This window comes from Urocitellus parryii, chromosome 8 (genome assembly GCF_045843805.1).
Source record: "Urocitellus parryii isolate mUroPar1 chromosome 8, mUroPar1.hap1, whole genome shotgun sequence".
Classification (NCBI taxonomy): Eukaryota; Metazoa; Chordata; class Mammalia; order Rodentia; family Sciuridae; genus Urocitellus; species Urocitellus parryii.
In genome coordinates, this window is record NC_135538.1 from 148,278,394 (window position 1) to 148,350,482 (window position 72,089).

Here is a 72,089-nt window from a genome sequence, read left to right on the forward strand (position 1 = left end):
TTCCTCATACAAATGAGATAATGCATATTTTTATCCTTCTGTGTCTGACTTATTTCACTTACTAGAACATTCTCCAGGCTCATTGGAAATGGGTTACAAGTTATATAAATGGGTAATTGTGACAAGTGATATCAAATTGCCTTGGTAGCAATTGTACCATTTCAGGACAAATGCTACCACAAATGACAGGATTTCCTTTTCCTAAGGCATATACCACATTTCATTTTTTTAACCTTTAAAATTTGTTCTGATTAGTTATGCAGGACAGTAGGATGCATTTTGATGCATTGTACACAAGCGGAGCACATCAGTAGTGTGACCATACACCACTGTACATAGGGTAATGACGTCTGTCTCATTCTACTGTCCTTCCCATCCCCACGGTCCCTTCCTTCCCTTCACTACCCTCTGCACAATACAAAGTTCCTTCATTCTTCCTTACCCTCCCCCATTATGGATCAGCATCCACTTATCAAAGAAAACATTCAGCCTTTGGTTTGGGGGGGGATTACCTTATTTCACTTAGTATGATATTCTCCAGTTCCATCCATTTACTTGCAAATGCCAAAATTTCATTCTTCTTTAAGGCTGAGTAATATTCCCTTGTGTATATGTATCACAGTTTCTTTATCCATTCATCTGTTGAAGGGCTTCTAGGTTGGTTCCATAGTTAGTTTAGCTATTGTGAATTGAGCTGCTATAAACATTGATGTGGCTACGTCACTGTAGTATGTGATTTTAAGTCCTCTGGGTATAAACCGAGGAATGGGATAGCTGGATCAAAGGGTGGTTGCATTCCAAGTTTTCTGAGGAATCTCCATACTGCTTTCCAGAGTGGTTGCACCAATTTGCAGTTACCACATTTTCTTCATTCATTCATCCATTGAAGGACAGTGAGGTGGCTTCCATATCTTAGCTATGGTGCACAATGCTCCATCCAATGATGCTGGGGGCACAGGTATTTCTTCAAGATCCTTATCTCATTTCCTCTGAACATACACCCAGTGTGGGATTTCTGGGTCTTGTGGTGGTTCTGTCTTATTGTTGTTGTGTTTGTTTGTTTATTGAGGCCCCCTGCTGTTTTCCACTATGCTGTACTGATTCACACTCTCACCATCAGCCAATGTCCTGGGTTCCCCTTGTTTCTACACCTTGCCAATGCTTATCTCTCAACAGGGGGGCAATAGCTTATTACGGTTTTGGCTTGAATTCTCCTGCAGATTATACTTCTAGAATAAATTCCTTTCAAAATAATTAATCTTTTTATGTGCTTCTGAATTGCATTTGCTAAAACATTTTCTAGAATATTCCCATCACCATTTATAGCTGAGATTAATCTACGGTGTTGCTTGTGTGTGCCACATCCTTATCAGGTTTCATTATCGATTTTTTGCCTTCTTTCCAAAAATACTTTGGAGATTCTCTTTTGTCTACAGTTCTCAGAAACAAATGAAATACCATTGGCGTTATTTTCTTGCAAAGGCTTCAAGTTCCCCTGAGGAAGTATGTAAATGTTCTGCTTTGTGGGAAACGACTTTTTGATAATTTTATCTATTGCTTTTACTGAAGTAATTCTGCTTAGATATTCTATATCTTGTGATGTGGTTTTATATAAATCATGCTTTTCTTTAAAAATCTCTTTCATTCATGGTTTTCAATTTAGTCTACTTGTGAGTCTTTTAATTTCTTCTATTCCTGTGTGATTAGTTTCCTTGTGTTATTCAGGTGTGTTCTATTGTTTATTTGTTTTTAAGTTATATATTTCTCTTTGTTCCCCTAAGTTAGGTAGTGATTTTCTGTTTTGTTCAAACAACCACGTTTTGTCCTTATTAAATTTATCATTTCTTTATCTTCCTAGATTTAGAAGATATGGGCCCCCACAGGCCATCTTTTATAATTCATCACCTCTGACATTGTCACAGAGAAGCAGTCACAGAAAATACGTAGGTGAACGTGTTTGGCTGTGTTCCAGGAAAACTTGATAATGGCTACTGCATCCTGGAGTTCACCGAGTTTTCACACGTCACGAATGTTTGATTTTTGTTTCTGACTACTAAAAAATACAAAAAATATTCTTATTTGTAGGCCACAGAATGACAGGCTTGGGACCAGATCTGGCCCTAATGCTGTGGTTTGCTCTTTCTTCATTTGCTCTATCTTTAGCTAAGTATTTCTTTATACAATATTTATGAGTTACTAAACATGGACAGTAATAAAAATTTGCCTGTATTGTCTTCAAGTGGTTTTCCTTCCTCCACCTTATTTTCTTTATCAATATTACTGTTTTACTTTATACAGTTACATAAGAGTGTGAGTCTGCTCTGTGAGCCAAGGGTTTATTGACAAGCTTTGGCTCTGAGCAATGGCAGATGAGGCCACCCAGAGATATACCCACTGTCTTTCCCTCTCCGGTTCTTTTCATTGCATAATCTTTACATAGTCAGAAAACGTAAAGTTTTTCCCATATTCTTCCCATGTGTGTTTTATCAATAAAGAGCAAACTCTGAACAAGTACAAAGGTATATGATGAGCCCCCAAACATTTGAACTCTCTAATAGTAATTTGTAAGTAATATATATTATAAACTATATAAAATTACAATGTTATATATTAGTATACAACATAATTTTATAAATATATAGAAAACATATCTCTAGTCTTTAAGATACCTATAATATAAAACCATTACAAATGTGGAGACTGTTAAGAACTGGAGGAATCCAGATACAGGGGAAATTAGAGGTGGGCAGCAGCCATAACTGCAAGAGTTCAAGGGAACAGAGATTTCCAGGACCTGATAGAGCATTGAACAGAGTCACCTGGCCTCCTTCCCTGTGATTCTTGGGAAGTTCCTACTTGCTTATGGTTGGCCTTACTGGTTGCTTTCCATCTACACCCGGATATCACAAATTATAAAGAAAATGGAAGATAAAGTCAGTAGAGAAAGAGAAGATTCTAGAATTTCAGAAAGAAAGAAAAACACACACACACACACACACACACACACACACACAGAGCTATATATCCTTTGCTTTCTGCAGTCTCCAGAGTCTGCCCCAGGCCAGACTCCTGGGGGCACCCTGGACCAGGGCTTCCTGGCACAGACCAGGCCTGCAAAAGACAGAGGTCCTTGGAGCCTCGTCCTGGAACCTGAGACCCAGCAGGACCAGCTGGGAGAGTCGGGGGCAGCAGGTCAGGTCCCCTCACGTTGCACCTCTGCGCTGGCCTCTTTGCTCTCTGGTCCTTAAAATCCCACATGTTTGGTTCTGCTTCTCCTCGACCCTCAAAGGGCCCCGGCCTGGCTCCCTGCGCACATTCCTCCCTTGGCCGGGTGCAGGCTGCCTGCTCTCTGGGCTCTGTTTACTTACAAGCGTGGTTTTGGCAGCCAGTACGTTTATTTTACATTTCACTGAAGTGTGAGGGGAAATGCTGATAGAAAAACTAAACAAAATCCCTCATGCCATGGTCTCACCCCACGAGCAAAGTACCTGAAAGAGTCAAACATCCGGGGGCCCCAGCACCGAGCCTGATTTTTCTTCCCTATAAGGCTCCCTCAGCATCTCTTCCTGCTCGGCCTGCTGATAAGATCGCCTGGAAATTAATCACCTGAGGAGCCAGGGCTGTGTTCACTGTCATCCTGCTGCAAGTCGGCCCCCTGCAGGCCCAGGCTTCCTGGCTGGGTGCTGAGGGCTCTCAGAAGAGAGGCCACAAACCCCTGCACTGCTGCTGGGGGCCTGAGCTGGGAGACCGTCCGTCTGGTCCAAGTGCAATTTCTCCTCCTGACCCAGCCATCAGTGATTGTGGTAAAATAGCATCACGTGATCTCTCCTGTACACGTGAGCATGTATCTCACCATGAGGTACATTTTTAAAGGAGAACTAAACCGGCCCTGGATGGAACAACTTTCAAAAACATAAGTTTCCAAGATTTTTTCACAGCAATTCTGTGAGAAGAAACACTGAGCAGGTGCATGTATATGTCTGCTTTTAAGAGTCAACACATTGGTCTTAAAAAGAGTATACCCAAAATAGAGGAAGAAGAGAAAGATCTTGGAAATATTTGTGCATTTAAAATTTTAGACAAAGGATCTTATATATAAGGAAACCTAAGAACCCTTGGAAGTGTTTGTACCAGTTATGTGCCTGCTTTATTTCTCGCTCTCTGTGTCCCTGAGTAAGACTTGGGGTCTTCGTGTGGACTTTAGCGGGACTTTTCCACAGTCAAAATATCCTGGGTCTCTGATGACCCATTGTGCAACCTGACCTGGGCTGTCCTTGCTAAGGTGTCCACTGAGATGTGGCTCTGACTACAGAAAGTCATTTCCCTGAGGAATGCCGTGACACAGTCAGGCAGCTAGGTAAGAGAGAGGTAACAAATGCCACTATGATTCTAGTACCACCAACAACGCGAGTTCTTTCCTGCTCAGGTCATGGGTCCGTGTCAGGTTGACTCTGGGATCTGTTGCACATACTGATAGAAGAAATGGAACCGACTTCTCAGGCAAACCTTGCTGTTTAATTCGACCTCGCCATGACGGGAGGCCTTTTAGGATATATTTTACATGAAACTTGGTAACAACAGTATTTTGTAATGAAAAACGACACTGAGGATGCTTGTAGTAGTAAGAGAAATGTGTCAGCAAGTCCCTTCTCCTGGTGTGGCTTGGAACAGAAGCTTAATCTGCAGCGGGAAGAGGGAACAGCAAGAGGCACTGCTACCTTTTGCAACCAGGGAGAAGAGAGAGGAAAAGTAACCTCTGTCCCTGTAAGAGGAGCGGGGGACAGGCTGGGCTCAGGACTACGTGGTCAGTGAAGAAAGCCATAAGCACAGGTGTAGGTACTCAGTTATGGCGTCAGGCTGAGGCTCAGCCAAAACAGAGAGGACCCCAAGCCTTCCTGCCAGGCCAGCAAGCATCAGTAAGGAGCACCTGGCAAGAGAGAGACCTCTGATTAAAGAAGGACCAAGGCCGAGGGTGGAGTAGGCACTGAGGGGGGGTGGGGGGAGGGAGAGAGAATGTCCTGGCAAAACAGGCCCCGCCCCAAACACAAAGCCCAGAAACAGGAGAAGAACACAGGATGCCCTGAGAGTAACCATGGCAACAAGAGCCCTCCAGCCCAGCCCCACTGGTAACTGGATTGACGGTAGTGCCCCTCCCCTCAAGAGAATCCTCACAGTAGGCCAAGTACCCCCCCCCCCAGGAATAAAGCCTTCACAGTGGTGTCAAGATGTCAGCCTTCAATAAAAATCACACAGCATAAGGGAATGAGAGGAGAAAGAATGGCAGCCCATTCTGCAGAAGGACAGTCATCCTTAGTGCAGACACAGCTGTGAGCACCAGGTGGCAAGGCCTTTCAGACGACCTCCACTGGTGGTTAGAGGGTAAGGCCAGCAAGGAGGAGCACATGAGGGTCCATGGGGTTCCTCCAGCAGAGAGAAGCAAGCTGTCAGGAAAGCATCAGATACCAGGGTTAGAGATGAGAAGTGCCATCATGCAGGTAAGTAACACCTAAACAGGTTCCTGAGCAGACCTGACGGAGGGAGGGCCACATTCATTGGCTCAGGCTGCCGTGGTGAAGTGCCAGACTGGGTGGCTTCGTCTTCTCCCATTCTGCAAGTTGGAAGTCTGAGATCAAGGGGCTGGTCCCAGCCCAGGTCTTTCTCTTGGGCTCCTAGTTAGCCATCGGTTCTGTGTTTTCACATGGCTTTCTCTGGGCGTATGTTCTCATCTCCTTAGTTCTATTTAATTACTGCCCAACCCAAAGACCTTATTTCCCAATATAGTCACATTATGACATATGGGGTTAGGATTTCAAAATATAGGGGGCGGAGTTGGACATGTCCTAGCTCATAATACCAGATTCAACTCAAAAATTAAGTCTGCATAAATTACACAGATTGAAACTGAAAGAGAAAAAGAGAGGATAAAACTCTCACAGATCATCCATGATCTCATCAAATGGTCTAACATCCAGCAGCTCAGGAGGCTGAGGCAGGAGGATCACAAGTTCAAAGCCAGTCTCAGCAACTTAGTGAGGTCCTAAGCAACTTAGTGAGATCCTGTCTCAAAATAAAAAGTAAAAAGGATGGAGAGGTGGCACAGTGGTTAATTACTCCAGGTTCAATCCCCAGTTTCAAGAAAAACAAAAACAAAAAAAGAGTTTAACATACATGTGCTGCAACCTCAAAAGGAAAAGACAAACCAGAGGGAAAATAGAAAGAAATAGAGATGAAGACATTTGAAAAGCGACTCTCAGACATCCACAGACAAACTTGGGGGCTGGCAATTAGAAGAATTACCAAACAGTCATTCATGTGCACACCACCCCTAAGTACATCATCTTCTAACTGATTCTTAAAGACGCAAAAGAAAACCTTGAAGGTAGTCGGAAAGGAAAAGCACATTGACACAACAATAAGGATAAGAATTGAAATACTTGGAGTCAGAAACCAAAGAAACCAGAAAACAATGGAGTGACACCTTTAAACTTCTGGAAAAAAATGGCTTGGGATTTCCTACATAGTAAAAATATTTTTTAAAAAATTAAGGAAAAATACTAATGATTTTAGAGTAAAAAATTGAATGTGGGAATTTGACAGAATACATACTCAGGATATATTGGACAAGGGAATATGAAAACAGAAAGAAATTTAAATCTACACACAGAGAAGAAGATCCCCCCAAATGGAGATAACGTGAGTTTTTTCTTATTTTTTACTTCTCTAAAAGACAATTGTCTAGATCATAGATAGTAGGGACATCACTGTATTTATAGCATAGAAACAAGCACAGTGTCTGACAGTAGTAGATAGTAAAGGGAGGCCTTGGGTCTATACTGCTACAGAGTTGTTATACCACATGCAAGGAGATACCTTATTTAAAGGTAGACGTTGAATTATTAAAGAAGCAATTTGTAAGGCCCAGGACCAGCAGTACAAGGTGTGAGTAATAAGTTAATAAAGAAGATAAAGTGAAATCATAAAAAATTCATACATGCAAAGGCAGCAAAGAGAGAAATGAGCTAAATAAAAATGAAGTGAATAGAAAATAGCTACAAAGTTATAGTTTGGTCCAACCATATAACTCAACATCACCATGAATGAGAACAGATAACTAACCCAGTGAAGAATCGAAGATTGTCTGATTGGATGAAAGGGCAAGACCCACCTATCTGTTGTCTGTAAGAAATTCACATTAAGCATAAAGTTACGTGTGTTATAATTAAAAGTGGGGGAAAGATGTCGTACAAACACCAATGCAAAGAAAGACTAAGTTGTGGCATCCATATTGAAGTAGACTTAGATCAAGAAGTATTGTCAGGACTAGGGAGGTTATCAAGATAAAGGGACCACTTCTCCAGGGAGATTAAAGACTATTAATGCTAACCAGCTATACAGTTTCAAAATATGTGAAGAGAACTCTCACAGAAGTAAAGGAGAAGAATTCCTCTTTCAGTGATGCACAAAAGAAGCAGAGAGAAAATCAGTAAAAATAGAAAAGAGATGGCTTCAAGATATTGGCACAGGCAACAATTTCCTGGATAGGATTTCAGTGGCTCAGGAGACAAAAGCAAGAATTGACAAATGGGATTACATCAAATTTAAAAACTTTTGCACATCAAAAGGAACCATCAAAGAATCAAGAGATAACCTACAGAATGAGAGAGCATCTTTGCCAGGTATTCATCTGACAGAGGATTAATATTCAGAATCTATAAAATATTCCAAAAGCTTAGCAACAACAACAAAAAATCAAATAATCTAATCGAAACAGGGTCAAATGATCTGAGTCGACGTTTCTCAAAAGAAGTACAAATGATCAATAAATGTATGAAAAAATGTTCAACGTCTTTAGCCATCAGTGAAATACACATCAAAACTACCTCATTCCAGTCAGAATTACTATTTTTTAAAAAAAAATTGTGCTATAAGGATGTGGAAAGAAGGAAACACTTATACACTGTTGGTGGAAATGTCAACGAGTATGATCAGTTTGGAGGTTTTTCAAAACAGCTAAGAACCACCATGTGACCCAGCCGTCCCACCCCTGGGCATGTGCCGGAAGGAAATGAAGCCAGCATATCAGAGACTGCTACAAGTCCATGGTCATCACAGCACTATCCTCAAGAGCCCAGATATCCATCAATAGATGAAGAAAACTGGTATATACACAATGGAGCCAACAGGAAGAACGAAGTCCTGCCATTTGCAAGAAATTGAATGGGACTGAAAGACATGGTGTTCAGTGAAATAAGGCAAACACAGAGGACAAGTGCTGCATTTTTCCCCCTCACACGTGGAAAATAAGAAAGAAAAAGAAAGACAAGAATGTGACGACGAAAAGTAGGAGAGGGACTACCAAGGCCTAGGAAAGGGGAAATGGGGAGGGGCAGGGAGGGAGGAGCAGCAGAGAGTGGGAGGGTGAGGGGCATGGTCACTGCATGATACGTGCATTATGTAAATGTCACATGACACTCACTAATTTGTGCCTTGACCAATGGATGTGTTAATAATTATAATAGGAAAATAAGTAAAAATATTAAAAAGAACACAGAGGCCTGAGAACATTATCAATTCTATTGACCTAATGGGCATTTGCAGAAAATGTCAAGAAACCCAACCGCAAATAAAATACACGTGGGACATTCAAAAGACAGAACTTCATACATTTTTAAACCTTGAAAATGTGAAATAGGTGTCTGATGAATTCTGCTCTCTATCCTATTCAGCAATCTGTATACGGGGTAAAAATGGGAGTTCATAACCCTTTTGAATCAAACTGTGAAATATATCAAAAATAGATGTAATGTTTTGAACTACCAACAATTAAAAAAAAAAAAAAAGAAAAGAAAAGAAAATGTGAAATAGGGCTGGGGATGTGGCTCAAGCGGTGGCGCGCTCGCCTGGCATGCGTGCGGCCCGGGTTCGATCCTCAGCACCACATACCAACAAAGATGTTGTGCCCGCCGAGGACTAAAAACAAAATAAATATTAAAAAAATTCTCTCTCTCTCTGTCTCTCTAAAAAAAAGAAAAGAAAATGTGAAATAATGGAAACTGAACATTCTCAGAGCATAATGGAATTAGACTAGGAATAGAAGAAAAATAATGACAGGGTTCTGAAAATTCAGAAAAGATTGCATATAGTTTATACCATTTCTTCTCCTAAATGGGTGGTACAATGTTCCATCCAGAGAATCATCAGCTTTTCGAGGTTTATTTACATTGCAAAGATTTTTAAGTTAGGAATCAATTTCATTAATAGGTTTAACAATTTAAATCATTTAGTCTTTTTTTTTTTTTTTTTTAGCAAGTCTTGTATTTTGTATCCTTCTAGGATTTCCTTGCTTTCATTTAATCTGTTAAATTCACAGGTACTGAGTTGTTCACAGTATTTTCTTTACATATTTTTAATGTTTGTAAGTTTGTAATTATATCTTATTTTTCATTTGTAATATCAATAATTTGTGCTTTTCTATATTTTATTTTCCTGCTCATTCTGGCTAGAGCTTTTTATATAAATCTATTAATTTTTTTTTCAAAGAAACATCTTTTGGTTTCATCTTTATTGTTTTTTTTTTGCTTTAAATTTCACTTAATTGTGTGTTAAAATAATTGATTTTATTAAAATAATAAAAATTTCTTTTGCTTATTTTTTGAATTAAATTTGGAATCAAACTTAGGGTTCCAAAAATGGAAGCTTACATAACTAACCTGAGTGAGACCTTTGATCTTTTTAATATAAACATTTAAAGCTACAATTTTCCTCCAGTAATACTGCATTAATAGCATCACACACCTTTGATGTGTTGTTTTCAGAGCTTTTTTATTAGAGCATTAGAATCTTGCATAGTATTTGGGTTCCTTCCGACAAAATGATACATGCAAGGAATTAGATTTCTATCCCCATCCCCCACCCTGTCCTCCCCTCCTCCCTCCCCCTCCTCTCCCTCCCACTGACCTTTCTTTCACTCCTTTATTCATTTATTTTTGATTGGCACCTTCTACATTTACCCCAAGGTGGGACCCCCTTTGGCCCTTTATGTATGTATATGGCAGGATTCTGATACATTCATCCCATATCCCCCTCCCTCCCTCCCTCCCTCTGTTCCCTTTCTACTCACTGATCTTCCCTGTCTTTATGATATATTGCCCTCCACACACACTGCCTTCTTTCCTTTATTTTGCTCTAACTTCCACCTATGAGAGAAAACATTCGATTTTTGATTTTCTGCATTGGGCTTATTTCACTTAGCGTGAGTGTCTCCATTTTCGTCTACTTACCAGAAAATGCCATATTTCATTCTTCTTTGTGGCTGAGTCAATCTCCATTGTGTATACATGCCACATGTTCTTGATCCATTCCTCTATTGACAGGCATCTGGGCTGGTTGCACAATTCAGCTATTGTGAACTGTGCTGCTGTCAACATCGTAGTGGTCATGTCATCATGGTCTGCTGATTTTAGTTCTCTTGAATAAATACTGAGGAGAGGAATAGCTGGGTCATCTGATGGTTCCATTCCTAGGTTATTTTTTGTATTTGGTCTAATTAGTTATACAGAATGCATTTCGATTCATTGTACACAAATGGAGTTCAGCTTTTCATCTCTCTGGTTGTACACGATGCAGAGTGGCACCATACATGCAGTCATAAATGTACCAAGGGTAATGACGTCCAGCTCATTCCACCATCTTTCCTACCCCCAGGGCCACTCCCCTCCCCACCCTCCCCTTATACATGGAATATAACTTTTCTGTTGGTCCATGAAGTGGAATTGCATGGGTCATGTATTCATATATGAACATAGAAAGTAATGTCTGATTCATTTTACTATCTTTCCTATTTCCCCTCCCTTCCTTTCATTTCCCTTTGTCTAATCCAAGTTACTTCTGTTCTTCCCCACCTGCCCCCCTTATTGTGAGTTAGCATCCACATATCAGAGAGAATATTCAGCCTTTGATTTGGGGAGATTGGCTTTTTCACGTAGGATGGGAGTCTCCGGTTCCATCCATTTACTAGCAAATGCCATAATTTCACGCTTTACGTCTGAGTAATGTTCCATTGTGTATATATACCTCATTTTCTTTATCTGTTCATCTGTTGAAGAGCACATAAGCTGGTTCCATAGTTTAGCTGTTGTGAATTTTTAAGGAATCTTCACATTGCTTTCCAAAGTGGCCATATTAATTTGTCCCACCAATGATGTATGAGTGTACATTTTCCCCCACAACCACACCAGCAATTATTATATTTGTATTCTTGATAATTGCCATCCTGGGTGGAATGAAGTGAAATTTTCCCATAGTTTTGATTTACATTTCCCTGATTGTTAGGGATGTTAAACTTTTTTTTTTTTCCATGAACTTGTTGGCCATTTGTGCTTCTTCCTTTGAGAAACTCCTGTTTAGTCCTTTTGCTCACTTATTGAGTGGGTTATTTTTATTTTTGGCATTGGGGTTTTTAGTTTTTTATATATTCTAGATATTAATCCCCTGCCAGAGCAGTAACTGGCATAGATTTTCCTTCCCATCCTGTACATCCTTTTCTCACCCCCTTAGTCATTTCCTTTGCTATGCAGAAGCTCTTTGATTTGATGGTGTCCCACTTGTTGATCCATGGTCATGTCTCCTGAGCTGAGGGGTCTTATTGAGGGAGCGGCTGCCTGCACCAATGTGATGAGTGCTGACCTCGTGTTTATTCTAGCAGTGGCATGGTTCTGGCCTGATTCTGAAGTCTTTGATCTATGTTGATTTGACTTTTGTGCAGGGTGAAAGATAGGGATTTAATTTCATTCTTCTACTTATAAACATTCTGTTTTCCCAGAACCATTTGTTTAAAAGGCTGTCTTTTGTCCAGAATATATTTTTGGCACTTTTGACGAGTATCAGATGGCTGCAACTATGTGGGTCTCTCTGTGTCTTCTAATCTCTTCCGTTGGCTTCTTGTCCACTTTGATGCCGACATCACGCTTTTTTGCCACCGTAGCTCTGTAGTATCATCTGAGATTGGGTATTGTGACGCCTCCTGCTTCACTTTTCTTGTTCAAAATTTCTTTGGGTGCTCTGGGTCTCTTATTCCTCCAAATGTATTTACAGGCCCTTTTTCTAGTTCTGTGATGAATACCATTTATATTTCTATGAGGATTGTATCCAATCTGTTTATGGCCATTTTGACAATATTAATTCTAACTACCCAAGAACATGGGGGGTCTTTTGATCTTCTGAGGTCTTCTTTGATTTCTTTCTTCAGTGTTCTATACTTTTCTTATAGAGACGTTTCACTTTCTTGGTTAAATTAATTCCCAGTTGTTTTCTTTCTTCTTTTTTTTTTTTTTGGATAGTGTGAAAAGAACGGTTTGATTTCTTTCTCAGCTGAATCACTGTTATTCTATAGAAAAGCTATTGATTTATAGAGTGTTGATCTTCTATCCTGTTTCTTTGCTAAATTCATGTGTCACAGAGCTGATTACTTTTGTTCAAACTATTTTAAGATTTCCCTTGAAACTACATCTTTGACCTATAAGTTATTTTAAGATGATCTTAAAATCCAAATAGAATTACAAAGGGCCTGAATTTAATTGAATCACTGATTTCTAATTAGTGCATTATAATTATACGTGATATTAGGTTCGTTTTGACATAATTATACAAGCATGGAATAGTTGCTCCAATTCAGTCCCCGTACTCCCCTTTCCTTCCCTTCCACCATCCCCCTGTTCCCATTCCTCTGTGACACCAGTCTTTCTTCAATTTATCGATAGTTTTTTTTCTTTAAATTAGTGCATTGCAGATGAACATAAAGGCGGAATTTACTGTGGCCTATTCATATTTGCACATAGATAACTTGTCAGATTCGTCCCCTGTTCCTCTCCTTTCCCACCCCTCATTTTAGCCCCTCAATCCCTTCTGCTCCACCCATCTCTCTCCTATTCTCATGCAATTCTCCCCCAAGCCATTACTTTTGAGAGAAAATACTTGACCCTTGACTTTCAGGGTCTGGCTTCTTTCACTTGGCATGATGCCCTTCCACTTCCCTCCACAGCAGATGCTCCAATCTCACTCTTCTTTCTGACTGAGTAAAGCTCCACGTAGGTGTGCACCACATGTGATTTATTCATGTGTCTGTTGACAGGCATCTGCAGGCATCTGGCTGGTTCCAGAGCTCGACTTTGCCAGTTGTGCTTCCATAGCCACCCAAGTGGCCGCATCCCTCTAGTGTGCTGCTGTTAGTTCTTTTCATACACACCCGGGAGTGGGATAGCTGGATCGTATGGTGCCTTCGTTTCTCATTTTTTTGAGGAATCTCCATACTGCTTTCCAGAGCAATTATACTAATTTGTAGTCCTACCATCAAGGTAGGAGTGTACACCAGAATTTGCTATTATTTGTATTATTGATGATTACCATTATCTCTGGAGTAAAGTGCAATCTCCTCGATTTCCAGGCTCCCTCTCTTATGCTCAGGGTGTCCAGGTTGCTCTTCCACACAGATCCCTGGGGGCACCCTGGGCACCCTGAAGGCCAGAAAACATGACTTTGAACATGGCTTTGAACATGGATCTGCCCACCAGCAAAACTGATGAAAATTGAAATAAAAATAATAACAACCACAACAAAGACTCACTGTGTTTTAACAACAAATAGGCTATGATTTCTAGAGTTTTAAATTTGTGGATGCTGTTTTGTTGCCTTGTCATGAGTTCTAGATGGCCGTGCGGTCATCCCAGACACCCTTCCATGTACACTGTGTGCACTGTGAATTTGCCATCATTTCACAAAGCGTGCTATAGACGTGTGCCAGGCTTCTTAGGTTCAAATATTGTGAGAGTCATTTCTTTTTCTTTTTTCTTTTTTTCCTTATTTCTTTCTTTTGATGAAATAGACAAGCTTGTATGGATAGACATAAACTATCAAAACTGGCTCAAGAAGAAATAGAGAATCGGAGTAGTCCTACATCAAGTAAACAGAGGAAATGGGTAGTCAAAAATTCTCCTACATAGAAAAGCCCAAGATTTGATGACTTTGCTGGTGAATTTTGTGAGACTCACTGCAATAACCCCCAATTCTCCACAGTCTCTTCAAAAACAAAAGAAGAAGAAGAAGTAAAGAGGAAAAAATACTTCCACCTCATCCAATGACACCAGGAGTGTCTTGATATCAAAATCAAACAAACTGTTACAGAAAATAAAATCACAGACCATTATCCTTCATGAACACAGAGACAGAGCTCAACAAATAATAACAAAAAAATACAGCAACATAGGAAAGATGGTGGAATTGCCCCGGATTGGAAGAAACGGAGGAGACAGACAGGATGATTAATACAATAGGGAATTCTGAGTTGGATCTTGGAACTGAGAATGAAGGTTAATTTGAGGACCTAGGCAATGCAAACAAAGTCCTAGGTGAAAGCATAACATCCTTGTTAGTGTCATCTGATCGTAGTGCCATGCTATCATTAGGGTACACTGGGTGAAAGGTAGCTGGGAATTCTCTGTAGCAGATCTAAAATTCTGTGAAGATTAGAAGTTTAAGGTAGAAAAACCTCCCTCTAACCCAGATGCTCATCAATAGCAGAAATGGTCCTTAAATTGCTGTGATTACATTTTGAGGAACCGTTATAAAGATACCAGCGTGACTTATGAGATGTTGCCCATGTTCTCTTACTTGGCATACTGAGGTTGGATTGTCTTCAGCTTTTCATTTTGTCATTTTCATTGAGCTTTGATTCAATAGCACTCTTACATTTTGGCTTCTATGTGCAAATGTTTCTATTAAAATCAAGATTCGTCAGGCTATTTAAACCTAATGCCTAACGCGCTAACTCTTAGGTAATAGTCTGGTGCCTAAACAAAAAGGTCTTCACAAAGTAGCATTTGGTGGATGAATACACAGCAGCTGTATTCAGAGAATCCAACCAGACACCAATAATTTGTGATCCTTTTCTTGGATTTTCCATGGGAACATAGATAATATCTGCAAATAGCAATTATGTTTTCTTTTCAAAAAGTTAAGTTGTGTTGTACCAGTTATGTTTAATTTGTTCCCTAATTCTAAAACACCATTAAATGATTTTGGTAAGCCTAGAAATAACAAGGCTTCAGATCTAATTAATAGAAATCCCAAATAAAAATGGCTTAAATGATAAATAAGATTATTTCCCTTCAGATAACCCTATATGGGGTCATTTCAGGATTGACTAATCTATCTCTATATCAATAAATGATCCCTATTCTTTGTATCCTCCCTCAGGAAGTTGGCCACTCCTCATAGCTGCAAAAAGGCTGCCTTTTCACATTCTCACACCAAAACAAACTTAAACCAGAATGCAAACATTGTTGTGCATTGATTGATTATTTGCCCTTCTTTACTAGAAATCCCTCCGTGGACATCTCACATTTCATTTTGAGAATTTTATCCTGTGCTCGTTTCTGTCAATCTTTACCTAGATGAACAGGATGTGACCAGGGTTGGCTTGGATTGGTCAAGATTTACCCTCTGGAAGTGAAGAGGGGACCAGCGTCCCATAGAGCACGCAGGATCACGGTTCCTGATGATTCTGAGGTTCTTCCAGTAGAGGAAGAGCACGCCAGCCCCAGAGAGGGCTCGGCTCCATTACATTTCGTCTAATAGTGTGTCCGTCTGTTGTGAGGAATGGTGGTCAGGTGTCAGTGGAGATGATTTCCATAAAGTTAAAGAAAAGGACCATTCTATTTTTAGTCCACTGAGAAAACGGAGAATTTTTATTGGAAACTGATGCAGTGTCTGTCAAGTGCCCTGCTTTCTTTTCTTTCTCCCCCCCACCCCCTGCAGAGAATGGGGGGTAGGGTACCAGGGATGGAACTCAGGGGCACTCGACCACTGAGCCACATCCCCAGCCCTGTTTTGTATTTTATTTAGAGGCAGGGTCTCACTGAGGTGCTTAACACCTTGCTTTTGCTGAGGCTGGCTTTGAACTTGCGATCCTCCTGCCTCAGCCCAAGCTGCTGGGATGACAGACGTGCACCTCCACGCCCGGCTGTTTATTTTTGGTTCTTTGGTGACCACAGACTTGGAAATTGGTTGTAGCTTATTGGTTTAGTTTATTGATAAGCCTTATTTTATTAAGAACCTTTCCAAGATGATATCTTCTGTACATTCTCAGAATATGTCTTACTTGGGCATTGCGGTATCTAGATTTTAACATAATACCAGACTTGATCTGAAACTGTATTTTAAACATTTTGAAATATGCATTTATAAAACAGGATTTAATGCAATGGTTATGACAATCATCATAAAAATGATTTCAAACATTTCTATGTGTTTGTTATTTTATTTGTTCTATGAACTATTTGCTTCTTAAAATTTTGAAAAATCTTTTCTGTTACTAGGTCCTAAAACCTTTAATAGAGCTTGGTTGCTCGCTTATTTTGGTTTTTCATTGTTTGGGAAAAGAGATTGACTCTTAATTTATTTTCCTAGAAAAATATGCATTTCATCAAAACACATAAAAGTGGATTAAAAATATAGAAAATGTTCTACTTTTTCTCTGTGTATTTATTTTCTATTTTTCATTCATAATTTTGAGTGTCTACGATTTCTCTGAACCTCCTCAGGGGTTACTATTTTATTGAATTTTTCAAAGAACCAGCTCTTGTACAGATTTGTAAAATCATTAACTCTCAACTTGTAAAGAAAGAAAGCTTCTTACTTTTCTTAAAATTGCTTTATTGTGCACAATTTCTGCCATTGCATATTCTGTTTATATATTTTCATTCTTTCTAGTATAATGTTAGCATTCAAGGATCTCAATTGGTGTGTGAATAGATTTTCGGGCTGCTTATCACAATGATATTTTAAATCCCATTATAATTATTTCCTAAGTGTTTTAAAATTAAACATATCATTATTCTTTTTATTCATTATAAAATTCAAGCAATATAGAAATATGTAATTAAAAATAAGTAAACTCTCCTCTCACCTCTAACCAACTCTACAATGTTACCAACTGCCAACAGTCTCTTTATTCTTTCAAATATTTGTATGCACATAAATATGCATTGCCTTTTTAAAAGGCAGTAAATGTTCTTTCTTATGCTCAGATCCTTGGCTACATGTGCAAATATTTCTCTACTATGGATTCCAGGGAGTGGGTTTCCTGGGTCAAAGGGTATGTACATGTTTAATTTTGATAAGTATTTTCAAATTGCATTCCACAATAGCCTGTATCAACTCACACAATAGTATGTATCTATGCACACTTTCCTATATCCTGGCTGACCTTGATAATAACCAACATTTTAATTTATAATGTGATCTCTGTGGCACTTAGCAGATAAGTTACAATCTCCAAGAGGCTTGAGTTCTCAGGTTGTTGTTAGTTTTGTTTTTTTTCAAAATCGTCTTGCAACAATTCAATACAAGAATGTGACTGGGTAAAAATTTTACTTTTCAAAATGTGTTGAGATTTTTTTTTTTCTGGCACATGTAAGATATGACAAAGTGCCTTATAAAGGAAATGTTTTTCTCTGTCGAGTACAAATATTAATAGGTATTCAATTAATCATCATCATGGTGTTTGGGTTATTGATATCTGAAGTTTGCATCTAGTTATTCAATCAAAACTAAAAAGTCATTTAAAATGTTTATTACTATGTTAATAATAATGTTTATAATAGTTTTCATTTATTTAAAAATTTCTCTATACCCTTGAACTTCAATTATAGAACCCTAGGCTGGCCCAAAGCTATGCCAGTGTACTTAGAGTTGACATATAAATCATGTAGCAAGTATTTATCAGCAAATCGAAAACACTGGCTTCAGTAATGCTAAGTAATGAATAAGCACGTCTCTGAGTCTTAGTATATTAGGGATAACCACTAGGAGGATAAAAATAGAATGTACAGCTTTCAGACCAGAAAAGAAAAATTCTGCCTATGCAATGGAAAAACAGAATGGCATAAAAATGAGATGAGGAGTATAAAAAAAAAAAAAACAGAAAACAAAGTAAAATGTTAGAAATGAGTCCAAGCGTAACAATATTCACAAGAATTACAAAATAGCTCATTTATACCTTACTATATTCTAGCAAAGAATTAGGGTGACTGACACAGAAATATTGGGCACAGCTTGATAAACTAAATCTAAAATACAGAGGAAAGTCAAGCTATGATGCTAAGATTCAGTTACAGGTGAGGTATAGACACCCAATTCTGTCCTCAAATAAAAGACTCCAAAAAGATTGGGCTTTAGTTTGGATATGAGGTATCCCCTAGAAGCTCAGATGTGAGACAATACAAAAATGTTCAGAGATGAAATAATCAGATTTTGACATTTGTAACCTAATCAGTGCATTAATCCACTGATATGGATTAACTGGATGGTGACCCTAGGCAGGTAGGGTGTGGCTGGAGGAGGTGGGTCACTGTGGGTGTGCCTTTGGGGTTCATATTTTGTTCCTGGAGAGCAGAGGTCTCTCTGCTCCCTGGTGGCCCTGACCTGAGCTGCTGTCCTCCCCCAACCCTGGCACCCTGATGTTCTGCCTCACTTTGGCCCAGAGCACTGGCGTGGGCTGTCTATGGACCAAGACCTCTGTACCCCTGAGCCCCAAATAAACTTTCTCCCTTCTCTTCTAATTGTTCTTGCCAGATCTTTTGTTCACAGTGACAAAAGAGTTGACTCAAACAGACTTATGCTATATGCCTACAAGAGCAAGTTTCTAAACACAAACATGTGACATTTCCTTCCCTTCTGAGGTGACACCTCCCAGAGTCTTGTTTCATGGGTCTGTGACCACAAACAGCTCCTCTCCTGTCAGCCATGGACACTTGTAGAGCATGAAGTTCACACCCTCACACACAAATATGACTCCGTCGGGGTAGTTTCTTAATTAAAACATTTTCCTTCTGTTCCCTTAAAACCCATGAAAGCTGTCTCAGAAATATCAATATTGTTCCACAGTCGCTGTCATAATGATATTTTCCCTCAAAGACTCAGCGATACATTCCTACATTGTGCCAAAGGAGAGAGAGTGTGTGATTTCTAAAGGATCGTCTCACGTTTTCCTTAATCATGCAATAGGTCTAAGATGGTGCCATGGCAGAATTTCACCCAGTGCATCCTTTTAACAAGGCAGACTTTATAGGAATTTAATACCTGCCTCCACACTCTGATTGTGTGACTGAAGAAGGTGCTTCTCCTGTGTGAGATTATTTCCTCGTTATTGGAGAAAGGCTAGAGAAAGAACTTGAACATCCCCCCCCCCGTTTTTATACTCCATATTCCCTTCCATGTCCACTGGGTCCTGATTTATTCATGCCAACAACTTACTTTAAATCTAACACGAATATCACTTTTTATTTCTGTATTGTGTTTATTATAGAAGAAAAGCAAGATGTGAAAAAAAAATCACTCATAAATCTGATCCTGTCAACATAATTTCATTATCTCTCTACTACTATCTTGTTTTATATCACTGCAATCACATCCGGATAAAATGCACATCATATTTCTAATTTTAATAATATATGAAAGTGGAATTTACATACTGTTTAATTTTTTAAATGCTTCATTTAATATTCCATGGCATGGCTCTGTCCATTACTTATTCCTTCTCTTATTATTGGTTTATGCTCATTAGAATTACTTGCTGCGTGTCTATACAGTTATAACTGTTGCAATGTCTTTCTCTCTGAATATACATCTGTTTTTAAGAAACTTTTTGCTGTATAGAATTTCTCTGTCAAATAATGTGTTCTATAGGAAACATTTATTTATTTATTTATTTGGGTTTTGGAGATTGAACCCAGGGGCACATCACCCCTGAGCCACATCCCCAGTCCCTTTGTTACATTTTATTTAGTGACAGGGTCTCCCTGACTTGCTTAAGAACTGGCTAAGTGGCTGAGGCTGGCTTTGAACTCACAATCCTCCTACCTCAGCCTCCCCAGCCACTGGGATGACAGGCGTGCGCCACTGTCCCTGGCCAGGAAACATTCATTGAGAGCTAACTTTATGCCAGATGTTGTTCTAAATGCTTCAGAGACATTAATTCCTTTAATCCTGACATCAGTCAGCTAAAGCAGGTGCTATGATTACCCCTACTCCACAGAAGCAGGATCTGAGGCACACGCCTTCCTTGTGGCTGGGTCGGAAGTGGAGGAATTGGGGTTCACGTCCCCGAAGACAGAGCATCGCGGGGGCGCCTGTGAGCAGGTCCACTTTGCATCCCTAAGATGAGCACCAGTCCAGCCTTCCCAGGGTAAGCACAGGATGCTAACCCAGCAGTTCTCCATTACACGGCAAGTCCCAGCACAGGAGGGAGGGGACTGCCTCGTTTAAATGTCTTCTTTGGGTGAAAATTCACACACACACACACACACACACACACACAGCATTTTTGTTTACAAGCAGTTCACCCAGGCTGTGAGGTTTCTACAGCTACTGCAGAGGTTCAGAATTCATATGCTTCTTGCTCTTGCGTTATGGATAGAGAAAAATTTATAAGGATCACCAAAAGTACACTAGGCTTCATGCAGACATTGCTATAACACAAACATACTAAATGTATTATTTAAATTTTTGCTTTCTGTATTAATTTGATATTTATTTCTTTCTTTATTTTTTTATTACAAGTTATTTAAACATAAACTACTCTCCCAAAGAATTAGATATTAACTGCTACAGAAAGCATTCCCCTCTTCCTCTTTAATTTCCCTGGGCATGATTGACATGTCCCACGGACCGGGCACGATCCAAGCTGAAATTCACCGTGGACCTTTGTAGTACCAAATGCAGCTTCAGATCGGCTTAAGGAGAACTCCACAGTATCATTTTTGAACATAGGTTCAGTATTTAATTAATCAAGTTTTCATCCACATTGCCTATTTTTCTACTGAACCCTGCCAAAAACACGCTTTGGCAGATGGTAAAATAATGAAATTTCTGGCTCTAAAATCCAAAATCTTGGAGATAATTAGAAGACTTGATACAGGTAACATTTATTAGTCATGAAGATTTTGACAGCATGGAGAATTTTTCAACCCACACAATTTCTAAAGGGGGAAAAAAAGTCTTTTTTTGAACACTGATCAAAAATCTGTTTTTGTGACTAGGAGGAGGAATCACACTTCCCGAGGCCTTGCTGGACAGTTTCTTCACTGGAGTGCAGCCTAGGCGGCGGGAAGGGAAGACACCCTTCATGAAGCCTGCTTCACTACTGAGCCACAAAGCCAAGCAGGGTCAATGTCTTGAAGTATGTCTCTGTTCTAGTTAAACCAATCACAAGGCCACTGGTTTAGCATTGAGCACCAGGAGGAATCTTGGAAATCATCATAATAGCTATATGTGAATCATATATTTTTAAATGAACTATTCTCCTTTTTTTTTTTTTTAACAACACAAACATCATTCATGGCTTGGAAGGAAACCTTACGGAGATGCCTCTGAAGACTTCAAGATACACCTTGCTCACAAAGGCAAGCTTTTGGATATCTTCAACACCCGGAAAACTCAGGCAAGGATGCTACTTACAGACCTGAACCGCATTGGCAATTTCCTGCCCTGGGGCTCAGAGCACGGTGCAGATGAGGCCACCCTGGTCTCCCCATGGACATATGAAGTCTTCCTGGGGTCCGTGTTTTTCCAAACTAAGAGAGGCTTCAGGTTCTTCGGTGGCACTCTCTCATCTTCAGAGAAGGACAACCGAGGCTTTGTGAAGTTCAGTGACTCAGCAAATGACAACCAGGGAAAGCCCCAGACTTGACCGTGAAGCTCCGACTCCTGGCATCAGGCTCTCTCCCCAGCACCAGGAGGCTTTGCGGGCGCCTGCCGAGAGTCACCGAGCCAGGGCCACAGTCAGGTTCCACGGGCACACAAAGGAAGCCAAAGGAAACTGCAATGCATATATTTTTAAAAGTTAGAGTGGATAATAAGTCAAAACCTTGGGAAGGCAGGGCAGCGAGGAGGAAGAAACTATTTTTGTAATTGAAATATAATGAGCTTTAAAAGAGAAGAAATTCTGAAGGGAATGACTGGCTCTACAGGTCATCAGACAGGATGAGTTGTTCTTGCTGATGAAAATGGAGTGACAAGCCTGCCAGGAGTGAAACACTTTCCCAAAAGTTTTGTCCACCAGATACTTCTAGCAAAAAAGAACAGTGGGCTCTAAAACCAGGTATCATGACAGACAGCAGGTACAATTTAAAAATAGCAGCCCATAGCTTTAAGGCAAATGTGGCCTTGAAGAAGATGAGAAGCCCTTCCCTGGCAGGAGAAAGCATGACAGTATGTGACAAATAAAGGTGACGCTCATGGGGCACTCCTCACGTGCACACAGTCCTAAGAGCTCCTGGCACCCGAGCTCATGGGTCACCTCCAGGTGCCAGGGAGGTCCTCACCCAGCTTCAGGGGATGGAGCTGGTCATCTAGGCTGCAAAGCAGTCAGCAACGAAGCGGAAGTGGAACTCAGCAACTCAGCATCGTGGTCTTGCCCTCTCTGCAACGTGACCTTGCCTGATCAAGGGTGGTGAAGCAAACTCAAATTTAAGTTGTCTTTGATCAGTGTGAACCCTCTTTCCCATAGACGGGCGCATTGCAGACCCACCCCCGTTCTGTAGAAGTGGGAGGGGATGTCTGGGGTGGCTATGTGACAGTTCTAAGTGCCAAAGTGGGGACTTGTTGGATGGTCCCAAGATGGAAGAAGAGAGGGAAGGGGCGGGGATAAAGTCCGCATCTCCATGTGATAGAATAGATACACAAAGGTGCTTGCAAGCACTTTTAGGGGCAAGAAAGAAGATGGAGAGTGACACTGTAAACCACAGGGTACACTTCCACATGAGATCTCAGATCGGAAGACAGCCACTGTTGACATTTTGGTTCTTTGTATAAACAAATATGTGAGTGTGTGGACACAGGGATTCACAAATAAATATTTATAGGTAGGTTTATTGAGCTGTCTGTTGGGAGCTGTGACATACTGGCTGAGTTCTTACTGCCTGATGCTTTTGGGGTCACTGTGTCTGGAGTGGAGACAAACTGCTTAGCATTCTTATGAGAGAAATAGAAAACCGTGAAACACCGGAGAGCCTCGCTGCGGGGTGTGGGGGAGACAGCTCACCCGAGGGCGGTCTGCAGCAGCACTGAGGAAGAGGCAGCAGGAGGGGAGCACACAGCCCGGCGCTCCACGACAGCAGGGGCCAGCAGAGCCGGGGGGACGCAGCAAGAGGCGGGAGAAGCATGGAGGATGAAGTCAAGAAGCAAACATGACCTTGTCCTGCATGTGCACTGGGACTTCTCCTAGGAGCTCTGGGGCGCGCCAGTCAGGTTTTGAGCAGATGAGTGACATGACTTGATTTTCACCTTTGAAGTCCCCCCTGCATCATTATACCGGTCAGGGGGCTGCAGGAACACTTCAGGCATGGGACGATGGTGGCTTGGATTTGCAGGGTACACAGAAGTGACAAAAACCGGTTTGGAGGGTCAGGTGACAAGACAGCTGCTGAAGCTGGGCTAGAGGTGGGGTACGTGAAAAAGAGAGGAAACTCCAGGGGGAACCGGGGGGTGTGGGTGAGCAGCTCGGGAGGGTAACGCTGAGCAAGGAGGTGGGCTGAAGGAGGGGGCTGGAGTCCAGTGTGCCTGTGGCCCACCGAGGGGGAGGTGTCTTGAAGACTGCTGGGAAAACTCAAAGGAGAGGCAAAGCTAAAGACAGAAATGCAGTTGTCAATATACAGATAACCTGTAAATAAATCCCGTGAACATGAGTCAGAAAATAAAAGGGCTAAGAGGACTGAGCCCTGGGGAATCCCCACATTTAGAACGAGGTAAGAAAGAAGAGCGTGGCACAGGAGGCTGGGAATAAATAGCTTGAGAGGCAGAAGGAGAACACAGAGAGCGCAGTGTCCAGAAGGCCAGGAGGAGAGCAGGCACCAGGAGGGGTTTATGTAGGTGGGTAGGGCGGGAGGTGGACAGCCAGGCTTTGCCACTCTTCAAAAAACTGGAAGTCTAGCAAATACTCATGCATGTTTGAAGCACTTTCTTAATCTTCATTTCCCCACACTGTTCTAATTCAAGGCCATCTTGAGGAAAAGCTGCAGGAGTACACGACGCAGACCCAGGAAAACACCTTGTTGGTGATCTGTGGCCGATCCGGGTAGAAGCTTCTGGATCAGCTCTTCCTCCTGGAGGCAGCAATCAGCATGAAGCTCACAGGCAAAGAGGAGGGAGCCGCAGCCCCCTCTGGATCCGCGTCCTGGGGAACAACAGGGCCCTTCCTCAGTGCACTCTGGAGGGGTGAAGCACTGGGCCACCTGAGGGCTCGAGGACAGAGGGGTGGGGGGGTCTTACCTCTCTGGAAGCCTTGGAGGGCAGATGCTCATGTCTGCCCACAGGAGAATGGCTCCTGTTAGCCAGGAGAGGGTGGACAGCCAGGGGAGAGGTGGGCTGAGCGACCTGCATTGGTGAAGCAGCTCCAGATTCTGCACACAGCTTCCGTGAGGTCTCCTTGGCTAGGACTTTTCCCTCCCAGGGCTGTGGCCACTCTCTGCAAGTTGAAGGGTTTGTTTTCTGCTTGTTTTTATAAAGCTGAGGTCCCTGCTGCCCTCAACCAAGTTACCATCCTATAGTATGGAAAGTCAGGACAAAATGATGGGGTGCGCAATAGAATAGAGACATGGGGTGCACCCGGGCTCCCCCCAGCCCTCCTGTCTCATCTTTCCCCTTCCCAGCCGTACTACGACTCCGTGTTCATGGTGAATACATTGTACTTGATCATGTGTGTCTTCACCTACATCAAATTCGCTCTGCCACAATCCCTCTTTCCCTTCCCGGATCATCTGGCTTAATCCTTCTGATCCTCCCACCTTCAGCTCGGGGGCTACTTCCTCTGTCTTTGTTGTTGTTATCATTAACATCATTCTTCATAGCTGCAGGATCAGCTTTGCCAAAGATAGAAAGGGTGCCCCGTCTCCTAACCATTGGGCAGCAGTTGTCTTGTTCTGTCCACACGGTCAGGAAAGAAGGAAGCAGAGCCCCGTGGCCGATGGCTCAATGCCAGTTTGTGATTCTGTTCACGAGCACTTCAGGACAGCATTGGATTCATGTCCTTCATCTGGTTTTTTACTCTCCCTGCTCCTCTATTTTTTTGGTTGCATTTCTTTGTACAGGCAACTGTTACAGGTAGATTGACTCCTCACTCTCAGACCCATGCTAGTGAGACTGTGGTTTGGGTTCTTCTGCGACCACGCTGGGCAGCTCCTCCGAGCCACAGGATTGTCTGCCTCTGACAATGCGGACAGGCCGATGTTCCTCGGATTTGTGACCCGGTAGCAAACCGAGCACTGCTCTGGGCTGAAAGGCTTCAAGAGGTTCTGCCTGCAATCTGATTTACAATCCGTCCCCGATTCCTAGAGCCGTCACTCGGGTCCTAAAGCTAGCCACAGGGAAACCGTAAGTGTCTTCCTTGCGTTTGTTAGTAAATTCTTGGAACATCACGGGCAGACCTCTGATATGATCACAAGCCTGGGAACAAAGTCACCTCGCAGGGGTAGTCTGCGTTGGAACAGGGCAGCGAGATTCTTGTTGTTTTGTGTTAGCATTGGGCACAAAGCAAGCAAAACACTCCTTGTATTGGGTTTGATAAACCCAGAGCCATCAAAGCCTACGTGGACCATGTGGGGCATGATCAAGTATCTTACTTCAGTGGTGACTGCTGAGAAGGGGCACGTCGTGATTTTGATTCCAGGTTCTGTGGGAAAGAGATCAGTTTGTTATGTTTGCTATCAGAGATGGTCATCGTGCTCTGGGTCCTACCTGGAAAAGCGTCTACCATACTCCTGGTTGGTCAGGGGTAGGTAACCAATGTAGATTGATCCATTTAATTGCTCTCCTAAAAATCTTGGAATAAAAAATAAAAATAAATGACAAAAAAGATAGAGAGAAAGATGATCAATCTCTCATTAAGAGTTTAGATGTGTAACGTGGAAAATGGGGGTCTAGTTGCCTGTCTTCTCTGTAATGGGACCAGGTAAAGAGAGATCGGTCAGCAGATATTATCTCTAGGCAGCAGCCAAGAATGCTGAAAGGATTGGATTAGTTTGGTTTTTAATTCTTAGAATTTCTCCTTAAAAATACTTTTTCTTTTGAATTTAAGTTTGTCATCATGTTGCTGATGTTTAGTTTCTGCATGTGACTGGATTTCAACTCATAGTTTGCTGCATCAATAATAGGACATACTTTGGGTAAATGTTTCATGGATCGTTCACTGTGGTATGTAATCTAAATCTTGAAATATCCTGAAACCACATGTGAATGGTACCAGCGTGTTTGCTCTCAGAGCCCCCATTATCTGATCCCCTGGACCCCGTGATCCCAGGTTTGTCGCTGTGCCTGAGTGATTTTTATTTTTCCAAGTTCAAGGACGCTATCGCCTTTGCCTCTCAGTAGCCTAGAAGTACTAAGCATCCCCAGTGAGAAGCTCTCAAACCATCACTGGTGGTTGACATGACATAGCACATGAATATCTCAACTATATGGAATAATTATAAAGCATTTTCTAATTGAGGTAAATTCAGAAGGCATAGAATTAGCCTTTTGTTTATAACCCAATGACATTTGGTACATTCACAGTGTTGTACAGTCAACCCCTCCATCTAAATAGAAAATATTTTCAGCATTCCAAAAGGGAACCTCAGATCCATTAATATTCTCTCCATAGCACCTGGAAAAAAGGTAATCTGTTTTCTCTCCCTCTGAATTTTCCTATTCTGGGTGTTTCTTATAAATGAATTATAATATTTTGTGTCTATCTTCTTTAACTCAGCATGTTTTTGAAGTTCATTCACGTCATATCTATCAGTATGTCAGGTTGTATGATTGAATAGTATTCCATTGGAGAGATACCACACTTGTTTATCTGCTCATCCATTGATGGACATTTGGGTTGTTATCATCTTTTGGATATGGTGAATACTATCACTGTGGACTATGAATGTTCACGTTTTTTCAATTCTTTGAGACAGATGCCTATTGTGGGATTGCTGGGTCATATGGAACCATGTTTAGCTTTTCTGAGCCAAAGTGTTTTCTGTAGAGACTGCACCAATTTATATTCCCCAAACAATGAGAAGTGGTCCTAATCTTTGTCAACACTTGTTACTTTTTGCTCTTTGAATTTTTTAAAGTATAGCCATCCTCGTAATATATAGTGATAACTCACTGAGGTTTCTATTTGAATTCCCCTGAAGATAAATATCATTGTGTGTCTTGTCATTTCTTATTCCTATTTGTGTATCTTCTTTGAAGAAATGTCTATTAAGTGATTTATGCTTTTGATGCTCAGTTGCAAGGGTTTTTTATCCTGTATACTAGGCCCTTACATGACTTGAAATTTTCTCTCCTATTTTGTACACTGTACTTTTACTTTCTTCAGAGTGTCTTTGATGCATAAATTTTTAATTTTCAAAAAATCCAATTTATTGAATTTTTTCCTTTGTTGCTGTGTTTTTTCATACCAAAGAATTAACTGCCAAATCCAAGGTCATGAAGATGCTGAAGAATGTCTTCTTATATTCTTTCCCAATGTTCCCAAATTGAATCAATGTTTATGATTCACATTTGTTATAGTTTGGGTCTGAAATGTCCCCAAAAGATTTGTGTGTTGAAATTTTGGTCCCTGCTATTGGTGCTATTGGAAGAGAGTGGAAAGTTTTAGAGGTGGGGATTAGTTGGAGGATGTATCACTGGGAGTTTGTCCTTGAAGGATATATCTTGTTCACAAGAGCTTCCTCCTCCTCCTCCTCCTCCTCCTCCTCCTCCTCCTCCTCCTCCTCCTCCTCCTCCTCCTCTTCTTCTTCTTCTTCTTCTTCTTCTTCTTCTTCTCTCTCTCTCTCTCTCTCTCTCTCTCTCTCTCTCTCTCTCTCTTTCTCTCTCCAGTTCTGCTTTGCCACATGCATGATGTTCTGCTTCACCATAGCTCTAATGCAATGAGGTCAACTGACCATGGACTGAAACCTCTGAAACCATGAGCCAAAGTAAACCTTTCCTGCTTTAAGTTGTTTCCCTCAGGTATTTTGTCACAACAACAGAAAACTAACTAACACAACATTTTACTATCTACACTTCTTGCCTGTATGACTCATTTCCCAAACACTTCCTACTCTTCCCCAACTCCAAAATGCGCAACTTAACACTCAGGGAGCTTCAGGACTTGATGCTAGAAGAAGCCAAACTGTAAACAAGTCAAGATGGCGCCTGGTATTCTGCCAGAGGGAGTGGTTTGTGAAGTAAGGCCAGCGAGCCATTAAGTGTGGAGATTCCTTATTGGTTGACTGCTGTATCTAGTTTATGTTAATTAGATAAGCTGTGTGGAATGTATATATACCCCTCCTGTCCTACAATAAATGGCTCCCACTCCTGCTGTATCAAGGTACACAAGTTGTTCGTCACCCCCCGGTTATTTTGCTGCAGCCGGACTGCGGCACCAAACTACAGTAAATAGGTGGTTTAGGGCTCAAAATTCCCTTTGCTTCAAAACTCTGCTGAAATCTCACGATTGGCTTCTGGCATTCCACATAGTAAAGTTATCCAATCCCGAAAGTCACATTTTTCTCTGTATAGTTGTTATGAAATGTCTTAAAAATCCACTAAAAAAAAGTGAAATCTGTATAGCGTCTATTAAGTGGAACTTCTCTTCATTATTGTTTCTTTCTAGACCGTGTCCTGACCTTTTATTGTTTCCACATTCACATGTTTGGGGCTTCAAAGGGTTTTATTTGTATACTTCTCCGTTTTCAGAAAAGTTCTTCATAGAATCCTGTCTCTTTCCCCAGTGTTGTTCTTATTTTTATTTTCTGCTCGAGTGGTTCTGCTTTGAGTTGCTTCCAACGTGAATTCTAAGCCTTGACTAGTTTCGGCTTGGCTGCATTTATCTTTCTCCTCTGTTAGACATCTTTCACGTTTCATTACATATTTTATCCGATCCTAATGTATCATATTTTGTCTCAAACATAAAAGAGGTACATCCTAAATCATCCTTCTGCAACTCTGCGTGGAATCTTTGGAGGCATACTCTTGACTTATTGGAACTCTTTCCTTAAGTATCGCAGAATTGATGCACAGACTCTTCCTGCCGTCTTAATTTCCACTGTCAGCAAACGCAGCTCCATTGAGATCAACAGATTGCCAAGGAGCACAGGCTGCTGTGCCGAGAGCCTCCTGGAGCTCCCTTTCAATCTGGGGCCTGTTGAAGGTCCTGGCTTTACTTTATGTTTCTTTGGTAACTGCTCCTTGGGCTGAAGCGGGAGCTGCTCTTACTTCCTTGCCTTGACTTGTTTTCTAAGGTGAGGAGGTATCTTTGTCCCAAGTAATCTGACAGCGCACGAGCTCTGCTTGTCTCTGCCTCTCCTTCCCACTTGCTGCTGATATCCCAGGAGAGCAAATATCTCTATTATTATTCCTCCTTCTCTCTCCTGTTCTATTTTGAAGCACTTCCGTTTTAATTGGATGTGGTTGCAGAAAGAGACCTTGGGATGTTTGCCTTTGCAGAGTGTCTTAGTCAACCTCCTGCTGCTACAACAGGATACCACAGTGTGAATAATTTATGCAAATTTGCCATTTGTAAAGACACAGTTTTGGAATCCAGGTTCTAAGAGCAAGGCACCAGTTCTTGACAAGGGTCTTTGAGCTGCAGTGTAAAATGTTAGAGGACGTCACTTGGAGAGAGGGTAAGAGCAAGCAGGAGAGTTCTAGGGGACTAGAACCCATTGGTACTTAGCATCACACCCCTCCCAGGATACAGAAGGATTCCATCATGAAGGCAGACCCCGTGACCTATGCACCGCTTAAAACTCTCACCTCAAAATATCACTAAGATGGTGATTAAATGTCAATGGGAGTTTTGGAGGGACATTCAACCCATCGCATTCTGCCCTTGGCTGCCCAAAACTAATGTCCCTCTTACTGGCAATCCACATGAATTCCACCAGGACCCCCAAAGGTCTTAACTGCCAGCATCAACTCAGAAGGGGCAGAGCCTTGTTTGAATTAGACAGGGTGATATCAAGGAACCATCATCCCGAGGCGAGTCCCTGCCATCTGAGCCTGGGCGACGTGTAAGGCTGTGCCTTGGCCCCTGATGGCTTTTACCCACAGATTGGAAGATCCTGGAAGGAAGTTTGAGGAGGTGGGCCCCTGTCCTAAAGAGGACCACAGTAAGACAACGGTGGGGACCCAGAGCAGCGCAGCACACCTAACGCATGCGCCTGTTCTCAGCTCCTTCCCTACTTGTCACCACTAATGACAGCTGGCTTTTTATTTAATTGAATTCTTTGTCTAAAACATGTTTTATTTAAAGGAGACTTTACCATCGTCAAAGGAGAAAAAATGGGGTTTGGGGTAGCATATTATATGAGAAAACTTTAAAAAGAATAAAACATACAGCAAGACACATATATTGCCAGATGGGAGAACGAGGGGAGCAGTGAGTGGGTTGCCGTTCCCTGGTTTTCTGCTGCCTTGGCCTCTCTTCTGCTCCTGAACCCCAGCCACACAACCTCGGCAGGCCACTTCATGGTTTTGCATCGTGAGGACCCCACTGGTCTCCTGAAACTCCTCCTGGGACTTCAGACTGTGTGCATCTTCCCTCTGAATCCCCTCCTGTGACCCGCCAGATGCCCAGAACTCAGGAGAGCTGTTCACGCTCTTTGGTTCTGCAGGATCACAGTGTGGGTGGGTTGGTGTCCCTGGCCTCGCTGTTTCATGGAACCTAGATGTTGAATTTCTTCTCCTTTCTCAGCCTGAGTGAGGTAGAGACTTGGACTGAGAGGAACTGGCTTCATCCTAGCCTTACCATCTGGCAAGAGCAATAGACACGTCTCAGGAGGAACAGACGCGTTTGAGGGCCCTTCTTTTGAAAGCTCATGCATAGCTTTAGCTGGTAAAGTGTTCAGCCTGCAGCAACCCTGAATTCATCATCAGAGCACTGAGAGGGTCAGCAAGCACCTAGCTCTTGTGTCCCCTTGACTTTATAGCAAGATTCAGTCATCCCAGATAAACTGAGGCACACCCTGGATTGACCACATAAATGAAGGAGGCCTTTGACGTGGATGATCCAAGTCAGCAAATAATTACAAATTAAACACAAGGGGCCTTGGGATTTACTATGTTACCTTCTCCCCCTTATTCTTTTGCTCAGGTAATAAGTCCCATATTTCATTGCTCCAAAGATGCATCTTTTCCCCCACATTTTAATATCTCTTATATTAGGACACATTTTTACAATAGATGCTTTGACATAAATTTTATTATCTGTGATTAGTGTCCTTGGGTGGTTTATTAAAATATGAAAGATTATTGCATCATAAAATTGATAGTGTCTTGGATAAAATGAAAAAGCTGGGATTGCTTTGAAAGTTTTTTGCTTTTGTAATGCTAGGAAGGAGGAGGCAATAGGAAATAAACTTAGGAAGGGAACTTGAGTATTAGAGATGATATTTTTTATAAGTTAACATAAATGGTATCTGTTCTTTTGCCCTTTGTCAGATTTCTGAATACTGTATATTTTATAATACTTTGTGTTTTATGAATATTTTAACTACATTGTTGGAACACAGATAAGTAGTCATTTATTATAAGAGAACAAGACGACTGAGCAGAAAATGGAGGAAGCAGCATTCAATTTCCAAATCAGTATTTTTTACTGACCATTAACATGTAATATAATCGCATTATTTTGCATTAACTTATACAAGAATTTCCCATGATACATGTAAATATTGAATTAGGAAAATGACATTAAGTATATCTGGAATCAGGATTTTTTTTTTTTATATGAGTGACTTTCAAACTTGGAAGTCATCTAGGAAGCTTTTAGGAAACATTTGAGTTCAGATCTTGGGTTAAATGAAAGCAGGGACTCTGGGACGAGCCATGGCGCTTTCAGAAAGATCTCTCCAACAACAGAGAAAAATCAACAGAACCAAGACGTGGGTCTTCAAAGAGATCAACAAAATTGGTAAACCTTTAACTAAGTTGTCTAAGAGCAAAGAAGGAAGACTGAAATAAAATAACAAGTGAAAGGGAGGGTATTAGTATCTGTTTCACAGACATAAAAAGAATTATAAGAAAATTCCAATAACAATTGTATAAACTTGATGAAATGAAAAAATTCCTGGAAACATACAACCTACAAGGAATGAACCATGAAGAAATACAACAATTGAACACCCTGCAACTACAAAGGATGTTGAATCAGTAATCAAAACCTATCCAGAAGAAAAGCCTTAAAACTAGTTAGTTTCACTGGTGAATTCTTCCAATTATTTAAAGAAGAACTAATGGGGTTGTAGCTAGGTGGCAGAACCCTCGCCTAGCACACACAAGGCCCTGTGTTTGGAAAAAAAAAAGTGTTAGTAAAGAAGAATTAAAGCCAATCCTTATAATTTTCCCCAAAACTGAAGAGGCAGGAACACTTCTTAATGCATTCTTTAAAACCAGCCTTACCCTAATCCCAAAGCCATACAGGCACTACAAATAAACTACAGACCAGTATTCCTGATGAATCACCATGCAAAACTCCTCAAGAAAATTCTAGCAAGCTGATTCAAATTCCTATTAAAAGGACTGTACACCATGATTCAGTGGAATTTATTTCTGGAAGGCTTCAGCATTTGAAAATCAATATACTACACATATCGACAGAATGAAAGAAAAACACACACATGGCCATCTCAATGTAGAATAAGCCTTTGACAAAATTCAAGACCCTTTCAAGATAAAGTACTCACTAAACTAGGAAGAGAAAGAAGTTATCTCAATATAATAAAGGCCTATACAGAAACCCCTTTGTCAAAAGTATACTCAATCATGAAATACTGAGTATTTCCCAAGATCAGAAATAATTCAAGGAGGCCTGCTTTTACCAACACAGAACTGCAAGTCCTAGCCAGAGTAATTAGGTAAGAAAAAGAAATAAAAAGCATTCAAATCAGACAGGAAGGAGTAATTATTTTTCTGTTCACAGTTAAAATCAACTTATCAATAGAAAGTTGTTAAATTGTGTGCATAAATGAATAAACATTATCCCATTAATGTGTATAATTATAATTCACCAATGAAAAATTTAAAATAATACACTAAAGATTATACACAGACACATACACACACATACTTATGATTACTGGAGCTAATTAAAGAATTCAACAGTTTTCACCTACTAAAGCACACAAAAATCAATGGCATTTTTATACTATGACATATAGTCCAAGAAGGAAATTAAGAAAACAATTCCATTTGTAATAGCATCACAAAGAATGAAATACTTAAAATGAATCAAGAAGACAAAAGATACATAATGAAATCCACAAAATGTTGCTGAAGAAAATTAAAAATACAAATAAATGGATATGTTTACTATCTATGTTTACTGATTAATATCTTAATATTTTAAAGATGTTGATAACACCTGAAGCAATCTATAGACTCAGTGCAAAATTCTAACATTTTTTCAGACATTTTAAAAATCCCCCAATTCATGACATTTCAAGCAACTCTGAATAACAAAGACATTCTTTAAAATGAAGGGCAAATTTGAAGATCTCATACTTTGTGATTTCAAAACTCACTACATACTACAGTGCTCACTACACCTCAAGCAAAACAGTCTAGTACTGGCATAAAGAGAGAAACTTAAACCAAAAGATTAGAATGAAACCCAGAAATAAACCCTCACATACGTGGTCAAACGATTTTCTACCAAAATATGCCAGAACCATTCTAAAGGAAAAAGTCTTTTCAACAAACGGTGTTGGGAAAAGTGGATATCTGCATGGAAAAGAGTTAATTTTACCCTCATTTAAAATCACACACACACACAAAAATAACTCAAAATGAGTCACAGGTCTAAATTAAGAGGTAAAACTACTTAAGACTTCAAGGAAAACATAGGGGAAAACCTCCATGACATTGATTTCTCAGATATGACACCCAAATCATAGGCAACACATGAATAATTGGGACTTCATCAAAATTGAAAACTTTTGTGTACTGATGGACATAATTATCAGGTGGCAAGACAACCTGTAGAATGGGAAAAAAATATTTGATGACCATGCATCTGATTACCTGATAAGGTTAGTGTTCAGAAAATTTAAAGACTTTCTACAATTCAACAGCAAAAAAAAAAAAAAAAAAAAAAAAAAAAAAAAAAAAAAACAAGCAACCTTATAACCTTATTGAATAATGGGAAAAAGACCTAAGCAGATATTTCTCTAGAAAAATACAGACAATGGTCAATAAACATAAGAAAATATGCTCAACATCACGAATCATTAGGAAAATGAAAATCAAAACCACACTGATACCTTATTTCATATGCACACATGGCTATTATTTTTAAAAGTTTTTAAAAGAGAAGATAACAAACGTAGGCAAGGATGGATCTTTGGAGCCCTTGTTTTTAGTTTAAAACACAAACAAACCAAAAATCCTCCAGGTGTTTCAGTACAATTAAGTTTGAGAAGCTCATAGTTATTCAAAATGAGGGTTTCCAGTAATTCTTATCATACTTGAGTTCTTCTGGATGAAAATGGACTTTGCTTTGTCCCCAGATCGAAGCGCTTAGAGCTTGTCACATAATGATAATAACCATATCCACTTTCTACTGACCCCAATTAGATGTTAAAAAATGTTGTGTTGGGCCAGTTGTTCTCAAAGTCCAGAATGCACAGAAGAGCCTCATCTGAAGAGAGAGGCTTGGGCATCATTTCATTTCTAATCATGCCTTAACGGTGGTGGGCTGAGGACCACAGGCTAACCATGCCAAGCATTTACACGTTATTACAACATATGCAGCAACCTGTGGGTGCATGCCATAGCTAGGGAGACAGAGGCTGCAGGAGAGATGGAAACCTAGGCCTCTCCGGGCCCAACCAGGCCGTTTCACTATGTTCCTCAAGGCTTCCTTCAGTGGATGACACACCTAGGTAGGCCTTATCAGTTTTCAATGGAAAACCAAAATTTGGCTTAAATTTTATTTTTTTGAAAATGTAAAGTCAGTGGTGTGGACAGTCTTTTCCAGACTTAGCTATGGCTTAAGGCAGCGTTTGCAAATGCCATCACCTGCCCGTATGCTCCTGGGTGCCCTTTGAATCTGGATTCTAAAATAGTGACATTTCCCTTGTTATCAGCTTAGCTTGCATCACCCTCTCTCTGTAGAATCCTTCCCAGGCAGACTCCTTCTGTGGTGTTAGAAGTTCCCTCTCTCTCTTTGCCCATGTATATTTCTAACTTATTAATCCAACTTATCACCGCCCCCAAATATACACTTTTCATGCCCCTAAATTGTTTATCTTGACTCATTCTCTCTTTACTCCTTCATTTCTAAGTAGACTTAAACCACCTTCCTTTCTTCCTGAAAAGTTAAAACCTTATGTTATATATTTTTAATATATTCTGAAAAGGACTTCTTCCCTTAATAAGGTCCATAGGAAAGGGGTACAAATATAAAAGAAGAAATAGAGAAAAAAAATGAAGAGAAAAATGAGAAATGGCAAATGAAGTAGGAATTCTAAGATCTAGTTGATGTTGTTGTTGTTGTTGCTCAAATGCTTTTAATTAACAATAGTGACATATACCACCAACTGGGGGCATATTAGATGCCAGACCCTGAGCTAGGCACACAGCTAAGGGGTATTATCTGTACTGTGTTCTCCTTCAAAATTTTTGAAATGTCTATTTCTAATCACCATTTTACTGATGTGGAAGTAGGCATTGATAAATTTGGGTAATCAGTTTTCTGCTATTATAACAAATGTCTCAGAAAACTCAACTTAAAAAGAAGAAAGGTTGCTTTCAGCTCCTAGTTTCAGAGGTCTTAGTGCAGGCTCACTTGTCCCTCTGTCCCCCACTGCCTTTGGGGCTGTGGAGAAACAGTACCTGATGGTGGAGGGAGGCAGGGGAAGATGCTCACCTGATGGCAGCCAGGAAGCAGGAAGGGAGAGAGGAAAGGGCTTGGTTACCATGTCCCCTCCAGGGCAGCCCGTGGCCTAACTTCCTCCCTCTCTCCCTGTATCTTAAAGGTTCCACCACCTCCCAGTATTGCCACAGGTGGGGGCACGATTTCAGCACGTGGCCTCTGGGGATGTATATCCAAACCATATTGTCACCATGGACAGATGGGGCCTGTGACTCCACGGGGGGCTTTCTCCCCCAGTGTCTCCCTGCAGATACCTGGAGACCACTCCATTCAGCTGGCCTCACCACCCGGAGAACGCACTGAGACGTTTGTGCTTTTGGAAGCTTGCTTCAGTGCAGTCCTACTGCTGACAGCTTGGTCATCTGGCCACTGATGTCCTCTTCCTCCTAGAGAGGCTCAGCTGACCCACATTGTGTCTAGGGAGGTGTGTCACATCCAGCTGAGAGAATGGTCTTCAGAGTCAGACAGCCTCCACGTGGGCTCCAATTCTACCTCCACGTGGGCACAACATTGAACACGACACTGGCTCTCTCCATGGTCCCGTTTCCTGGCGTTCAATGGTTCAATAATTGTACCTAACGCTTAGAAATGTGCAATACAGCACAGAAACCATGTGCGGCTCTCAGAACAGTGCCTGGAACGTTAAACACTCTACAAATGTCCCCTTTATTAGTGCTATCAGTTTTTAAATATTGGCCTTATTTTATGATTATCATCTACTTTACAGTAAGATTTGGAGTGCTTTTATCAATTCCTAGATTATTTTTTCCACTTACCCTCATGGTATAAAATGACACCAGTAATGCAATTAGGTGACAAGTCAGATGAATCTCTTCCTCCCATTTATTTTCCTGTGAGCAGTTACATCCTAATCCTCCTGGAGGCTATAACTGTGAAAGAACAACTCGGATGAGCCACATCACCAACATTTGTCCTCCAATTTCATGCAAAGTGACTTCACATAAGAAAAAAAAAATGTGTTCCTAAAATATGTGCATAGGCTATTGTAATATTTGTGGTTGCAAAATGAAAGCCATTCCTTCCTTTTGCTACACCCTTCAATATTTGCTCAGGTGCAATTTGATTTCCACATGAACTGATTCAGAAAACCTACCAGGGAGTCACAGAGAAGTTGTCATTCCGGCCTCTAATAACTTCTCAAACAAAATCATATTCCCGAAAAATGATTACACAAAGTTCCTCCAATGGATCTCTCTGTGTATTATTATGAACCCCGTTGGCGCTCTGCCTTCAAGCATGAGCACATCTGTAATCAAGCAGTAAAGCATTCAGAGTACAAAGTTCATCAAAACTGGAGCTTCAGTGAACTGCTCTGCCCCCAGTAAAGGCGGTTGGGGGGAGAGCTCACTGCAGTTGTCCCAAAGTCCTGCTCCCCGTGTGCGCCTGACTGCACTCCCCAAACGGCAGTGAAGAGCGAGCTTAAGAGATAATGTTGGTTCACTGCCACCAACCTCTTAATTCCAGATGGATAGCTCTTTCTTTCCTTAAAGTCTATCCAACAAAGTCATCTTTATTCAAGAGCCATCTGAGGAAATAAAAGGATAAGTCCTAAGATAAAGCTCAGTTAACATTAGAAGTTGATTTTATATTTGCAAAATATATAAAAAAAATAGGCAAATTATGCAATGGCACATGGAATGTGTGCCATTTCAGCCCAGGGCCACTGTCATCAGACTCTTATTAAATGCATGAGCATTGATAACTCTCTCATGAGGGCAGTACCTTCTGAACTTGAAGCAGTCCACAGGCGATTTAAGGTCCATTTGTTTGATGGTTTATTTATTAAATAAATCGCAAGCATTCCTTAAAACTGTAGTTGGAAATGCTTCACTGACTTTTTACAAGCCTGCGTGTAATGACAACACAAAGAGGAATGAAGGGTGAAGTCACTTAAATGTGTCCTTTCGGTAGCATTAAAACTGGGATGTGACTCAGGTGAAGCAAAAGAAATTTCCAAAACTAAACAGTTTTTCAAGTACCTATCATTTTATTTAAAGATATAAGCGATATCCTCCTCTTTACCTTTATGTGTGCATAAATCTAGGTGTGTTTACATATATTTCTATAATATGTATCTACACAGTGGCTTGAAAATAAATATTTAGACAGCATTTACAGTTGGCAGGTCAACGACGCTTTGAAAGCAGCCTGCAAGTTCAAGAGCTGGTGTAGGACTCTGCAGATCTGGAGAGTATTCCAAACATAGGCATGAGTCCTCCGTGATCTAGAATCAATGGTGATGTTACTTTCAGGGAACGGGCAAGTGATGGACCTGGAGAGACAAAGTCGGAAAGAAGAAGAAGAAAAATAAATAAATAAATGGAAGCTAGGGGAGTGTGGCTCTTGCACATTATGCAATCATTGGATTTCAACTATGATTGAGTATCTTGGCTCAAGCACTCAGGATTATGCTGATTTCTTATGAGAAAATTACAAATGAAACTTGTTTTTGATCCAATTCTTCATCATATCCAGGTCAACATAAATTTGGTCTCACCAATAGGTCTCACAACTACTACTCAGGCCATGTCTGACCCATGAGAAGACGCTGGACCACCTGGTCTCTCCATTGCCATCTTTCTCACACACATGTCCAAAGTTCCCAACTCTCTTGTGCCCCGGACCCCGTAGACCCAGGACTTTACATTATTGGCTCATACCCTTTTTCTTTCCGAGAGCCCAGTCCTTCACTTTGTCATTTCCAGATATTTTTCAGACTGTCCAGACTCAGGATCATCTCCTGTATTTTCTACACCCTTCCGTGGTTTTATGTTGTTTAAAGTAGCATTGACCAAAATCATTCCAGGAATATCCTCCCTGCTTCCCTCCTGACCCCTTTCACAAAGCACCCAGGGACATCTCATACAAACATTTTTTTTTTTAATGTGGAGCTACAAATCGTTGCTTTTTGCCAGTGACCTGGCCTAATGCAGGCTTTATGCAAGTTTAAAATGAAGATTATCTCCCCACTAACAATATTTAAATAAAACAACTGAATTGAGATACTTTTGTTTTTATGGCTAGAAGCGGTCTTAGAGATTATTTAGTCCCACCTCTTTATTTAATAAAATAATAGAAGGTCAGTATCTTATCTCCATGTAGCAGCAGCAGAGCTGTAACTAGTCCCTGGATTCCCAGGAAGGCACTTCCCATGGCTCCACTCTGCTCTGTGAGTGAACATTCCAGAACATTCCTGTGGTGGGTCTCCACAGCGGAATCCTGAGGCCTATCTTCTACCTGATCATTAAACGGTAGCCACACCAAGTAAATCATCAAAACTCTCTGGATCTTAGACTCCTTCATTTCCCATTCATCCAGAGGGAGATATGTATTTGTGCATGCATGCGTGCAAGTACGTGTGTGTGTGTGTGTGTGTGTGTGTGTGTGTGTGACAGAGATCCTTTCAAAGCAAGTAGAATTTTGGAAGGCATCATTTAGAAATCGAGTCTTTTTAACCAGCAATAACATGATCTAGAGAAAATAAATTGCCGTCAATCTTGCAAGCATCAAGAAGACTCTCTCTTAACCTCCAAGAGCATCATTTAATTACCTACAGTGATACCAACTCAATGGACCACCTATCCCAATTAAGCAGCAGCGCATGCTAATTATCATTAGACTTAATTGGTTTCCCAATTCAGCAACTTCCCTGATCAAGTCTGCCCCAGTTAAGTGGTGTTTATTGAATCACCTGAATTTTGCTTAAACAAAACAAAAGAAAATCTCCCATTTCAAGTTCAGCAAATATAACCTAGTTTCACCAAGTCACAGTAGCTAGCTTCTAATTAATTTTGCAAAGAGTATTCTGAGATTGAGTACAGGAACCAGATCTTCTTCTAGTTACTGAATATTTTAGTGAAATCAAGTAAGATTAAGCAAGACATTTCAAACAGCAATGGGTAAAACGTGTGAAAATTAACAAATATTTACTAAAATATTTCCCTTTTCCTTCCAACATGCATTTTTTGATCAAGATGTTATGATTATTTCATCCTTTATGATTTTTTTTACTCTTGATAGAGCTGTCCTATTTCTGGTATAGCACATATTCTAAAGACTAGCACATATTCTAAGCATAAATAAAGGAGAAATTATGTCCTTAGGCTCAGCTTTCCCAGATAAATTTATGGGCATAATAGTATCCTAGCTTAAATTACACCAATAAAGTAGACTGAAATGAAATCATGTATCTGAGACAACACTCAGAGTCAGGGGGGTCGTTGGTCAAAGGGGCCCTGTAATCTTCACAGGTCTTAGAAGATCAGGGCTGAGTACAGAATGAAAGAAGATGATGCTCCTTCTGGAAAGTTCTGTGCTTTGGGTGTGGCAACTGATCTGTTAAAAAACAACCATATATCCTCACTGAAAGAGTCTGTGGGACTCAAGGGTGAGTAAGTATCCTTGCGCTCTTCTTTGAAAACTGGATTTCTCGCCTTAGATGACCACTGTTCCATCTCAGGTGCCTCCAGAAACTCAAAGCTACTCAACAACAAGATGCCCATCTTGCAATTGGCAACTGTCTGGAAGATAGGTTCTCAGAAACAAGGAAAAGATGGACATGCCTCAGAACTTGCTTTACATTTTTTAAATCATTTCAATCACATTGCATTATGAAGAAACATACCGTGAATAGAGAATGATGATAATAATAATAATAATATTGTCACATTTTATCTCTGTTTTCTTTGCACTTGCTTAAAATACTTCAGATTTGGGCTCAGGGTTCCCAAAAGAGAACAAAATGTGTAACATAAGCTGATTCACCTTTCTTTAAGAGTTGATGAGCTCTTGGTTGGGTGCTCCCTGAACAACACCAAAGCACAGGAAGCAGCCGAAATCTCCAATATGCATTTAACTAATTGAAATCAGTGTACGATTTTGTTTACGTTTACTCATGATTGAATTAAGCTATCCAGACTACAGTAAAGTTGTAAAGTAGAATCCTGGAGGGGGGGCTGGAAGGGATCTTAGATATCCCATCTAGGAAAAGGACTCTGTGGTCATGGCACAGTTTAGCCAACAAAGGACCGTTTCCCAGTTATCCTCCTCTGTTACCCACGGTGCAAGCACCTCAGACGCTTGCCCTGGGCTCTCTCCCACCCTCAAAGGCCAGGATCTGATGCCAGTGAGGCCCGACTGGGCTTCCTGGAGGCCTTTTGGCCAAATCTGATGAATGCTTATAGGTCCTGATGTTTCAGTGTTTTCTCTGCCTCTGGAAACTTGTCTGAGGAAGTGAAGGCTCATTTCTGGACATGGTTGGGTGGACAGGGAAAGACCAGGGGAATCATGAGCTACTCCTCGTCCAGGAGATTATCTCAACAGACATCCAAGTGAGATCTCTATCTCTACGAGTAAGAAAAGAGTCTTTGAACAAGGATGCTTGTTCTTAAACTAGTTAATTAACAACAGAAGATTAAAAACTATAAAGATCTGTCAAGAATAGTCATAATTACAGTTATTTATGTGAACTACTACACTATTGGCCTGAACTGTCATGAAACAACACATATCATTAAATACGTGTCAGATTCAACTCTGTTGTAAATTGTATTTCACTCATTTTCTGTCATTAGCAATTAGGGAACACCTGCTCCGCACAAGATTCCTCTTCCCGTTCTTTCTCCGCTGATCTCCCACTTTCCCCTTCCAGGGCTTCCCTCTCTTCCTCCCTCCCCTGGTGATCTTCAGGCAGCCCTGCCCTCGCCAGCTCTATCTGCTAATCCAGTTATTCTCCACCTTTGCTAAACACTGCTGGGTTCAGACGCCCACATCTCCCCTCTACACAATTCCCCTGAGGGAAGGACAACCCTAGCCCCAGTAAATTTTGATTACTATCAATCAATTTTGGTCATTTCATCTCCTGATCAATGATCTCTGAAGGAAGGGTCACATGACCCTAAAAGAGCTCTGAGTGTCAGACTACTGTGGAGCTTCAGAGAAAGATTTCGTAACTCTTAAAGTGTGTCCAAGAGAAAATAGGGTGATGTGCTTTTTTTAAAATTTAGCCATACTTAGACCTTTACTAGTTAAATATAAAAATGCAATTCCTGAAGTTCTATGGAGCAGCCACCTCGCTACCATGAGAATTAGCATATCTGAGGACAGCAGGTTAAAACAGATGGAAAGAACCTTAGTCCTCCACAATATTCTACTGAATTGTGTGGCTATGGAGCCATCCAGCCTAGGGTCATACTTTAGGAGGCTCGATTTCCTGTTACTAGTTGCTAAGTGCACTTAATGATAGAGTAGTGAATTGGTCAAGTGAAAAACCTTTGGAGTCAGGGAAATCCGACCTTGGGGGATGGCTCACTTCCTATCAGTGGGTCTCTCTTCTTATCCCTCAACTATAAAAGGTGTAACATTGTTCCTTAGGCATAGTGTTTTCCCAAAGAAATTTGTTAATAATTAAATAGAGGCTCTGGGTGGTATTTAGAGTTAATTAGGCATAGTAGAAGAAACATCAGGAACAATACCAGAAGGTGTAATGCATGCCACACTGACCTAGACTTATTATGCAAAGTCCAAAATACACCTTCGAAGAGCTCTGAGGAGCTTCTAAACGCTATGCCAGATTCCAGAATATGCATCAAACTGAAATGCAGAAAAATATTAATAGTAAGAAATTTCTATTGAGCATCGTTTAATACATAGCTATATGCCGGGCATGATGGCACACGCCTGTAATCCCAGCAGCTCAGGACGCTGAGGCAGGAGGACCCTCAGTTCAAAGCCTCAGCAAAAATAAGGCCCTGTCTCTAAATGAAATACAAAATAGAGCTGGGGATGTGGCTCAGTGGCCAAGTGACCCTGAGTTCAATCTCCAGTACCAAAAAAAAAAAAAAAAAAAGCTGTATTCTTGACATTGTACTGAACCAAAGTGAAGTTTGAGAAAACAAAGCTAATGTAAAACTTTAATTACGACTATATATACATCACACATTCTTGATTCTGCAGTGGATTTGCACCAAAGATGAAATGGAATTCAAAGTGACTTGAAGGCAAATACTTGGCCCAGGAGGCGTGAAGGAAGAAGGCAACCTAGAAAGGCAAATTAGAAGGTAACTTTCTGGAAGGAATAATTGACAGGTTGTACAGTTTATCCAAAAGTGAAGGAGTGGAACAGAAACGCAGTAGGGATATTGAATGGCCCCCATGTGCCAGGTGGTCTGCGGGTGTGGGGGGCATGTCTCCTTTCTCAGAGCTTTCCCTCCAGTTTGCCCTTCAACCACTCACACAGGCCACACACGTGTGGGGGAAATTGATTTCCAAGGTAAAGTATTAAAAATCAAAATAATGCTTTCATTTCAAAACTGCTTCAAATATTTATATTGGCTCTATCCCAAGAGGAATTTTATAATTTAATGAAGTTTGTCTTATTTTTGATGAAAAAAAAAATGTATTGCTATTGGAGCGTCCCTACTAACAGCTGGCAGTAGGGATATCCTCGATCTTGGGATGTCCCAGGGAGCTGGGCCTGGGCAACACTCCGCTGATTTACAAAGTGTCAATCAGATCATCCTTCCCACACCTGGACGGGCTGGGTGTCACTCAAGTGTGGCTGGTCTGGTGGGGACCATGCATAGCTATTCCTGTCCTGGAGGGGTCTGTCTCCTGAGAACTTGGGCATGAGCATTCACGTGTAGCATTTACCTGTCTGTGGGTGGCTGAGAGCAGGTAGCTCCCCTCCCAGCCCTCCGCGCATCTACATAGTAGTTAAGCACTTAAAATAACACTAAGACATGTTCCAGCTTGTCCTGCCAGTCAAAAGAAAAAGGGGGGAAAAATCAGAAACCCTGCATTTCAGAACTGAGGGTTTTCTGATTTGTTAGCTTAGCTGTTTAGAGGATTAAAAAGACAGAAATATTAGGAAGAGAAAAGAAAACAGAAGGAACCAACATATCAATTGAAGAAAATCTACTGGGCTGCAGAAGAAAAGATTCTCCTACCTGAGCCAACCTTATTTATTATTCTTGTTTCACAATTAAAATAAAAAAAAAAAGAATAATAATTTCCTAGACATTTTGCTTTTTTTGCTATGCTAGTCACATTTCCCAAATCCTTTATCAACGCTGCTCTGCATATGAATGGGCTGTAATTGAACTGTCACATTCATGAAGGTCAGTAACCTTTCATTAGGAAGAATGTGTCTTTCTTGATAAATTATAAAGTCCCTGAAGATTTGAAAGCATATTTAAAGAAAAAAAAAATCTCTCTACTATACCTTGAAAAACAAAAAAATACAGATTTTTCTGTTATTTCTTTGGGGGAGGGCAGGAAAGAGAAAATGCTGTATTTGATTTACTTTTTGCTTTTTTTGTGGGGGTTTGTTGTATGTTGGGTTTTATTTTATTTTTTGAACAAGGACTGGGGCATCTTCTGCACACGGGGTGGGGGTGGCTTTTTGATTTTTGTTGACAGCACTATGCAAAACAGTCTAATGTAAGTTTGTTTTTTTTCCCTGAGTCTTGAAGCAACATAGAAAATGTCAACTCCCTTTTCTTACAGCCCTATCCTGTCTGCTATTTTAAATCACAGAAATTATGAATGCTACCTTTTCGCTTACACTATCCCTCAGTGATTGTCACGGAAAAGGCCAGAGCCCTGGTGTGTAAATAAAAACCCACCTGAGTTATGCATATTGTGCTAATCTTCCACCCCGTGATTTAAGCAGTAATTAACTCAGACAAGCACTTAGAAATCCTACCTTTGTGTTCCTGATGGCTGACCCGGAAACCATCAGGCCCTGCCAGCATCCCCTGCTTGTGCTTCTGTGTAATTTGATTTGAGACCCCTCTGGGGAATTTTAACCAAAGGTTCAGACTTACTCAACCAGTGCTAGTTCTCAGTCCCCCTGACTTTAACTGATACATGGTCAAAATGACAAGTTGTGTGTACCTTTTAACGGGCTCTGGTGTTTTAAAATAGGAAACATGGGGGATTATCTGCTGATATTGAACACAGTTTCTTTTGCTCAGTTTCATCAACGTTAAATTGGATCCAAAGTACATTGTCCCATCATTATTGACATTGTAAAACACACAAACTACTTAGCAGGAAATTTGAAAGATGTTAGAATCAAGAGACATGGAGCTCGAGGTGCTATTGTTTTGCAGGTACTATTGTTTTGTGGTATTGATAGTAACCATCGTTATTTGAAACATGTAGGAATTTAATTCTTTGAAAACTTGCTCACTGTCCAAACACAGGGATAAGCATCATTGTGAAAGATCCACACTTGGGATATATCAAAGATTTTAAAATTTTCAGCGAGAGAAAGAAAAAGTTTAGCAAGGAGGTGATTCCATTTTCAAAGGATTGTAGTTCTACGCCGTGGCATGGTGGGTACATCCGAAGAACCTCCTCTCCAAGAAGCTCATACTTCCTATGGAATTCCTTGGGGTCCAACCAAGAAAATACAACTTTGCCATATAATCCCACAGGGGGAAATGGAATAGTGGGAAATGTTTTCAAAGCTCTTAGAAGAGCTAAAAGAGAAACCCGGGAAGTTGAGTAGCAACTACCACCCCTGGGCTGGAGGGGAGATGGTGTGACTGGGGCCTTGATGCTAATTACAGCTGCCAATGCTTGTGCATCAGGTCGGTGCAGCTGAAATCCGTGACGACCCTTATAAAACGTGACTTCAAAGACATCAAAATAATTGTCCAACCAATTATGTCAGAATTCATACCCAAGCAGCTCAGCTGCTGGAGGCTGAAATGAGCCTAGTGGGAGCTGAGAACTCTAAGGGAAGAGCCCAGCTAGCTGGAGTCCCAGAGGAGGCACAGCAGAGACCTTGGTAGGGGAAGGGATAGTAGTCAGACCTCTTCCTGATCCTCCACTCTCGGTTGGTGCTTCTATGGAAACCAGTAGGCAAAGAAGCCTGGGGAACCACGCAGGCTCAGCTCCGTGGCCTGGGGGAAGGAGGTAGAAGGTGTCTGAGAACAAAGGAGTGAGCAAATTTGCAGACAGTCTGTTCATTTTGGAACAACCAAAACAATCCTAAGTGATTTCTCAAGAAGTAGACGAGAACGTGTTTTCATAAAGAAAACTCATTTTTCCAGTAAAATTGCCCAAATGAACCCTTTCCAGTGTCCTTCTCAGATGCACTTTCCAAAAGCTGTGGTCGTAGGACAAAGCTCACCGTAACAGAAACCATGCTTGGTTCATCATTTCCAGAGTGTACTTCAATGGTGGTCATTGGCTGAGTTGCTGCTCTTTGCAGCTCCTGACGCACGTGTGTAGCCATGCTGAGAACCAGGACTGTCCTTATTAAACTTGACTTCAAATAAGTAAAACCACTTTTTCAAAAAGTGTGTCAGAATTTACATCAAAATAGTTTTTCTTCTTTAATTCTGTAGACCAATTTAAGTATTAAAAAAAAAAAACTGGACTAAAAACCTTTCCCAGTTGTACAGATGAAGGATAGCAACCATTCTTGGATGTACATAAGACTCTATTTTGGATTATTATACACCATTTTTTTTTCTTTTTAAGAAATTAATCAGGAGACTCAGCATTTTTTGTTTGTTTGTTTTGGAAAAAAAAACTTTCACACCATCATTCTGGTTTCTTTTCCTGCACAGATGAGAAGTTTATATAGAAGTCTAAAAGTGAAGAAGCATCTGGCAAAAGACCCTTGGACATAGTCTCAGGTTTTCTACGTCCTTGGAGAAGGCTGTCACTCATTTTTCACACCCACATGGTGACTTGAGTTGACCCCATTAGGAACAATCCCAAAGATGCAGCAAGGCCAGACACTCTCTCTGCTTTTAAACTAGAGTCCTGCAAGTCACAAGAAATTACTATATGGTGTTTGAAGGGTAAAGGAGAAAGAAAGGTAGGGCTTGGCAGGTGATGGGGGGCACCCCGTGCTCACTCCTGCCACCTCAGCGACTTTCCTAGTTAGGGTATGGATGCCACAGCCGACTTCCTAAGCCATGCCATCTCATTCTATGCCAATCTGTCATTCTGCACATGAGTTGATCCCAGTTGCTGATCAGCCCTAAGTCAATCATGCTGTCTCATTGTCCTTGTACTGATGGGTTCAGGAGTCCAGGCATGAGCTAATCAGTGGATGCCATTCTCCTGAGGCAGGTCAGTCTTTTTGTCCTCTGAGATTAAAAGGAAGAAACTAATTGTGCATTAAGAAGACACTCTTTCTCCCAGCAGATGTGAAGGAGCAAGAATGGGAGCTGCCTGATGGCTACTGAACGAGTCATTCTTGGGATACATGTTGGTGTAGAAAAAGAGAAAGAGTGTCTACTGGCACACCACCTGGGAAAGCCCCATCTTGTCCAATCTGGGAAGCTGAAGCAAGGCTGAGCCTGGTAGAACCTGGAGGGAGAGAGGAAAAGGACCTGATCTTCGATGGATGCACTCAATAGCTGGCTCTATCCATGCCGAAGCTCCTCCTGCACGTGGGAGTGTTTCTAAGACAGGAAAGTCTCCATTGGCCAGGGCCCCTTCAGCTGGGTTTTCATTGCTTCAGTGGGAACTATCTTACCTGCTAGGCAGGCCCATGATTTAAAGACTGAGAAAACACTCACTTGGAGGAACTCCTACAAATCCTTGCATTTCTCATAGATATTTCCAGTAAAAGTTTCACTTTTCTAATTCTAAAGAAGAGTCCTGACTTTCACAGGTGGAGTTTAATAGAGTGGATTTCATGCCCCGAAGCCCTCCCTGTTTTCAAGGGCTTTCTGCTCCCCGTGAGCGGCTTCGCAGGTGGCTCCACAACAAGCCTGTGCATCCCAAGAGGGGATTTTGTCATTTTCCACTTTACTCCCTCCAACTCCCTTTCTTATGGCCATTCCTGAAGTAGCTCTATGAACTCATCTGTAGAATATTCATGGTGGATCCAGGATCTCCTGAAACACTGCCTTCTAACCCCACCAAGGAGTTATCGTGGAGTCTCAGACACCGTAGCCCGCCAGCCACTGGACTTTCTATTTTTTTTTAGAAGTGGCACTTACTAAACCATGTACCTCACACACAAAGCCAGCCCCAGTGTCAGAGGGTTCAGAGTGGAAAGGACTGACTCTTGCAGAAAGGTGTCGGGGAGCCCACCCCCACTGCAAGGGAGAACACCATCCAACATCCAAAGAGCCTGGCAGCGGGCCCTCCACCCCTTCCCATTCTGCGCTGCCTCATGTTTACACAGCGAAAAGGAGACTGTTGCCAGTGTTAATGCAGCATAATTTATAAGCTGAGAAGAGAACTCAGCATGCATCCCCTTTTCAAGGGAAACAGACTGTGACTTTCCGAATCAACTGGAGGGTGGAGACAGTTCTTGGAAACCAAGGTAACCGCTGAGTTCCCACATCCTTTCTGCCCCACAGGATCTACCTCCCGTGAGGCTGGCAGGACCGACTTACAGGAACGCTGGGCCTCTCTGAACACGGCTCCTCTCTGAAGTATGGAAGGAGATTCATGAAAGTCGTTCTTCCTAGGCTCCAAAAAGTCCATTAGAGCTCCAATCCAGGAAGGGAACTCAAGGACCCCGAGGCCAGAGACGTCGTCATTTATTAGAGGTCAGTAGTGCAGAATCCATGTCTCACTCACTAGGGACAATTCCAAAGATACAGCAAAGCCAGGCTCTCTCTCCAAAGCTAGACATGGGGACAAATTCCTAACCCCCAAATCTATTGCATTATATCTGATAAAAGACCCCTGTGCCCTTCACATGTACCCTCCTTTCCTTCCAGCACAAAGACTGCTTACTAATCTCTCTCTCTCTCTCTCTCTCTCTCTCTCTCTCTCTCTCTCTCTCCCTCCCTCCCTCCCTCCCTCTCCCTCTCTCTTCTAAATTCCAAGGACCAACCTTACCTCCAGGACAGCAGAAGTCAAAACCAAGCAGGGCAGTTGCTGAACAGTGTCAATAGCACCCTGTCGCTCCCATCCTAAATTCCATAATTAGTCTTCTCCAAAATTGGGCTCCCAGCTTTTCTCCAGATCCCACAGTGATGCTCTCCATTCTCTCCATTACTGAACTTATGGTACCTCTGTTAGGAATTTGCCCTCCCAGATCTTTACTGAGGGCATGATTTCGGGCTACTCTAGATCTTGGGGTTGAACTGGACTTTGCACTATGACACCTGTCTTCCCACGGTACTTTGATATCATAGACTTGCATTCAAGCTTACATCCCTACTTGTCTGCTCTTGGAATCATTTGCTGCCATGACTAATCCCTGAGCATTAGCCCAGCCCTACATTATCTCTCTGAATAACAACTAAACACCACTTATAATAGACCATTGAGCCCTAGATCCCCCTCGAGACAGGATGCTCAGGATCAGAATGGGTCAATTATGCTGTTCATCCTGCTAATCTCCACCATTAGGATAAAGACCCTGGGACTCCATGTGGTGTAAGGATAGATGGTCGCTAATGCCATAGAGGAATATGATAATGACCCCACTTCTACCTTAAGGACTCCACCTTCTACAGCTAGACTCACATGGCCTTCTCTGATGAACTTGGCCCTGGACCCTGAGATCCAACCTGATGCCAGAAAAGCATGAGAGGGGACCCTCCTTGCAGCTGCTTAATGCTACCTGGGGACTGTCCTACAAAATGCTTTTTTTCTGCATTTTCATTGCTAAAAGATATCACTACACTGATATCTTTACAATTAGCTATTGAATCTATAGTCCCATTAGAATTTAAAATTTGTAGAGATATAAGCTATCAGTTCATTTCTAGGCCACCAGGACCTTAATGGAAATTATTTATTCATTAATTACTTATTGCTGTTATTTTTCAGAATCATACCTGGGTGAAACAGAATGGAATCTGGTACAGATAAATTTTTATTATGAAAAGAAAAATAAGTAATGGAGAAATAACTTTCTCTTTTCTCTTTCTCTGTATTTTTTCTCTATGCATAAGACAGATACTTACGTAGACCGAGGGGCTGAGGGTGTGCCTCTTGGATTCATTCGGCTGTGAATGAATTGCCAGGAGAATGAATTGTGTAGCATTGCCAGGAGACAAAATAATCCTAAAGAGACAAAAGTAAATATAGAGATTGAACTCATGGATCTCTGGGGCATTTCCCCCCCTACCATTCCTTATCTTTGCCAAATATGAAGCTCATCCCAGCCTTATTTCTACTGGGAAATCTGTTCGCCAAATCATGATTGACATGAAGAAATTTTGCTACATGCATCTTGAAATTAACACAGAAGCCTATAATGTGGAGTAAGTCAAAGAAAACCATATGGAAATCATGTGCATTTCCCAGGACACTTCCAATGGAAGGAAGGGAGCTACGTTCTTTTTGAAGAGATTTTTAAGAAGAGACAGACAGAAAGACAGATGATAGAAGTTCAAAGGGCATATATAATCTCTCCAGACAATCTATGGCTTAGGTAAGCAAAGCTTGTTTAAAAAATGGATAACCAAGTCTATGGTCACTATAAAGAATTCCATTCATCGTGTGTCTCCATCTCAGCCTCTCGCTTTCCAGGGCAAGGGCCTCCTGATAGCTCCCTAGAAGACAAGCTCCGCTAGCGTGGCCATAGCCAGCCGGGTCTTCTGCTCTTGTGCTGTTTGGGTGACACTTCATGACCTTTGTCTTACACGTTCACTGTTTTGTGTGTTTAAGGCTATATGGTGGCACATCCACAAGCTGTTTAAACCCTACCCCAGGTAGAGGGCCTCTAGGGCCATGCTTCGGGTATATGGTGGGGAGAGTTTAAAAAGGGGGTGAGGAGAGCTGAAAGAGGGACTGGGGATTTTTTTGAAAGTCCCATCTACCAAGACCCAGCAAGACCTCTCCCATCAGCCAAACAAGCTGGATTTGAACAAAACACTTTCTGTTTCCCAAAAGTCAAGCAACACAATTCGATGGGCAAAACTTCCACATGTCAGATTCATCTTAAAAGTGCTGCGAGCCTATTAGCCTCATGCTATTGATTCAGCCATGAGGAAGAAGGACCAGGATAGCTCTGCCTATTACATCACAGTGGGAGGGTCTGTCTTCTAGCCGATATGCATGATTTTCCTCCACAAAAAAAGCAAAACTTAAAGGTTTTGTCCACTTGTTATACAATTTTTAAAATAACGTTAGTTGCCTCTTATAGGCCAGAGTGACCACTTTAGTAGAATAATGATTCTCACTCTTAAAAGTTATATTAAAGAGGCAGAGCACACAGAATTTTTAGGGCCAAGAAAATGCTCCCCAGGATACTATAATGGTGGATGTACGTCATTACACATTTGTCCAAACCCACAGAATGTTCCACGTTGTGAGTATAAACTTGGACTTGGATGATACATGTATTGTTAAACTACTCTAAGAAATAAAGTCCTTTAAAATTATAAAATGTAACATTATATACAAAAATACACACCCTCACATGGTAAGAGGATTCTATGCACCCAGACGCCACTGCCACCTAACACCTGGAATGAACGTGCTGGAAGCACCATCCATGCTCATGGGTTTTACATCTGGACACACCAGAAGTACGGCCCTTCCTGTTCAGTATCTTCAAGTAGATTGTGTGGTCCGAGAAAGACAGCAAATCTGTCTCTGTGCCCTGTGGGTATCTTAGGCCCAAGATGCCCCCATGCTCTGTCTCTCCACATAAAAATGAAAGGTTCTGACTCACCATTCTACAAGACTTCACTAGCGGAGGTTCAAAAATACCTTGAGATTCACACGAGGAGGAGTTAATTACGTACTGACAGGAACAAAAGCAATGCCGGTCTTCTTTCAGAAATAATTCAAAAGTCAGAAGTGAAATGCTTCTTAAATGTGTGACTAATTTATTTGAACTGTTAATGCCTTATCATTCTTGCTCTTTCTAAATATCTCAGGAGATACTTGAGTGTCAAAAAGCAGGGAAAATTTATAGATTTTTCCACTCCCAATTCTCTCTCTCTCTGCTTAACAGCGGTGTAATGTGGAGGAATCCATGATGACATGAGATTCTAAAGAATCCTAGTAATCCTCTTTCTGACAAGACAGCTGGTGGGCATCAGAGACAGTAGCAGCCTCGGAGGCTGAGGGAGACCCAAGGGAAATGACAACTAAAGGCCTTGGTTAATCCCGGATTGGATCATCCACAGGAGACCACTGAACTACAGCGGCTCACACTGGGCCATGGGGAGATGGACTACAGATTGTCCGTGAGATGCTCTTGTGGTGTGAAGTTTGCCTGTCCTGAGTGTGACCACTGCATTGTGGTTTAGAAGGGAACGCCCTTGTTCTTGGTAGACACTGAGGGCTCCGCAAAGAGACAGCATGGGCGTCGCTGGCTTTCAAATGGTTCAAGGAAAAAAGTGCAAAGGTAGGCAAGAGAGAAACCTGGGTGAAGGAGAGAGGAGAGAGGAGAGGAGAGGAGAGAGGAGAGGCACACAGCAGGGTGACAGGGTGTTGGGGCTAGGGAATCAGGTGAAGGCATGACATATGGCTGTCCTCCCTTGGAAACGTCTCTATTGGTTTCAACGTTTTAAAATAAAAAGGAGAAAAAAACTAGAAAACAACCCAGGCTTGGGGAGGTGGTAGGTCCCATAGAGATGAAAGCCACGTTGCTCTGGTACCAGTGGCTGATGGTGCAGGCTGAAGGGTTCAGGAAAGGTTCATCAATCGGATCTATTTTTGCCTATTCTGGAAGGTGTCAGAGTGAAAATGTTTTGTTTTGGACTTTTTTTTTTTTGTTATCTATATTATTTTTATTGGTCGTTCATAACATTACATAGTTCTTAATACATCATATTACACAGTTTGATTCAAGTGGGTTATGAACTCCCACTTTTACCCCGTATACAGATTGCTGTATCACATCAGTTACCCTTCCATTAAGTGACAAATTGCCATTCTAGTGTCTGATGTATTCTGCTGTCTGTCCTATTCTCCACTATCCCCCCTCCCCTCCCCTCCCCTCCCCTTCTCTCTCTCTACCCCTTCTACTGTAAATCATTTCTTCCATTTGTATTCTCTTGTCTTACCCCTCCTTTCCTCTTATATGTCATTTTGTATAACCCTGAGGATCGCCTTCTAGAAGTAGAGCAGGAGCGTTCCCTCTGCACCCCTCTCCTGGCCCTCCCCCACTCTGTCTGAATCAAAGCCACTCTCCACTTCAAGGAGCCAGAAAGCAGTCACGATCAGACCCACTTCCTGACCGGGCAGTGGGGTCTGGAGAGGAGACTTGAGTGGATGGCGTGACATTATTGGTTGGGTGACCCTTTTTTCTCTCTCCTTTGTCTGTGAACAAAACAGTATGTACCCAGCATTGGCCTAAGTTGATGCTGGGCAGTGGAAGGAGAGGGTAGCAGTTGACTGGGGAAGGCCATATGCGTGTCCCTGTTCCATCTCTAGGTACCTAGCTGAGGTCCCTTAGCAAGAGGTTAACTGGAGACAAGCGTGAGATCTTATTTAATGTAAATCTCGTGCCCAATGGAAGCTTTCAGAAATGAGGACCCAAAGAAGCAGGTGAATTTTACTCTAGGTCTGATGAAGAGGTGGTAGACGTGGGCACATCTGATAGGGCTAAGGGGCATGATGTGATGGTGACAAATTGGAGGAGGGTGGCAGGTCCCATGCTCAGATTCCTCCCTGGGTCCCCGAGTCTTCAGGCTCTAGGGAGGGCGCCTCTCATCCCTCTGTTCAGGGATGAAGAGCAAGGGCAAGGGGAGACTGATCTTTTTGCTTTTGATGTTTTCTCAAATGACAGGGTGCCATCGTTGGGGTAACATGACCTGAACGGGTTGTGTGGGGAAACAGCACGATTTCAAAGCAAGTGTAGGAGGAGACGATCCAAGGGTCACCAACCCATGAATGGTGAACAACAGGGTGCACCCTTGACTATTATTCACCTTGGAGAAGCAGGAACTCTGGTGCATGCCACACTTGGGAGCACCTCAGAGACATTAGGCTAAGTGAGTGAGACAGTCATAAAAGGGTAAATACCATGCGACCCCACCTATAGGAGTGACTAGAGTAGTCCAATTCTTAGAGATCAGAGCGTCCAATGTCGGTTGACGGGGACTAGAGGGAGGATGAATTGGAGAAGTAACATTTTCGTGGGTGCAGAGTTTGAATTTGGAATGATGAATGTTCTGGAAATAGATCTTGGTGACGGTCACCAGGCAGCGTGAATGTATCTAATGCCCCTGAAGTGGTTAGTATGGAACACACATGTGATGTGTATTTTACCACATTAGGGAGAAAGAAAAGAGGAGAGAGGAGAGGAAGGAAGGAGGGAAAGGAGGAATGGAGGAGGGAGAAGGAGCCTTTGTCCTCACCCATCTTTGAAGCTCTGAAGCACCCTGCTTTATATTCACAAAGTCCAGGAATAGAATGTGGGGTTTTCGGGATGTAGGAATTGTCACCAACCACCACCGGGGTGGTTTCAGGACTGGAAAGGGAAGGGCCTGGGAGGCTTTAGAAGCAGCTGCCCGGTGGGGCGACCCTGCAGTGTGGCCCCACAGCACCTGGGGGTGAGGGGAGAGGGGAGACCTGGTCGTGCTTCTTGTAAGGCCTTGTTAGTGCCTGTCACCAACAAGGCCAGGATGAGGGTCCGCTGCAGAAGTGGAGCCCTGCGCTTTAAATTAAACCAGCGCCCCGCTGGGAGGCACGCACTCCCTTTCTTCTCCACAGTCGGGAAACAATCCTGAGGTTTGTCGGCATGGTTAGCAGCACCAGTGACCTTCAGTCTTTCCACTTGAAATGGATTCAAGATGATCACACTGCTACAATAAAATCCTTCTGCCTCTCCTCTTCACAGGGTGGCTGTCTCTCACCCCTGCTGTCTGCAGCCCTCTCTCTCTCTCTCTCTCTCTCACACACACACACACACACACACACACACCCTGCATTGCTCCTCCTAGGGGTCTGCCGGGCACAGGAGGTTAATCCCACCTCCAAATGCGCTGCCCTCCCACCTGGCTCAGAAGGAAGTGGAGCTTTCTCACCTCCCAGCTCTCCTCCCTCCTCTCTGATGAACATCCAGCCAGATGGCCATTCCCCAGTCTCCCAGCGTGAGTTTGACTGACAGGAGCCTTTGATAAACCTTGGAAGAATGAAGTCATCTCCGGGTCACCGGGGCTGCCTGGCCTTTAACACCCCACACAGACCACCATTATCTGTTGAATAGGAGACAAAGGAAATTAGCCCAGCATCCCCATCATCCCTATTATTTCCGGGCTGATTTAAACCACAGCAATGCATGCCCTTCACTTTCCTCCAAAAGGTACAAATGTCAGCTGTTCAAAAATGCAAACAAGAGGCCTTCCTATGTTAATGGCTGGGTTTCTTTGTTCCAGCCAGAAGTAGAAAGTGCATTTCATTCACAGCCTCTGAGCTAGACTTACCAGGCTTCCAAACAACTTCCTTCACTCTGGGTCCCTGAGAAGGGTAGATGAGGTTCCTAAGCCTTCAGAGTTTCAGCTGGGAAAAGAACAGAGGAGGCGAGGATTCATTTCCAACCTTTAACAGCAGATAATCAAAGAATCCGGAGATAACAGGACAAATCTCCTACCAGCTTAACCCGGAAATTGAGAAGGAAGGGGGAGAAAATCATTCTCTTCATTCATCCAGAAACAATTTTCTCCTAGAAACTAAAATCTTTAAATGTCGGCAGAGTTAGAAATGAGGCAGAGCTACCACAGGCCATGCTACCTCGAGGAGACGGCTGCCAATGGCCGCCAGGGCAGGCCTGTGCTCGTGTGTGTGTGTGTGTGTGTGTGTGTGTGTGTGTGTGTGTGGTGTGTGGGGGGGGTGTGTGTGTGTGCTCTTGGTATTCCTTGCCTGTGGGTAAGCATCTCAGCTTCAGATGGAAATGCCACTATAGCATAAAGGCTCATGATGGGAAAGAATTTTGCAATAATTCCAATGTTATGTTAGAGATCAAAACAAATTCCCTATAGATGGCCGCCACCCTTCTTCCAACAAGGCAAAGACTGCTTTTGTTATCGTGCAAGCGACACCTTTACACTGTGGAAAGGGAGCGTCTGAGAAATCCTGACAGTCCAGATTCATTGATGAGTCAATCATTACACATTTGCTGGACTTCAGGGCCAGATGTGGCAGCAGGTCCACCAGACCCCACAGAGGTTCACAGTCCAGATAAGGAAACAGTGGGATTAGGCTTCCTTATTAAAAAACAGGTAGGACCTACAAGGGGGGGAAAGGTCCTCCCAGAAAGGAACAAAAGACTGGGGAAGAAAGAGAACCCGCCCGAGGGTTTGGGCTGGGATGGGAAGGACTTGGAGGCATGAGAGTGGGAGTAGGTTAGAATGCAGCGATTGGGGGCTCAACTGTCCAGATGAAGTCTGAACACTTCCTTTGTGTATTAATGCCCTCTGGCTGCATAAAAGAGCTCACAGACACAGTGGCTTAAACAACACAAGCTTACTTCTCACAGTTCTGGAGCATGGAAGTCCAAGTTCAAGGTGTGGGCAGGTTGGGTTCTCCTGAGGCCTCTCCTTGGCTTTCCGTATCCTCACATGACTTCCTGTCTATTCATGAACACCCCTCGCCTCTTATACAGTAGTAATTAAGTGCAGAGTTCACTTAATCTTAAGTAAGTCCTTGGGGGTTAAAAGGGCAACATATAAGCTTTTGGAGGAACACAATGTGGTCCTTAGTGTTTCCTTCAGCAATGGGAAGGCAAGAGGGATGGGTCAGGGTGTCTTCATGACACTGGTTGAGGGTCCAGTGGGGTACAGGTACTCAGTGTCTGGAACAAAGAATTCAGCAAGACACACAGAAATAACAGGCAGACGGTAGAGATATTGAAAGTGAAATCACTCTCTCTAAAAAAGAGCAGAGTGGGCCAACAGTGCAGTGGCTCAGGTCCAGTGTTTAGGTGAGCCGTACACGCTGAGCTTTGCTTCCTACGCTCCCTGTGCACCTGAGTGAGCACCTTGCTGTTTGTTCCCAGTCGTGATTTGTGTCTATTTGGAAAGCAGAGCAGTGGTGGACGTTGCAGTAGTAATGAGCCTCACCCTCCCACCTGGAACTCCGCCTGGCGTTTTTCTTGGCCCCCACCTCCACCATCTTGATGGATTGGTGAAGAGAGGGCAAACCAAGAGTCCAAGTGGGAGGTTTCTACAACAGGTAGCTTGACGTCAGCAGCCAAAAGAACAGAATGCTGAATTAACGTGTTCAGGGGAAATCAGAAGGCCTCACGACCGGTTAGATGCTAGGAGCAAAAGAGAGGACCAATGGCTTCGCGTTATTCTTGGAGACTGGGGAAGTGGCTGAGGTGTGGCAAGGCTGTGAAGGAGGAGCTCAGACCACAGAGTGGAAAGCTCTGCAGCAGGCGCTCAGACGTTGCCATCTTGGGCCATCTTGTACCACGAATTCACCTTTCTGGGCCTCGTTTTTCTCTTGTCAGAACCAACCTCACTGGTGGCTCTTGTGTCACTGGGTAGAAGGATCCTTCCTAATTCAGCTATGAGATAGACTTCAAGATCACCAAGGCAGATTGCAGAAGCAGCTTACGAACCATGTTTCAAATTGTAGTGACCAGAAGATGCTTTCGGGTGGAAGAGAAAAGAAGTAGGCCTAGAACAACCGTAAGGATGCAGAAATCACCCTGACCCTGAGGTAAGCACGGGAGCTGTATCTTAAACTGCCCAGAAAACAGGCCTGAGCTTGGGTGCATTCCTAAGAGATGCAGCCCTTGAGAACCCTGGGATGATCTCCCAGCTGGAAAGAGGGACCCATATGGAAAGGCAGGGGACAGGTGGGGTGTTGAACCACCTCAGACCAGCCTGCAAACAGTTACTGGGTGGAGAATGCTGATCTATTCTCCATCTCCTCCAAAGCTGGGACAGGGAGAAAGATGGAGTGAAAAAGCAGAGTAGAAGATAAATGATTTCTAAAGAGGCGATTCTTACCAGGGAGATAGCATATGCTGTGAGCTGAATTGCTGTCCTTTAAATAAATTTTTATTTTTTGGTGTTTTTTTTTTTTTTTTTTTTTGAACTAAGGATTGAACCCAGGGGAACTTTACCATTGAGCTACAGCTCCAGTTTTTTTTTAATTAATTAATTTATTTTTTTTTAATTTTGAGACACAGTCTCTCCAAATTGCTAAGGCTGGGCTTGAACTTATGATCCTCCTGGGCTCGACCTCCTGAGTCTTTGGAATTACAGACTGAGCCACCACATCCTGCCCTACAATAATGTTTGCTTCTTAACCCCCAGTACCCCAGGAATGTGACTGCATCTGGAGATGGGATCTTTAAATAAGCCATGAACTTCCCCTGAGGCTGGCACCCAATCAAATATGACGGGCATTCTTATAAGCAAAGGAGATTAGGACAGACACATCCCGAGGGAAGACCCCAAGCAAACCAGGGAGAAGACAAGTCAAGAAGCCTCCTAAAACACTAACCCTGACCTCACCTTGACCTCACACTTCCAACCTCTACCACTGTGGGGAAGTAGATTTCTGCAGGGTGAACTCTGCCACCGGAAGTACTCTGCCACCGGAAGTACTCTGCCACCGGAAGTACTCTGCCACCGGAAGTACTCTGCCACCGGAAGTACTCTGCCACCGGAAGTACTCTGCAGTAGCACACATCACTAGAGCTTCCTGGAACTCCCCTGCTTTGTTATCTTTGAAAACAGACCGAACAAGAGATCTCATCAAACCTTCAGTTAACATTTTTACTCCAAGACTGCAGCTGCCACCATCGCTGGCCCAGGCCGCGCCCCTTGCCTCGGGTACTCAATGTGACTTCGGAATAATTTAGTGATGCTCAGCACCACGAATGCAAATGGCCCGGCTTTGCCATGGCTGCTTTTATGGAGTCACAGCATTGCAGAACACTATGTGGCCCTAGAGAACACTATTAAAATTTATGGTGTAGCTTTATTGGGTCAATTCCAATACTTTTGTATCAATCCCAGGGCCCCTTGGGATGCAGTGCAGTTGTTGTTTTTTTTTTAAGTGGCAATTATTTCACTTATTATACTTAGAACTTGGATTCTCTGAAATTAATTATACACAAAATAAGGAAAATTTGTAGAAGTAAAGCATTTTTATTTTGCATAGAAATTCCAAAAGTTTCTAGTCCAATTCTTCACCCTAATCATGAATTCTTCTATACAACATGTCATCTTCCTGCTAATTAATCGCCTTCAGTGATCAGAAACACGGCTTTCCAAGGCTGCCCCTGCGGCTGCACCGAGCTGGGAATCTGCTTCTTTGTACCTTTTTCTGGCTGAGAGCAGTGCGTCCTGGTGACCATTTTGCCTCCCTGCATGCCACCCCCCTACCCTTCACCTTGTCCGTGACCCTACCACTGGGAAGCAATGTCCTTTCCAAGTTGAGCTGAGAGGAAAGTGAATCCTTTTCTCTCTGGTTGCTCAGCTTGAGAGATGGTGGTCCTGTGACCTGAACAGCAGTCAGAGAAGGTCAAATCTTTTGGAAAGTAGGGGAGGGGGGGGGAGAGAGAGAGAGAGAGAGAGAGAGAAGTACCATGATTCAGAAACGTGAGCCATTAACCCCTCCTCTTTAGGTACGATATTGCAGGTCACGTTGCTGTCACACGCCAACACGAGATTTGGTGGAGGAATAAGTATAAAAGTCGTCATTTGTCCAAACTAGGAGATTTTGAGAGGAAACCATGTGGTTGTACATTTTGCAATTGTACTTGAACATGAACCCTAAAGCAGCCTGTCCCTTTCACTTCCAGACCACACATCCCTGACCCTTCCACACTTGGTTACAAGTCATAGTTACACCACCCTGAGGGTGATTCTTTGGACCCTCGGCAGTTTGCCAATGTCTCTGAGCGCATGCAGCAACTGTAACTGAATTTAGCACTCAAAACCTGATTGCCCGGGGCAGCAGATCACTTGGGTTGATGTGATCAGTACCATGGGGCATCCTCAAACTGCATCTCCCTCTTGCTCTGACCTTGTCTCTTAACTATCACTTCATATCGTGGCTGGCACCTGGGTGGGGTGTAAGCACCAATGAACAAATGCTTATTTTGAGCTGCAAATCAACTGTTAGGTGTGGAGGATGGGACCTCAGATATCATTTTATTAGCACCAGTTGACTGTTTTGGTTTAACAAAACCAAACTTCTCACGGAAGTTTGGAGAAACAATGAGAGAAATAATAAATTTAATAAGCTTATCATCTATGTATTTTTATTATTATCGATATTGATATTAGCTGATGTTTAGTGCTTCCCATGGGCCAGTTCTTGTTCTAAGTATTTCGGGCATTTTTTCACTTGTCCAATTCACAACAAAAATATGAGTTGGATATTTTAAACATAGCAAAGAAATTATTAGAGTAACTCCAAATTTCAATCTAGAATAAAGTGTATCCTTTACACTTTATTCTTGAATAAAAACCTGAGAAATATCCGAGGCTATGATCAACCAAGATAAAAATTCCTCTAGACGGAAAGAAGCTCACAGTGGCCCATGGGACAGTTGCCATGGGAATTAGCCTGACTACGCACATGCAGGGCCTAGAGATAATCGGGAGCGTCCTGAATTAAAGAAAAGTCACATAGAAGTAAAAAGGAGAAGTCTCACTCCCACGCGCGCGCCTGCCGTTGGCGTGCCAGGCCCTGCAGGAGGCTGGAGCCCGTGGTCCACACTGCCAGCGAGGGGAGTGTTCTCACCGCTCTGCAAGGCTGAACAGAGGAATTCAATGTGCCTGCTTGGCTCTTGTGCAATGGCAGGTAACCTGCGAATAAAGAGGGCTTTGAGGGAAGGGGCCAGGTTCCAAGAGCATTGATGCAATCCGGTTCCCCTCCTATCACATGGCTGCAGACACTGCCACCAGCATGTCCCAGACTGCTCATGGCTATCGCTCAGATTCATGAGGCTGTGTCTCCCACAGAGAAGGAGGGGAGAGGGGAAGGCTCCCACCGCTTTCCCCGCGAAGACTCCACGGTGAAATTCCATCCCACAGAAGCCAGCTCTCCGCTGAGTGAACTGAGCCTTTTATCAGTCAGATTTGTATACACCGTGGAAAGAGCCAGAAAAGGGAGTTACTCTACACCTCGTATATTTTTAGTTCCCTAGGATTAGTTGCCATTGGACCAAACATGAGGAGAAGAGAAGAAAAAGTCTAATTCATCCCTTCATGGCTTGCTGAGGTCCCCGCAGCTGACTGGGCTTGACTGGGTGCTTTCTTGCCATTGTCATGGGGCACTCCGTAGCACCAGGACATGTTCTCTGTTCCAGGCCTGCTTTATTTATTTTGCAAACAATTTAATGGTAAGAGCTGGTGTGTGTGTGAGTGTGTGTGTGTGTGTGTGTGTGTGTGTGTGTGTGTGTGAGAGAGAGAGAGAGAGAGAGAGAGAGAGAGAGAGAGAGAGAGAGAGAGAGAGAGAGTCAGGTCAGAGATACAGAGAGAATGCGTGCATGCACACAAATGTTCACTGATCCGATTTTAGCTTTGGGACCAACTCATCCTATTCACCAAAAGTAGCACAACCAAAACATTTCAGTGGGTGAAATCAGCTGCAAAAACTTCAGAATCTTCTTACCTTTTTCATGGACTTTAGTTATGGCAGAGGCAATGCCCTGTGGTAAAATAAAAACCAAAGAAGGGCAACCAATAAGATATGTGGATATAGAGGTCCTGTTTCTGTCACTAGATTATGGAAAGGAACTTGACATTATTGACTTGGTCCCTTACAGTTTCCTTTATAAAGCTTCATCCATAGAAATAATCTTTCTACCATTTTTTTTTTCTGTGCCATGAGTTTTTGGCATTCTTGCTATGTGACTCTCACCTATTTTTAATCATTCGGTGACTATTTATTGAGCACCTACTAGGTAGCAGGCATGTACATGGTGCTGGGACCATAGCAGTGAAAAAGACAACATGGTCTCTGCCCTCCTTCCTCCTAAATCTAGAGGATTTTTTATTAAAGATGATGCAGGGATCATTACTCCAAAATCCCTCAGAAGTTTTCGACACTGTCAGGGATGGTGCAAGAATCTCTGCAGACAAGAGAGAAGGTGCATTTGGTCAAAGAATATTAACCAAAGAAAGAGAGAACATCCTCGGGAAGGCATCTGTGGAAGCACTCGAAGCGCTCACTGCCTTGCTCTCCAGGGTGTGTGCAAGAGGAGGAAGTCTTTCTTTTTCCTTCTCTGATGGATGAATCTGATTCCTAACTTCAGCTTGGTTTCCGTTTCCTCCTAAGCTGATTTGTATCATCCCTCTGGTTTTCTCACGGATGCTGCTGTATCAATGATCTTCACTGGGCTCTACTTTGGGGAATATTCTGAGTGTACTAAGTGAACCTTCATCTCTTTAGATAGAGGCGGCTTGGCGGGTGCCACCTATTCAAGTGTAAATAGCCCTCTGCTCAGAGAGAACCTGAGCAGGGTTTAAACTCTGCTGATGCCATCTGGAAACATATATATATATATATATATATATATATATATATATATATATATATATATATATATATGTTAAACCAGGAGCCCCACCCTGTAGGCAATAACCTTTGCAAATTTCACAGCTAATTTTGTGCTTAGAATTAAGGGAGGGCAGGCGGAAAGATTGAGACATGAAGGGTGGGTCTCTTGGGTCTTAATTCTTAGCTCTTACCCCCACTAGGTCTAACACACACTCAGGTTTTGTAGATTATGGCACCGGATGGTTCGTCATAGATGCTCGAGAAATAAGACACTACTTTCTCAATATTTATTTGACAAAAAATTGCCGACCAAGGGCCTTGCAGGTGAAACAAATAAATCTTAACGATTTCACCGGCCAAGCACATTGGAGTCTGTGGCAACCAGAAGGCTAAAGGAGGCATGGAGAAAGCCCTGTGCGTGATTTTTATTATACCTAAACTTTTTCTAGAGAAGGCAATATCTGAATGGGAAACCTGGCATTTGAAGATGGGGTTCAATGCAGGACTCTTGTCCTACTACTTAAGGGAGGTTGTCTGAACTAGTTGAGCACTTGGGACCTTTAAAACTCTTTTTCCAAAAAGCCAGGACAGTCTTGCCATGTTCTTAGACTGTGGAGAGGATTGAGCGGTATATGTTCCAGTGCCTTTAAAAGTCTGTCACATAGCAAGCATCCAATAAACTATTGTGTTGGTTTGATAGAACTGCAGGTCTTAGAATTTTTTCTGAATGAACCCATTGAGAAAAAAAAAATTAAAGTTATCATTAATTATCTGGGCTTAAAAGATCAGATTTCTCAAAAATGAAATTTTATTGCTATGGTTAGTTTTACAAATCCCTTTTTCATCTTTCCAGCACTAAACAATGTTACTTCCACCGATGAGAGGGTTCTTCTTTTTAAGTAGCCTTTATACCGCCTACACTTCCAAGGGTGTGAATCTTCAGATACATTGTACTCCGATGCCAAGGATTTCCTGTGCTGCATGTATGCACACAACCCTGCAAAATAATTCAGTTTTCAAAGTAGATCCAGGTTATTTTACCACCTCCAGCCCCCTAAAATTACTGCTACCCTCTTTCTAGAACTGAACCAGTCACGTATTTGGGATTTCATCTCCAGCTCTGCTTCCGTCTCTGCAGGTCATTCCTAGAGCAGAGAACAAACATCCATGGCTTATCTTAGCCAGGGCCCTATGATCCAACTCAGGCAATAGATTTGTGCTTTTTCAATTTAAAGCACAAAGTTCGCATCAATTAAATCAGATTGGGCAAAAACCTAAGACCCAACATCACATCTGATTCCCTAGTTATCTTCCTCCTGTTTTTGAAAAGTGTAAGAGTCTATTGTTTGATGAGTAACAGAAAATAAGATCCCCGATCCTTGTTCAAGATGATGCCTGATTCATAGAAAGCACAGTCTCACAGGAAAGGGAAGTTCAGTCATCTCTAAAGTGCCACTCACGATTACTCTTCAAGGGTTGCTTCTAAGTGCTGCTGAGAATGGTCATCACTGTAGCCCCGAGGGATTGTCCAAGAAGGAAATTCCGTGAACTGTGAAAATTTCTTAACATTTACTATAAAATATTTACAAGTATTTCATTTAAAAACATATGGAGTGGTAACCGTTTGGCTAAGCACTTTAGGTAGAGCTCCATGAAACTGTTCTACTCTACAGAAAGTGCAATTGAAATTTCGAGAATTTGAGAAACTCGTTCAAGATAAGATTTGGACCTGGAAGAATCAGGACTAAAATTCAAGCATGTCAGATGCCAGAAGTGGGTCTCTCTCCCAGAATGTTCCTCTGCCTTCTATTTTACCTTCCCTCTATAAATGTGCTCCCCATTCCTCATCTAGAAGGGAGAATGTAAGTGAGCTCACCTGCAGGACGTCCTTCAGGAGAAAAGAGAACCTGAACAGAAATTACTTTCGTGAACATCAGATTCTCAAGCTTGATGTTCAGATGAACTTATTGTTGAGGGCAACTGTGTGTGTGTGTGTATGACAGAGACAAAGAATGCATGCACACAAAGCATGTCCTCTCACAGTAGTGTATCATGAAAAATATATCAATACACATGCGTGCAAATGCGAGCCCTACCTCCTACTAATTCTCTTTTTAGAAATCGGAGTGAGCCTTAGTTTAAATAATAAATATTTCCAGGGTTCATAAATCTCATATACATGTAGCACAACCTTACTCTTTAAACCAATTGATAATTTGTGGGTAAAAATGAATATTCAATATGGTTCTAGCTTTTTAAAGTACATCTACTTTTCCCATTGCATAATTCTAAATAAACCATATGTAGTCAGATTGGCAAACACTCCCTTGCAGTTTCTTTCTATGCCAAGGTTGTGCATGCGAGGGACCCTTGGTGTGTGTGTTGATGTTGGCCAAGTTCATTGCTGTGTGAACATGTGCACGTTTCCAAACCTGCTGATGTGGAGGTTGCACCTGACAGGAGGGGAGAGTGTTTTCCCAAGCCTTAGTGCATCTGTTGAGGGAGAGTGAGACGAAGTTCTGCAGAGAGATTTACTTTTCAGCAGATGCCCTCAGAAAGGCCTGGAACAGCACACACAGGAAACCGAGGTCTCTCTGAGATTATGCCTCACTTTCTCACCTCTTGTTTTTCCACTCCCACCTACTTTTACAAATTTTCTGCACGGGATGAAAGGTTAAAAAAAAAATCCTTTAACACTGCTATATGCCAATTCCCACATGTTCTGCCTCTTGGTAGAAAATAAAGAGACCAAATAAGAAGACCACAGAATATTTAGGGGTTGCCAGGCCACGTACCAGAACATCCCTAGCTAATGTGCAGAGCTCTATTCAACTGGCCACAAAACGTGCCATACCGGGGGACAGAAAGGGACATATCTCATGGTTTTTAAACTGCATGCTTTTGAAGAAACTTCCCAATCCTTATACTACGTCATTATTCCCAATTCCCTTCCAAAAATAGATAAAATTGATTTTCTGGATTCAACCCAAAGATCACTTCATTCAAACTCCTGTTCAAATGTCACAACCCCGGAGTGGCTTTTGCAAAACATACTATCTAGAATGTCACCCAACACCCCCATCACCTTCTATCGCATTTGTTTCTGGTTTATTTTTCTGAATAGCAACAGTTGCCACCTGACCCTTGACAATGTGTCTTCTGTTGCTTCATTTTGTTTTTTCCTCCCTCTAAGATGTGTGCACCATGTGAGTGAATTCATTGAATAGTCCACCGTATCATCAGCCCCACAGCGGTTCCCTGCACCTGATAGGGACTCGATCAATATTTGTTGGGTTGAGTGTCTTTGGAAACAAGCCGGCCATATGGGGCTGGCCCAGTGCAGGACATGCTATTTTCTGATGGCATTTGTTCTTACCTAATTCCGCCCCGAGGGAATCTTTTCAGGGGGCGATCTTTAGTCTAAGTTTCTTCCACTCCTTTCTCCTGTTCTCTGTGTAGTTAGCACAAAGGATATTTGAGTTCCATTTGCAGAGAAATGCCATAGATAGAAATGATAATGTCCCCTCCACTTAAAAGGGCTGAGCATGTTTTGAAAGTGTTTTATGAACTGGAAACCCTTCTATGAGGTATTCCACCGCAGCCCCATAAAACCCTGCACCCTGCTGGAATGTCATCCTGTTAAATTTGGCAGCGTTTCCTTCCTCCAGTAATGAGTTCGATTCATGTTTTCATTTAGGTTCATACCCAGATACACATCAGTGTCGCCACACAGGCACAGACTCGCAGAGTCCCAGGCCCTCGGCATGAGCGTGGTGGGCTGGGAAAGAGTGCCGTGTCTCTTGCACAGGGGGCTCTGTGGCCCTGGCTGTCCTGGGCCTGCCTCGGTGCCAGGCCCCTGAGGAGGTGGTAGGCTCCGTGGCTTCCAGCTTCTCTCTGAGCTCCTCTCCCAAAGCTACTCTGAATTTCCTGCGGTGACCCCTTTGTGTGCCCCTCTGAGAAAGAAACAATAATTGCTTATGTTTTTTTCCAAGAGGAGAGTTCCAGAGCACAGGTGGTTTTAGTTAGGGAGTCAGTAAACACTTTGGCAGGCATGAGCGCAGCCGTGGGGAAGGACCCAGGGCTTCTCCCAGTTCTAGTTGAAGGCAGATATTTTCACACGAGTAAAATGGGCCACGGCCAAGAGCATGCAGGCCACCTCTGTCCCTGGAGGTCACATCAGGTGGCTAAAATCTGGTACCTGCTCACTCTCGGCCCCACAACCTGGTGATGTGGGGGCTGAACTCAGGGCCCTGGGCATGCTGGGCAAGGACTTTACCACAGAGCCACACTCGGGTCCCTCGCTGGCTACTATTTTATTTATTTATTTGTTTATTTATTTATGGGGGCTGATTGGTACTGGGGATTGAACAGGAGCACTTTACCACTGAGTCACATCCTCAGCCCTTTTAAAACTTATTTATTTTTTTTTTTAAATTTTGAGAGAGGGCTCACTAGTTGCTGAAGCTGGCCCTGAACTTGCAACCCACCTGCCTCTGCCTCCCCAGTTGCTGTAATTACAGGGAAGTACCACTGCATGGTTCTCACTGGCAACTTTTCAAAATGGCATTTTCAGGCTGGGGATGTGGCTCAGTGGTGCAGTGCTTGCCTAACACGAACAAGCACATGGGTTCCATCCCCATTAACTCCCCCCCACCCCACCCCACACACATGGTGTTACCAGTGAATTATTGTGACTACAACAAACATGATAACCCAGCCAGCAAGAGCACACAGCGTGTGGAGGTGCTCCGTCTCCTGGGCTGTGGGGACTCTATCCTGCCTGGAGCCACTCCACACCTTCCTGTAGCATCCTGAGCAGTGCCTGTCACATATAGTCTTCATCAAGAGAACTGCAGCCAACCCCACCCTTCCCCAAGCCAAAGTTTCAAAGAGATCATTCCAGTTTGTACAAGAAAAGTCAGGTAAGAACAAGGTTCCAAAATAAATGGAGGAAGGAAGTGAAATGAAAGCAAAAACAAATAATAAAAAATAAAAAAGATTTGCTTTCTTCATGTTCAAGAGAGCCAGCTAATCCCCCCCAACACACACACACACACACACACACACACACACACACACTCGTATTTCACAAGCCCTTTTGCCTGGCTGCAGATTCGTAACTCTGGACCTGCCAAGTCAGAGGGTGGAAGCCGCAGTACTGAGACCCTCAGATCTGAGCGTCCATGGTCCTGCTCCTTTCCTAGACACCAGGAGAGCAGGCGACAGGACTCACTCTGAGCAGACAGACCCCTCAGTAGGTAGATGGCTCTGCGATGCTAGGGGCCATATCTTCTTCGTGCGTGAATTTGGTACCAAGTGATGACTTACAGGGCCTGCTCTATTAAAAAGCAGAGTGACATTTCTATTCTCCCCTTAGGGAATTCTTTTCTAAGCCCTCATTTGGTGCCATTTCCCAGGGATTAGTATGTCACAATTTGGCATAAAATTGCATGTTTTCCAAGCATCCCATAATAAGCTGAAATGTACATGTATGAATTCCCTTAATAGGATAGTTTTTATACCAGTGTAAGTCATTCCTCAGTCAATCAATTTGTTCATTCAGCAATTATTTATTGAACACCTACTAATTCTTAGTGTTGGGCCGGAAGCTCTCGCCATTGTGAGACAGCACAAGTAACACAAGTTCTCTGGCATAGAGTAGACACGGGGCTAGTAAGAGAAACAGTCATTAACACACACTCGACATAGTGCGTGAGAAATTGTACATAAAAGTAATTTCAGACCCTAAGGTTATTTGGTTTAGGGCATATTCTCTACAGGCAGATTTTATTTTGCTTATTCCAATAATGCTTGGCATTTCGAATGGTTACACTTTAAGTTGTCACATCTCAGCCAACACGCAGGAAGTGGCTTTGCTTTTCACCACTGTGGTTCCTGGAGGGCTTTGATGTATGGTGACATCAGAGGGCCTCCACCAGAATCTGTTTCAAGTCCAAGAATGGAAAGGATGGCTTCCTTTTCCGTGCCTCGCCTACAGGTGAGCTGGGCACTGCCCGGAGCTGGTTCATAACCTGGGCCCAGGCTGAGTGACAGGTTCAGACAGGAGCAGAAACGGGAAAATCACCAACTTAGGAAGAGACACTAAAGAAACCACAGGATTTTCTTCTGCAGCCAACAGAAAGCAGGACGTGCCAGGCTGTTAAGATATGCAGCCAGCGACTCCGTGGAAGAAGGTGAGAGGAGAGAGGGACAGAACTTAGCAAGGGCTGTGGGGTGGACCAAGCGCAGGCTGGGGGTGGCTGGAGGCAACTTGTCAGCAGGAGAGGGGGGTGGCGCTCTTACTGAGCTGGGAGAGGTCAATAAATCACCACCCTTATCTTGCAAACAGAGCCTGTGACTTCAAAAATTAGCTCATTTATTCTGCACAATTAAATTTATTGAAGTGTGACAGAAAAAGTTTAGCAGGCAGTGAAGCAGAAAGCCAGCCCCAGCCCAGGCGAGCGTCGGAGTGAACGACACAATTAGTTGATTTTCATTTTATTTATCAATATAATTATTGAATTGTATTTATCCTTTTTCACAGATTTCTACAATTATTACCACTCTGGCCTCCAGGGAAAGAATTAGTTTGAATTTTCCGTCTAAGCTAATGTGATTATGGAGTTGCTAATAAAAGGAAAGTTCTTTAAAGTGCTACACAATCTTGTATTCAATGTCACGCCCACCACCGGGCTTAGAAATCCAGCCCCTTTTTATGTGGATGCGGTAAATTGAATTTAAATTTGTGAGTGTGTCGAATTCCCCAGGAGGGGACTGATCCGGGGATGGCCAGTGCCCTCCTCTGTGGGACCATAAAGGAGGCAGAGATCCATCTTGTGCTTAAAATTAGAGATGAGAATGTTTGTTTTGGTTTTGAATACGATGAAGAAGAGACCCTTAAATATTTCCTGACTTTTATGAAGTTTGAAGAAGAAAGACCAGCTGAACCCACGGGTTGGTGGCTTTTAGTTTCTCCAAACCTTTTTCTGTATCTGGCATTATACTGTGTCTCTGAGAAGTCACGTTGAAAAGAGAGAACACATAAAAGTTGGTAGGACGTAACACATGCTCTAGAGAGGAGACGGAGGCAGCTGCCATGTGATTTTGGAAGCCCAGTTTATACCCTCAGGCTGCCATATCTGAACACAGCAGCTCTCTGGGTCTGAATCGTCTTCAGACTCCTGTGTACCCAAGTAGCCGCAGCCTTTCCACACAGTCCAGTGACAACTATTTCCAACTGGGGTCTCAATCCCGCTCATGGGTACTCTTGGTTGAATCTTGTTGTGCATCTAGGAGATGCTCCATTTGTTGTCGGGGAATGAAGGCAACGCAAGATCACCTTTCTGTATACTTAACAAGGTGCAAAAATTCCAATGATGTTGGTTAAACAAGTGTTTTTGAGGCTTAGAACCTGTCAGGGGTATGGGAACATGCTGAAATGAAGATCCCCCAGGTCCTATGTTCAGGAAAGGAACCTGGCTCACGTTGTTCAATCAACATTTCATGGGTCCTGGCCTTGGAACCAATTTCAAGAAATCCTGAAAGCGCTGGAGTCAATCTTGAACTAGAATATGGAGGATATTCCAAAGATGATCAGAACTGCGATCCAGAAAGCTTGGAGAAGTTGACTCACACAGGGAGATGAGAACAGTAGTTCTGATCCCAAGAGAAGCGCCCAACACCCAAACTACAGCAGGAATTATTCTGCCACACGTTCACGTGTGATAATTTATCCAGGGGTTACTGAGTTTCGATAGTCCTCGTGGAAGGATCTAACACTTACTGAGTCTCCATAGTGGCCCCAAATAATCCTTTATTCCCTTTCCTCTTCAATTCTCCTATTTAATCTATCAGCACAACCTACTTCATAATTTCTGCTCCTCCAAAAATACCTGCTTCTTCTCCATCTAAAAAATATACGTATAACCACCAGTTTAACTCCGTTATCCCTCACTCTCATGTTTAATGTGGCTGGAGCTGAGTGGGAAAGAGGGAACTAGATGTTCCTATCAGTGAGATGGCCAAGGGCCAGATTCTGGTGGGCCCTCTTGGCCCTGGACTTTGGATTCTATTCTAAATGTCATGAGGTGACCTGCACATCAAGATCTGATTCATCCTTTAAAGAGGCTCATTTTGGCGGCTAAATAGAGCACGTGTCATAGAAAGTACAGATGCTCCTCTACTTACAAAGGAGTTACATCCTGATAAACCCATCCAGAGCATTTTTAAATGCAGTAAAAATATGCAGGTAATTGCCTACTCTGAACATCATAGGTTAGCAGCACATTATACTGTGGACTTTCTGTTGCTTCCCAGCATGATCATCCCAAATGCAGCTGGGTGCTGTGTCTTGATGCTACAGCTCACGATCCCCAGAGAGCATCTGACCACCCACCTGCCGGTCAGGAAAAGACCAAAATTCAGAATTTGAAGTATGGTTTCTACCGAGTGCTTACTATTTTTGTTCCACTATGAAGTCAAAAATTAGAAGTCGAACGTAGCAAATCAGGGACAATCTATGTACGAAATTAGCCCAATATGAGATTAAGAGCTGAGATCACAGGACAAGATTTGGGAAAATCCCTAGCTCTTTGTTAGCTGAACAGATCTCCAGGGGAGTAGGGGAGGTTTCTCCTTCTATGACCCATTTTGTAGCCACTCATGAACTACCTTTGACATGACTGAATGTACTTTTTATGCCCCTGTAACATACCTTGAGCTACACACTTTAAATTATATTTCCAATGGTCACGAAGGTCGAGCTGTCATGTTTATCCCTGTATTTTCTGAGAGTTTCTAGCAATGAGCCACATGGTCACATGAGATGGAGAAGACACAGAATTTGTGCATGCATCTGGAGCTCTTTCCACGGAGCTTATAAATGTCTATCATTCATGAACTTCTACTGTCCTGGTGCCAAGACAGAAGTCTTCATCAGTGACAGGCCAGTCACCTTCCAACTTTCCCATTCTAAGGGGTGGGGTGCAGTGGGGAGGGGAGATACAGAAGGTGCATGAGTCTGCAGGAAGACCTGACTCATCTCTGTGACAGCTGTACCTCTTGGTAAAAAGCAAAGGGGTTAAAATCATGCACAGGGGTGGGATCAATGTGCTTCCCCTAAAGTGACAGACATAGAGAGGACCAAGTATTTCATTTCAAGTTAAAAGACTGAAGCAAGATATGGAGTCTGCATGTGTGTTTTCTGGTGTTAAACAGTCATACCCCCAACCCAGGGCTACAGGACAATTTGCACATGGGCACAAATCTCAAACACAGCGTTCACCCCTGTAGGAGAGCAGGTTATAGGAACGCTCGTAGTTCAGTTTGAGAGTAGAATTCCCCCCAAATCTTTGCTTCTGAGGCTGACAACTTTAGGTCTTGAAATCATGTTTGGTTAAGGGGCCACTTAACCTCTTTTAACAATACCCAACACCAAATACACATATTGAAATTTCCAAGAAATAGGTATTTTCTTTTGAATTGGGATTTCCAGAAATTTCCATCACAGATTTTATAGCATGGACTGTCAATAAACCAGCTCTTTCATTTCATGAGGATGATTGCTTTCATGGTACATCCTAAGCCAGGGGATGATGACGCTCCCACAAAGAATAGGTTAAAAGTCTATGTACTGAGTCACAAATCCTTTTAACCATGCCAGATTCCCTCTGCTCCAGTCCAACTGAAGACCTAGTGGATTTCCAGTGTTTGGGTGACCACGCACAGATTTTAAAATATTCTCCCGTAGCTTTGAGCC